The 72,089-nt window shown below is 36.9% G+C and overlaps 2 protein-coding genes and 3 pseudogenes across 3 annotated transcripts in view; all 5 read left to right on the plus strand.

Moving 5' to 3' along the window:
• The first annotated feature begins 2,221 nt into the window (after positions 1 to 2,221).
• Positions 2,222 to 3,387, plus strand: LOC106835994 (olfactory receptor 8B3-like; annotated as a pseudogene).
• An 8,322-nt stretch (positions 3,388 to 11,709) lies between these two features.
• Positions 11,710 to 15,126, plus strand: LOC106836026 (olfactory receptor 8B3). Of its 2 annotated transcripts, XM_014848636.2 has the most exons (2): positions 11,710 to 12,623; positions 15,108 to 15,126. In XM_014848636.2, the coding sequence occupies exons 1-2, from the start codon at positions 11,710 to 11,712 to the stop codon at positions 15,124 to 15,126; spliced, it is 933 nt and encodes a 310-aa protein (XP_014704122.2). The 2 variants fall into 2 exon arrangements, with proteins under 2 accessions (XP_014704122.2, XP_014704120.2); XM_014848634.2 differs by lacking the exon at positions 15,108 to 15,126 and having other exon boundaries at positions 11,710 to 12,654.
• A 6,413-nt stretch (positions 15,127 to 21,539) lies between these two features.
• On the plus strand, positions 21,540 to 22,493 carry LOC139041233 (olfactory receptor 8C8-like; annotated as a pseudogene).
• A 42,367-nt stretch (positions 22,494 to 64,860) lies between these two features.
• Positions 64,861 to 65,794, plus strand: LOC106835992 (olfactory receptor 8C8-like; annotated as a pseudogene).
• Positions 65,795 to 71,598: 5,804 nt separating this feature from the next.
• LOC106836025 (olfactory receptor 8B3-like) overlaps positions 71,599 to 72,089 on the plus strand; it is a 5,751-nt gene continuing 5,260 nt past the window's right edge. Inside the window, exon 1 of the mRNA XM_014848633.3 lies at positions 71,599 to 71,610. Coding sequence (XP_014704119.3) covers positions 71,599 to 71,610 — 12 coding nt within the window. The remainder of the gene's footprint in view (positions 71,611 to 72,089) is intronic.

Genomic DNA, 72,089 nt, shown 5'->3' on the forward strand with positions numbered 1-72,089 from the left:
TGACTGAATAGTTTTCGATAACCTTTTTTCAAATTCAATGATCCTGTCTGTGCCAGATCTAGTTTGATTTTGAACCCATCTAGTAAAGCTTTTAGTTCAGTTATTGAATTCTTCAGCGCCATGATCTCTGTTTAGTATTTTTAAGGTTTCTGTCTCTTTGTGGACATTTTCACCTAGTTCTTGTACTGTTCTCTGACTACAGTGAAGGTCAATATGATAGTCATTTTGAATTCCCTGTCAGGTAAATCACTTATTTCTATTGTATTAGGATCACTTTGTGGAGATTTATCTTGTTCCCTTTGGGAAAATATTTTGCCGTGTCTTCATTATCATGGACTCTGCATCGATGTCTGTACATTAGACAAAACAGCCACCTGTCCCAGTTTTCATAGACTGACCTTGTACTGCATCAGACCCACACCAATAATCTTGTCTAGAGACTCTGGAGACCTCTCAAACTTTGTATCAGTCCAACCCACTTTCTTTGTTTTTAGTGGCCTCCCAGCCATCCTGAGTGTACCGGGTTCCATCAGTATTCTCCACCAAGCAAGACTGAAGCCAATTCCCCAGGTGACCCCCATATAAACTGGGTGATTCATGCATGCAGCACATTTCTCCTTCACTACTGAGAAGCTGGAAGAAAGGGATTTTCAAGTGCTAGCTCTGTGCTAAGCCAAGGGGAGGGGCTATGACTACTTCCAGGCCAAACCACCAACTTGATTCTCTTTACCCCTGGGCAGCCAAAGTATGCTGTGTCCTGTGTCCCTCAGCTTTCTGAGACAGGCTATCCATAAGCCAGTGTTTGGTACAGCCCCCCAAAATTTTGGGGCATTGGATGCATGGTACACCTCTTTCCCTCCCCAGGGAGAATCTAGGAAACGGGGGATTTTGTCCTAATCACAAGGTACTGTGCAAGGATAGGTATTAAGACAAGAGGATATCTTGAATTTCACTAACAGTTTCAATATGACTGGTTCATACTTGAACTGGGTGCAAGACCCTCTTAACTAGTATCCGGAATTCTTACAAAGGGAATCTGTACATGAATTACTTTTGAATAAGTGTGTTCACGAGAATAGGGGAGTCCAGTGCTTCCTTTTGTGCCATCTTGCTGACTGGGAAATGGGAGTTTAGATTTGGCTCTTCCTTGGGGAATGTACAATTCCTACAGTGAAGGGCAAACTTGTATAAACTTTTGGGTCCCTAAGGAACTAAAGACAGATTATGGTCCTGGGTGTAATCACACTACCCTAGTATCCTATTACACCTAGAAACTGTTCCCTGGGGAAGAGCCTGAGGAAGACTTTGCCCCGTTTATAACTGAGTGTATTACATCATTACACTCACACTAAATCTTCTGTGTCCTTACAAGTAGTAAATAATATTGTTTATATTTGTCTGCTGCTTGAGAGGACTGAACGTGATAATCAGAAATTATGATCTGTAGTTCTGAAGGATTTCAAGGAAAAATTGGAAATTAAGTGTGCCGCATCATTTTAGAATCAAAGGGATCAAACCTCAGAGCCCGAAGCTGCCCTCCCAGGACCACAGGGGTAATAACAATGATAAAGAAGCACGAAGTTTTTCTGGCCTAAGGACAGTGAAAATTTGATTTCCATTTATACTCATGTTCTTTTTTTTGAGATGGAAGTCCAGGGATCTAGGATATGCTACTTTCTTTTCTGTTTTTGCAGTCCTGAGACTCACGTGAAATTGGTAAAAATATCTCTTGAGCTGGGTACAGGAATGATCAGAGACCATAGGGTTTTCAAAGGACATCTTATATCCGTCAGTAAGTTCCCCCTCTGTGGATGGAACTCTCAGTGTTCTAGATTTGTGGTTTTTACTCTGTGGCACAGGGCGGTAAGGTAACTACTCCTAGACTCTGATCCCTTATTTTTGGATTAGAAACATTGTTTCCATTTCCAACCCAACAAGTCTAATCTGCATTGGTGGCCAGCACCAGGAAGCTAGCATCTCTGCCTCAAGTTTCACTGATGAGTGGAAGGTTCAAGTGAATGAAGAAATGTTGAGACGAGAGAAGGATGATTCTGTCCAAGTCCAAACATCTTTTGGTTTTCCTAGCTATCATTATTGTGTGGAACCAATAACCTTCACATTCTAGGTGAAGTTTGTGCTCTTTGCTTTATTTAGCTTATAAAGACTCTAATAAGGGAAAGTCCTTGTCACTCGGTTTCATGAAAATAGCCAAGCAGATCCTATGAGTCAAAGCAGATCTAGTCTCAGATCTTCCCAGCACATACTCCACTCCTGTGATAGGAGATAATATGGAAAACGTTGATTTGTTCTCTGTGTGACTTTTTCCTCCCATCTCTACAGATTCCTTTTGAGATGAATGGCTCCTGGAAATGGTTCTTGGGACAGAATTCATTTTTGTGGGATTAACAGACCATTCAGTGCTTCAACTGCCCCTGTTCTTCCTATTTCTAATAATGTGTATGGTCACTGTGTTAGGAAACTTGGGCTTGATAATTTTAATTGGGCTGAATTCACACCTGCACACTCCCATGTACTTTTTCCTCTTTAATTTATCCTTCATAGATTTATTTTATTCTTCTGTTTTAACACTCAAATGCTGATTAACTTCGTATCCAAGAAAAACACAATTCCCTACATGGGGTGCATGGCCCAGTTTTACTTCTTGAGTTTTTTTGCTATTTCTGAGTGTCTTGTGCTGACACCAATGGCCTATGATCACTATGTGACCACCTGTATCCCATTTTTGTATAATGTTACCATGTCCCCTAAAATGTGCTCCAGCCTTATTCTTGGTTCATACTTGATGGCATTTTTTAGTGCAATGGCTCACACTAGGTGCATACTGAAACTGACCTTCTATGATGCAAACACCAGCAACCATTATTTGTGCGACATTCTCCCTGTGCTCCAGCTCTCCTTCACTAGTACTTACATCAAAGAGCTGGAAGTTTTCATTGTGGTGCTCATCAACATCATTGTGCCCAGTGTCACCATCTTTGTCTCTTATGGTTTCATCCTCTCCAGCATCCTCTATATCTGCTCCACAGAGAGAAGGTCCGAAGCCTTCAGCAACTGCAGTTCCCACATAATTGCTGTTTCTCTCTTCTTTGGATCAAGTGTATTTACATCTCAAACCATCTTCTGCCATTTGTATGGATTAGGGAAAGGTCTCTTCTGTCTTTTATTCCCTTGATGTACCTTTTAATTTGTACCTTGAGAAGTAAAGATGTTAAACTTGCTCTGAGTAAACGCTGTGTAGTAGAAAGTTTTGATCAGAGACAGTATCTGTCTGTGCATGTAGTTACAGATCAGACCATTCCTGTAGGTTTAATTATAAAATTTTTGGTAGTAGCTATTTTTACCTTATCTTTTTCCTTAATATGGTAAAGCAAATTTGAATTTTCTTTCATAATTTAGTTTCAGCCTTTATGGAATTGTTCTTATTTTTTTCCTCACCATTTCCACAATATCCTCTCCAGTTTTTTTTTTTCTCTAAAGATTGGTACCTGAGCTAACATCTGTTGCCAATCTTCCTTTTCTTTCTTTTTCTCTTCTTCTCCCCATAGGCCCCCAGTACATAGTTGTATATTCTGGTTATAGGTCCTTCTGGTTCTGCTATGTGGGATGTGGCCTCAGCATAGACTGATGAGTGGTGCCAGGTCCATGATCTGGATATCAACTGGCAAAACCCTGGGACACTGAAGCAGAGCATGTGAAATTAACCACTCAGCCATGGGGCCGGCTCCTCCTCTCCAAGTTTTTTTCTGTTTAGTAACACCATAAAATAAGAAATACATTATCTCTGTTTCTTTTTTCATTGTGTTTTTGAACTTCATTTTTCCTTTAGAGAAATGTGAGTGGTCATCAAATAATTGAATTAGAGAACGCTAGAGTGATGTATCACTTGGGATGTGCTTATTGGCTACTTGCTATTAGAAGCAAAAACTATAGCGCTCAAGATCTGTACATTAGTAGAATATCACTCAGTGTAGGAAGATTTAAATTCTGAGATAGAGACTCCTGTCTTCTTCTCAGTGAGTAGGAGTACTGGTGAAATCACCTGGGGTGTTTAAAGTCTCTCTTTAACATCAAGTTGAAAAGACTCACTTAAAAAATAGAGATATGCAGGATCTGGCCCAATGACACAGCGGTTAAGTTCATGCACTCCCCTTTGGCAGCCCAGGATCACTGGTTTCCATCCAGGTGCTGACTTACACACTACTTATCAAGCCATGCTGTGGCAAGCCTCCCACACATAAAGTAGAGGAAGGTGGGCAGAGATGTCAGCTCAGGGTCAATCTTCCTCAGCAAAAAGAGGAGGATTGGCAGTGAATGTTAGTTCAGGGCTAAACTTCCTCAAAAAAAAAAAAAAAGAAAAGAAAAAATAGAGATATGCACAGGATTTTTTGACCTACTAAGTCCTGGCAATGTGTGGCAATCTGATGTATATGACAAACAAATATGACAATGTAAGAGACTGACACAAAGGTAGATTTTCAAATGCAATATAATAGAGTTACATCCTACATGTGGATAGATTCTAAAATTGGTCTTAAAAGGTGACATTACTCTTGAAAATAGATTATATCAGCAAATATACATGTTGGCTAAGACATGGTATTTTTCCCTAAGTCTGGCACAATTGGTTTTTCTCTCGGGCATTGGAACATTTCACTGTATATTCATCTGAGCACCAGATGAAGTAGTTGGCCTTGCTGACATGGGTGGGGGAACATGTTTTCTTTTAATTTTTGGCTGTTTTAGGGTGGGTATTATAAAGAAAATGTTTTTGTATTCTGCTAGGCTGCTCTCTTTTACTTCCTTTGGTCAGAGAAAAGCTGTTTTTTGTTTTTGTTTTTGTTTTTGGTTTGTGTCTTTGGCGGTTTGATTTTGTAGGCTTCCCCAGTGTACCATCTGGGATACATAGGAGGTAAAAAGAAAGCCCAGGAAACTTATCACCTGTAGTTCTTAACTCCTGAGATTACTTGACAGGCTACTTTCTTTTACTTTATAGTCTTCCTTATGTTTGTTATGTTATGTCCAGGACATTTTAGTTTCAAGAAGAAAAAGTAGGGAGGAATAGCATACTCCATCTCGGATGGAGCCAGATGTCAGTCCCCTGAGATTGCAAAAAAAAATCTTGTTCATTTCCTTAAGCCTGAAATTTAAGTGATCACTCCTGCATCAGCATATTTAAGTAGTCAGCCAATGATTGGATAGAAGTTGAGCTGAAACTTGTTGAATCAGTAATGCTTCTGACAGCTGCTGAGGTATCTGTAGTAAGTAGGAGAGTGAGTTCAAAGATCAAGCCATGTTCGAATATGGCCCTGGTTTCAACTTAATACTTGTATCCTTTTGAATCTCCTATGTACATGCATGCAGTCTCAGGGTCTGCCAGGAGAGCATGGGTAAATTGGGTTCTCTCCAGTCTCTACTGTGCATTTCTATAGAGTCTGCCTTAACGTACTTGCTCTAAGTATGACCGTGACCTCAGGCTAGTAAAATCATTGACCCTCTCTGCTCTCCTGACACTGGGAGAATAATATATCCACAATTATGCCACATGCTCTGTGTCTTGTCAGGTGCTCAGAATTGATCAAACATCCTTTGTTAGTGGCAGCACAGCTAGCTGTTAGTCCTCATGGCCTGTCCCATCCTTGCAAAACCTCTGCATCTACCAAGCTTCAGAGGGTAGATGTTGATGGAAGAAGCCCTGTGCAAAGATCCCACCGACTCTCACTGTTCTTTTGTAAAGTTCAACAGTTTTTAGAGCATCAGCATTTCTCAGATTGTTGTGCGCCTTTGGTTGATTTCCAGAGTGCTGAAACCACTGTTCTTGCCAATTTTGTTCAAGTTTATACTTTCTTTGGAGGAGAAATTTTGCTGACTTTATCTAGCCAAATACGGAAGTTCCACTGAACGTTTTTATCAGGTTTACCATGTTTGTCAAGAAATATAACTGTTTGCAACTTATATCTAATAATTTTCAGTGGCAAAAATCCAAAGTTGTAGCAAATGAGTTGATGTCACATGAAATAAGACATATTAATAGGAAAAACAAATAATTGCTTGCCAAAACGGAAAGTAGATTCTTCTTTTTTGGGAAGTGAGGTGCAAAGAAGATTATAACAAATTTCAATGATTAATTGATTTTTCTTAAACTGTTTATTGAGGTCACATTCATTTATAACATTGTGTAAATTTCAGGTGTAAATGATCATATTTTGGATTCTGTAGAGACTGCATTGTGATTATCACCGAAAGTCTAGTTTCCTTCCATCACCATACATATGTTCCCCTTTACTCCTTTTGCCCTCCCCCCACCCCTCCCCCTCTGGTTCTTAGGGTATTATGCCAAGCAAAATAAGTCAGAGAAAGACAAATACTATATGATTTTACTGATATGAGGAAGACTAACAAACAAACCCATAGATAAGGAGAATAGATTAATGATTAATTGAATTAAAGCCATCTAAAATCCATTTTTATTCATATTTCTAACCTAGAATTTAACCCATTTTACCCATGTGTGTTATCAGTTAGTCAATGCTTTGGTTTACACATATGGGGGAAAACACTGTATGAGGGTTTTATGTTGAAAGCAATAGAAAGCCACTGTAGATCTGTTAAACAGAAAAGGAGTCAATAGAAAGACTATTAGGGGCTCAGAGACTTGGTACGAAGATGTAAAATCAGAGTTGGGGACTAGGCAGAGCAAAGGCAACTCCAAGGGCCCAGAACAGAATGTATTTGAGAGGAATAACCTGACCACAATGCTGCAGGGGCTCCACCCTATTCTTACTCCTGAAACAGCCCTTTGACACAACTGCACCTCCATAAACAGTTCCCAACTCTTCCATTATGTTTGCATCCTTTGCTCCATATTTAAATCTCAGATAGGAGTATGAGATTGGCTGAGTCAGGTCAATGTGCCTGTCTTCTGTTTGCCAAGGAGTGTAGGGACAGATCTGCTCTCCTTGTGGCTTCTGTAGTGGGAGGTTGGGTACTGCATCTCCCTAACTTAACACAATGAGGATCCTCCTAAGTATGAAGTGGACTTTTGTCCATCTCCCCAGAAGACAAATGTGTGTGCAAATGTGCTTTCACATTCATAGAAAGGAAGAGCGTATGTTTCCAAGTCTATAGAGAGGTTATCTACATAAATTCAAATATGACATATTTTTCTGGAATGAGGGATTTGCGTTTTTTTAAAATAATCTTTTAATTTAAAAATAATTTCAGATTTATAGAAAAGTTGCAAAGAGTGCAGAGGATTCCTGTATATAGCCTTCACCCAAATTCCCCCAGTTTAAACATCTTACATATCCATGGTAGATTTCTCAAGACTAAGAAATTAATATTATTAACAACACTGTTAGGAAAAATATTGACTTTATTTGGATTTCACCAGTTTTTCCACTAATGCCATTTTTCTGTTCCTGGATCCGTTTTAGGAAGCCACAGTGCATTTCATTGATATGTCTCCTTAGTCTCCTCTGATCTATGACAATTTTGCAGTCTTTGCCTTTTTTTAATGACTATAACAATTTTGAAGAGTATTGGTGAGACATGTTATAGAATACCCTTATTTGGGTTTCTATGATATTTTCTCATTATTAGATTGGATTCTAGGTTTTGGGAAGAATAATGTATAGTGAAGTACATATCATATCAAGGTTTACATGATATCAACGTGACTTATCACTGGTGATGTTAACTCTGATCACTTGGTTAAGGTGGTGTCTGTTTCTCCGTTATAAATTTACCTTTTTTCCTTTTCCATACTGAATTCTTTGGAATCAAGTCACTAAATGCACGGGAAAGGAATTAAGCTCTACCTCCTTGAGAGGAGTTATATAGATATGTATTTTTGAAATTCTTCTCAAGGAATACTTGTCCTGTCTTTTCCCTATACTTTTGACAATATAGACTCATGAATATTTTCTTATTCTTTGGGTTATAATCCAATCATATCATTATTTATTTTATCCCTCAAATAGAGCTAGCTTTGGCCCTTAAGAACTCTCAGGTTGGATCCTGGCATCTTTTGATCATGAATCCATCTTCTTTTTTAATAATAAACTTTTACTTTCTGATTCTACAAGATGCTTCAGGATCATTTTGTGATTAGCCCTAGGATTAATCACTCTTTTGGAGCCCCAGATCCTATTACTGGAGAATGTTATTCAGAAACCAAAATCTGGGCTCTGGATGTGTTCACTGCTACTAGGGTATCACTGTTTCTAGGCCTTCTCAGTGGAAAGAGGTGGGAAATGTGTATATATTCAAACTCTTGTGTATATCTCTATCTATATATTTATCTATATATCTATTTATAATTATTTCTGTATCTAGGTATCTTAATGTATGTTTAATATAGACCTGTTATCTCCAACTCTAACGTAACACCACAGGGTTCATTCTAGACTTCCTCTTTTTTATATTTGTAACTTCTTTCTATGACAGTAACATTTACCTATTTGACTACATGTTGTTAGTCTTAAGACAAAAAAAACCTATATATAAATGATGTATTCTAGTTGGTAAATTTATTTCCCACTGAGATACGAGTTTGCAACTCTGAAACTATATCATATGTATATTGTGATTGAATGACAAATAATGGACTGTAGAAAACAAAAATTTATTATATTTAAATGCATTTTCCTGAATAATTTGCTAATGACTAATAGTGATAATGTTGTGTACTTTCACAAAGAGTAGTGGTGAGATACACCTTGTGTTCCCATTGTTTTTGACTGACTTTAAAATCTGCTCAAAATAAAAGTATCCCAATCATCATTCTTGGAGAAGGAAGAATGAGAACTTTGACTCAGGTTGGCTTAAAGAGAATTCCAAGAAGAACCAGTCTCAACTGTGATCTTCCAATCCCCACCCCTTAAACATTTTCCATAAATAAAACAGATTTACTTTTATATCAGTACAAGAACCTAGTAAAATTACATTTCTACAGTAGGTTGAATAAACTTGAATTGTAAAAAATGGAATATTACTCAGCAATAAAAGAAATGTACCATTGATGTATGCAACAAATGGGATGGAACTTAAGGGCATCATGCTTAGTGGAAAAAAAAAAAAACAATTGGAGATTATATATTGTATGATATCATTTATTGTCCTCCAAATGACTCAACTCTGATAGATGAAGAACAGGTTAGTGGTTCCAGAAGACAAAGATGAAGATGGAAGTGGGTGGGTGTGACCATAAAGGGGTAGCATAAAGGAGGTCCTAAAAGGTGGTAGAATAGTTTTTTATCTTAATTGTGGTGGTCATTACATGAATCTATATAAGTGATCAAATTTCATAGACTTACACACACATACACACACACACAACTCAAACACTCAGTGCATATAAAACTGCTATAAGCTGAATAATATCTGTAGTCCTGAAGTCTAGTTAACATTATTCTGGGATGTCAATTTCCTGGTGTTGCTATTATACTACAGTTTTTGAGGATGTCATTATGGTGGGATGCTGGGTAGAGTTCAAGGGACTCTATGCATTTTTTGCAACTCTCTGTGAATCTATATTCATTTCAAAATAAAATTTAGATGGCTTATCACAAGCACAAGTAAAAATTGATATATATCAAGGAATTCTAAACTCATATTTTCTTGACATGGAAGCTGATTAGCAGTGATTCTTCTTACAGACTTGACTTTAGTCCGTTAAAAACAAAGAAATACTGAGTCAGAACAACTCAAAGTAAATTTTCATGGAATAATGTATTGTTATTATGTCAAAAAACTTTGTATTAAAACAGTGATCTCTAAAGCCAATTAAAAAGTATCCTTATGTTATGTCTATAAAGTATGTACAAATAATGATTATTTAAAGTTACTCAAAATATTTAAAAAGAACATAATAAATAAAATTTACTATAATGTTCATAAATCCTTACTAAAACCAATATGTTACCTAGAATGATAATTAGTGGTATTTTCAATGACAATTATTTACAACTCCATAATAGACAGCAGAAGATCCTTTCTCCTATGCTCTGGGGAATGTATAATCCCTGATGAGAAATTAATATTTACTGCCAAAATTAGGATGCAAATACAGATAACACTTCCTTCCCTGCAGAGCTTATCATGATGGGAAAGTCCTAAGGAAGACCTACACTTGGATTTCTAATAATGGCCAAAAGAATTAAAAACCTTAAGAAATGCCATGTGCCTATGACGTGGTGACTCAGATGTCAAGTCTGTGGTTTCCCTTCACACTATCTTGGTAAATTTATAACTGCAAGTTTTATCAACATTTCAGAATGACTTGAACGTTCAGACTATGAGATCAATACTATGACTCTTTTGCCAATAAAAGGAGAAGTTTATGGGACGACATCTGCTCAGCTATGATATCTCCAAAGTCAGTTCTTTTTCTGGGACGCTGGAGGTGAAACACAAAAAGTGTCAGCACTGTGTTCTCTCAATGGAAGGAGAGTGAGTTAATCAAGTTTTTATTTCTCTCTCTGTTGCTGAAAAATATTTATATTGAATAACAAGAAACCTCAAATATATGGAGCTCTGACTGTGTTGTCTGTGTTGTTCTCAACATAACTCTTTGTGTTGGCTTCATCCTCAGTCCAGTTGCAGGAGAACTTTAGCAGTTCCAAATGACACATCGAGAACATAGCAACATCAGAGGAGGAAGAAATCTGTTATTTTCCTTAAAAAATTTTATTGAAATATACAATACATATAGAAAAGTTTACGTGTCATAATAAGTATACAACTTGAAACATTTTCACAACTTAACAACTAATCAGCACTCAACTATGTTTCTCTTTTATGCCATCCTACAAAACCAGGGAAATAACTTTCACCTTCCTTTATTCATTCTCTGTCTACTTAGAATGGAACGGAGGAGGGGAATGTGTAGAAACACAAGAGTGTATGATTAATTATAAAACGTAGGCTACCAAGGCTTTCCTCAATACCTGTTATCAATTACTGACTTCATGAATTCTTGTAGTAAAGTATTTGGAAAACCTGTAAACTGTGAAAGACTTCTTTTTAGGAAGCAGAATGTCTGTGTGGTCTCTGTCCTAGAGGAATCCTCTCTCTCGATGGTCATCACAGTGGAACTGAGTTATCTAGTTGGGTACTGGAAACAAGAGAAGGAACTAGGAAGTGAAGGATCAGATAAATGATAAGGAGTGATTTGGGATACATTCCCACTTCTGAAGCTCATCAACAGTTAGGTTTGTTCCTCAGCTACTCCATCTCTCTATCTTCTAGTAAAGATAAGAGCAGTTGTTTGACACATGCAGTTCATGCAACAAAAGAAAGAGTGACTTGAGGTCATGCACTGCATAACAACATTTCGGTCAATGACAGACTGTATATATGATGGTGGTCCCATAGTATTAGCACCATAAAGTCCAGGTACGTGGTCGGCTATACCATCTAGGTTTGTGTAAATTCACACAATAGCGTTCACACAAGGATGAACTCACCTAATAACGCATTTCTCAAAACATATCCGTGTTGTTAAGCAACGCATGACTGTAAATGTTGAAGGATGTGCAGGAGTACATTCAGACCCTATGAAGCAGAGAAGGACTTATTTAATTTCTGCCAGTCTGAGTCCCCTTCTCATAAATGAGAGATTGTATGAACAGAGCTGGGTTCTCTATTAATGGGATTTTGTTCTGTTCTCACAGATTTCCAAAGTTGAGAATGCTGACTGGAAATGACTCCATAGTGACTGAATTTATTCTTGCCGGATTAACAGACAATCCAGAGCTCCAGAAACCCCTCTTTTACCTGTTTCTAATGATATACATTGTCACCATGGTGGGCAACCTTGGCTTGATCACTCTTATTGGTTTAAATTCTCACCTCCACACCCCCATGTACTATTTCCTCTTCAACCTATCCTTCATTGATCTCTGTTACTCTTCTGTTTTCACCCCCAAAATGCTGATGAACTTTGTATCAAAAAAGAATATCATCTCCTATGTCGGGTGCATGACTCAGCTCTTCTTCTTTCTCTTTTTTGTCATCTCTGAATGCTATATGTTGACCTCAATGGCTTATGATCGCTATGTGGCCATCTGTAATCCATTGCTGTATAAGGTCACCATGTCCCATCAGGTCTGTTTCGTGCTAACTTTGGCTGCATATGTGATGGGATTTGCTGGAGCCACTGCCCACACAGGGTGCATGCTTAGACTAACCTTCTGTAATGCTAATATCATCAACCATTACTTGTGTGATATCCTTCCCCTCCTCCAACTCTCTTGCACCAGCACCTATGTCAATGAGGTAGTAGTTCTCATTGTAGTGGGAATTAATATCACAGTACCAAGTATTACCATTTTAATTTCTTATGTCTTTATCATTACTAGCATTTTTCATATCAAATCCTCTCAAGGAAGATCAAAAGCTTTCAGCACCTGTAGCTCCCATATCATCGCTCTGTCTCTTTTTTTTGGATCAGCAGCTTTCATGTATCTTAAATATTCTTCTCCTGGATCCATGGACCTGGGAAAAATGTCTTCTGTATTTTATACTAATGTAGTGCCTATGGTCAATCCTTTGATCTACAGTTTGAGGAACAAGGATATCAAAGTTTCACTGAGGAAGGTCCTGTTCAAAATCCAGAGGAGGAAAATATTCTAATTCAAAGTTGCAATAATGTAAAGAAATTCAATTTTTCATTTAATTTTTATTGGTGTTTTTATTGGACTTTTTCAAGAGCATGTGGGTATAACCATGTTGCTCCTGCAGATTGTGTGATATGTGGTGTAATGAATGTCTAATTATTTTCCTTATAGCTGATCTTGCCTTATTTTTCTGAGTATCTATTGCACCTCATACTAATTTACTAAGTAACTAAGAACATGTTTATAAAATGAACAATTGTACTGATCTTTTTTTCTCCATATTTTCTCTTGGGTTATTCCTAATATGGACAAATAAGGTTTCGTAAGTCACGGAATGTTAAAATTACAGCTTGCTGACCAAAACACAGAAATGCTAAATACTATAGAAGCATTCCCATTCTTATGAATATTACTGCTAGACTAGGCAACAGGATTCAATGAAATGTCTTCATTATAAACTCTGTATTTAGCTTAAAGTATAATCAGATCCTTCTGATCTTTTCTTTTTGTTCTATTTTTATCACCAACTTTCTTTTTATATTCTGTCCTTTCTTGTTCCCTTTGAGAATGGCAAAATCTGTACTTCACGTCATCTGCTTTTGAGAGTCTTTATCAGCACAGTTCACTTAATATTGAAGAGAGTACATATTACTCCACCTTTTATTGCAAAAGATAGTATTAATGGAGTATGATTAAAGGCGTACTTTATATATGTATCTTAGGATCTCATTAAGGTGGGGAAATTGATTTATTATAAATTTCACATTCATTATATCTAAAATGACATCAAATATTTGAAAAGGAGCATGTAGTTCTAACTGTAGAACTTTGTTATTTATCTCTTGTAAAAATATACTTCATATTAAGTTAGGAGAAACATGTTCCACATTGTTTTACTTATCTAATGAGATTTACCATTAAAAAAGGTGTATATTGGGCCTGGCCCTGTGGCCTAGTGGCTAAGTTCCCCGAGCTCCATTTCAGCAGTTTACAGGTTTGGATCCCAGCTGCGGACCTACTCCACTCGCCAACCACGCTGTGGAAGTGTCCCAAATACAAAAAAAAAAAAAAAAAAAAAATAGGGGAGGATTGGCACAGATGTTAGCTCAGTGCTAGTCTTCCTACAGCAAAAAGAGGAGGATTGGCAGTGGATATTAACTCAGGGTGAATCTTCCTCAGAAAAAAGATAAAAGGTATATATTAATGATAATAAACTATATTCCTAGCAACATTTTGTGAACTTATTTAAACCTGTATTTGGTCCATTTGGGTTGCTATAACAAAATACCACAGACTCCGTAGCTTATAAACAATAGAAATTTATTTCTCACACTTCTGGAGACTGGAACTCCAAGATCAGAATGCCAACATAAATGAGTGAGGACTCTCACCTGTATCATGCATTTCTTATTACAGCCTCACATGGAGGAATGGGTCAGTGATCTCTTTGGAGTCTCTTTTATATGGCAGTAATCCCATTCATGAGGGTTCCGTCCTTTATGACTTCAATATCTCTTAAATGGCCCATCTCCCAATATCATCACCTTTCGTGGTTAAGATTTCATAGCACCTTGTCTTACAAATAAGATAATAAACATATTTAAAGTAGATGCTATTTCTTTTAATTTCTCTGTTTCTCCAATGCTTTTCCCATTTTTATATTTAGGATGTCAGATATACTTCAAAGGCAAGAGATACTTATTGAATTGTGTTATCTTGTTTAAATAACCACAATAATTATATCATTATAAATAATAATTGATCAAATATAATAATAGATAACAATAATAGATAAATAAATAAAAAATAACTTTTGGGTACAATTTATTTTGGGGGGGCATACTGTGGCAGCCATGGACGGACTGTTCAGCTCTCTTTATGAGGAGCATCATTGATGAAAGTCTACAGCTGATACTCCTTTGGATCCACCATAGTGTTCAGGTAGAGCCTATACTTACTCTGAGATTTCCCTAACCATGGCTTACCGTGGTGGGTAATACAGGAACTGCCTAGTTTCTGTATAACGTGCGTCTCCTCTGAGAGGCAATCTTTGCTTAAGCACTCCTTATCATACTTACTGACACTTCTTAGAACTGCACTGTGTTCTGAGATTTTCCTACTCAATCCTCCCTTCTCTCTCTCCTTTCTTGGGTGTCAGCCTTTCATCCTGGTCTGAAGGCCTTTATCACAGACTCCCACTCTCTCCTATTTTATGGTTCACAGACATGTACCACAATAAGTGACTTACAAGTCTAATCATTTCTTGGCATCTGTTTCTTGGCAAACTCTAAATTACACAGAGGACTTACATAACTGATTTTAAAACTTAATGTAAGACTCTGATAATCAAGACAGATTAGTTTTTTTTATAAAATTAGACAAATCAAGGGATAGAATGGAAGATTGAAAAATATATCCTCACTTATACAGTCAATCACTTTTTAACCAATCAACAAAGCAATTCCATAGGGAAAGAAAAATCTTTTAAGCAATTGATTCTGGAAATACTAACTAGTCATGAGAAAAATAAACTTGATCTCTATGTCAAACCATACACAAAAATTAATTTTAAGTGTATCAAAACCATACACACAAAGCTTAAGCATGTCTTATAAAAGAAAACATGGGAAAGTATGTCAGTGTAGGCATAGCTTTCTTAGAATTATTCTAGAAAGCTCTAAACTGTAAAGATGGAAAAGGACAAAATAAGTGTCATTAAAGTTAGAACGTCTACTTATTGAAAAAAAATTCATAGACAAACCACAGACTGAAAGAATATTTGCAATGCACATATCTGATAAAGGTTGAATAATATATAATAACTTGAAAATTAAAATGTAGCCGCCCCTGATGCAGGAAGGGTTAATAATCACTGGAAAAGGCTTGCCAACAAACTGTGACCCAGAAGTGAGAAGGCCGATTAGCCAATTACAGGTAAGACTTCCACGGGGAGGCAACCTAAGACAGGCATCGGTCGCCCAGGGGCACAGATGGAGACGTGATATTGGGAGCAGGAGGGGCCATTGACTAGGAGGCCTTGCATGCTCTGAGATAAAATATACGAGCACAGCAATAACATGATAATATCAAAACAGAGGCCAAGGGAGGGCTCCTTGAGAAATCACTAAGAATTCTTGGCATTTGTTAATTATATTGTCCAGAACACCTGTGTATGTTTAACAGATGTAAGCTATGTATATATTGAAACGCTGGTTATAATAAACTCAGAGTGGCCATCAGCCCTCTCCGCATCTATCCTGATGTGTACATTGGATTGCGACACCGACATAAAAGATATCTCAATAATAAAAAGACCATTTCTTAAACAGACAAATGATTTGAAAGACACATTCTAAAGGAAAGTGTGCAAATGGCCAATAAGTGCATGGAAATGTGCCTAACTTGCTGCATCTCGTAGATGTATAGTCAATAGGTAGACAACACTCTCTTAGTAGCTGTACCATCCTCTCTCATTTCATTACTTGATCTGGGCCCTTTGAGTGGCTCAAGCACTTGTCAGGCCTTCTTCTTAGTCTCCTTCTATGTTGGACCCTGCACCTTCTGGGTGGGACCTCTAGTTCAGAGGCCCAAGTACTGGCTGTAGGACACCTCCAAGTCCTCCATTAATCCAAGCACCAATTCTAGAGAGCTTCTCCTCTGAGATTCTAGAATCTAAGTCTGAATCTTCTTTTTTCTATTTGTTTCACCAGTCCTAGGAATAGTAGCCATATTCTGCAACTTATTAGTCTTTGTAATTTTAAGTGATAAAATTTTGCCTTTTCCTTCTTACAATATCTATAGAAACATTTCTATTCTGATTAGACCTTGTTTGATACAGAAAACACATTTTAAGTGATTTTGATGGGCTAACCTGCCCAACTCACAAGACACAATCTTCTTAGCACATGCCAAATACTGATGACAGTTATTAGTCAGAAATAGTCATTTGACTATAACACTTTTTACCAAAATTATTTTTAACAACTTGTTTTTTCTTCTTGAAGTTACTGAACTGGTACAATTAAATTTAGAGATTCTGGTAGACCTATTTTCACCGCAAGGGAGGAAGCCATCTGAGATTAACGCTGAGTAGAACCAAGCAGTCCAAAAAGTGGGAAGGGAGACACACTTTCACGAGTGATTGGCCCTGTTCAGCCAAATAAGAAGCTGTGTACATCCTCAACTTACCAGTTTCACACACTTTTTTTTGTGAAGCTGATTTACCTAGGTGAGTTAAATTTAGATTCCTATCACTTAAACTGAAAGAGTCAATTAAATTGAAAGAATCCTGAATGTACCCTGTACAAAACTGTGTGATATAACATCCTACACAATTTTGCATACTGTAGTGACTAAATAAATCAGTTTTGTATTCATAGATACCTAAGTATGAATCTTGCCCTGGTAGTAGCTGTTTCGACCTTCTGACAAACAGTTAATATCTCTTAGCTTTCGAGATTTTTATGTATGAGAAAAGATCTCTGATTTAGGGAGGGGTTGTAAGGGAAACCTGAGGGAAGGTATATAAAGAATTTGGCATTATTATTGGTTAACAATAACTAATAATGGTACAAATCTAAGTTTCTTTGGTTCTCTAATTATACAGAGAAATCATAGGGGCACTGCCTGTACCTCATTCTGTTTGTATTCACTGTGTTTTCCAGTCTCAATCCTCAGCAAATATTTATTAGATAAAATGAATCAGTAAAAGCTCTAAAATAAAGAGAGAGTCTATTGATGGACCATGCACTATCTACTCTGAGCAGAATAGGACTACTGAAGACCTGGAGCTTTTACTGCCAGGCTCAGCTTCCTGCTGACCTAGGGTGCTCCTTGATGACATCTTAGAAATAAACCAGAGGACTTTTAAGAATGGCAGACTTAACGTAGGCAAATTATCTCTATTTTTACTGAAACTCACTAACATGACAGAAATTAAAAAATAGCATTAACTCACCAGGACAAAATAACAAAAAATGATCAAAAAACAGAGTCACAAGTAGCCACAAAATTTTGGAAGCTGCAAAATCAATAAATGAGTAGTATTTGATTTGGCATACTCATAATATCTGACATTAACATAGAACTGTGGAAGATAAGAAACTGATTTGCACCATATTGTCTCTCATATACGCAGAATTTTGTGGCAGCAGGTATCCTTGAAAGAAGCCATGAAGGTGAAGACAGAACAAATGGAATGCTTAAAAGTCTATTTCAGAAGTAATTAGATCTTCAGACCTTCTCTACATCTCCATGCTGCCAGATGACTGCCTCCAGTATCACTCCATAGAAGATTTGAGATTTATTCATTAAGGAAAGTAAAACAAAGTCTCTAAATTAGGAGACTACATGCACATTTGAGGGAGCGTTTAACATGAAAACTCTCATGTTTTCTTCAGAGTTTAACTAAAAACAGGGCAAGAAAGTCAAAATTTCACCCAATGAATGTTGACGTCATTAGCCTTCTTCCTCCTCTCAGCTCAGAGAATATTAAATGCCAAGATGATATCTTTCAGGAATATTGAAAGACTGTTTTCAGGATAATCAAGTCAGCACATGACAAAAGACCTATTGGTATTACCACTAAGAGTTGTCCCACGGAAATGAGATGTTATACCATGAAGCCCACCGTTGGCAAGCACTAACCCCTCACATGGAGATGCTAGTCAGCTTTTTAGACTCTCACTCCTAAGTGTTAAAACATGAGCAAGTATGCTGAGACATTCAAAGTGAACCTCTAAGACAAAACATAGAACATAAACAAAAAGGAAAGGGACAATTCTAGGGAATGCAACTTCAGAAAACATTATAAGGGAACAAAATATACCCTTGAACACTAGAAATTAAAGCAAAAATAAATAAATAAAATTCCTGGAAGAAAAAGTTGAAATTATCCCCCAAAAGTAGAGTAAAAGAATGGAAAATAGACAATAAAATAAAGCACAAAAATAAGGAATTCAGGATTTCAGTCTCTGAATGACAAATGTTACAGAAAGAGAACAAAAACTGCAGTGAGGATGAAATGATAATTTATATAAATAATATTTTTTCTAGAGCTGAAGTACTTGGGTTTCCTGAGTGGACTGAATTAATGCTCTCCTTGTTGCATAATAAGACATATCAAGATACAATATTGTTAATGTACAAGACAATGAAAACAGATATAAGATCTTAAAGGCTTCCAAAATGAAGAGAAATTAACCAATTTTAATAAAAATATATAAAGAATCAGAGAGGTATTGAGTTTCTTAAGATTGGATCAATGCCATTAAAATTTGAGGCAAAGCCACTTCTAAGTTAGCTGTTTATTTCCAAGCAAATGGCCAATAAATAAAGAGGTACAATAAACGCCATTTCAGACATGCAAGGTGAGTAAAATTTGCGTTCCATGCATCACTTTTGGGAAACAAGGTAGCATGTCTTGTGCTAAAATTAATAAGAAAACCAAAAAGTAAGGAGGCACATGATCAAGGAAAGAAGAGGACCCAGCACATGATAGAGATGAGAATCCACGCCACAGCAATAAAGGAAGATCTCAAGATTTCAGATTTGCATCACAGCCAGAAGACAATCAGTCAAGATAGAAGCAGTTCAAAAAATCCTGGAAAGACTTCTTTAAGAAGATTAAATTAAATATCAGTGACTGAGTATACTGAGAAGAGGTTTACAAGAACCAGAGAAGAAGTTGGGGAGGAATCAGGACAAATCTATGAAATAGTAAGAAAAACAAACAAATAAAAACAATTACAGAGAGAAAAAAATAGTCGTAATATATGATGGATTCGTTGTGAACAGTGCTTAAGATTGTGTTAATAATGTAACACAGGAATATAGATCTAACCTAATTTATGATTATAACCATATTGTTAGGAATTAGGAATGGGGAGTAGGAGGAGAAAGGGGTGTGTGTGTGTGTGTGCGCGCACTGATGGTGGGGGGTGTGAAAAAGATTCAAACTCTCATCTTACGTAGGAGTTCAAGTTAAAAACCTGTTAGAGTAATCCAAATTTGAAATGAAGAGAGACTCCAGATGCTGTATAAATGAGAGGAAAGGCCAAATCTTTCAAGGAGATGGTTTCTCTGGGTCTTGGAGAGTGGATGAAGATGGTGAGTGGAAGAAGGTGCTTAAGTTTACTTTATGGATTAGTGCGCTGGAGAGTGGGGAAAATAACTGAAAATGATGACTTGGAGGAGCAGCACTGGGAATCATAAGAAAATGCTGAATTCAGTTTGGAGCACTTTGAGCTTGAGGCACATAACTAGACAGAAAATACAATTATCTGCGAGGAAGTTATGGCAGAAACCCAGGCTATACATAAATATCAGTAATTCTCAAACATGGGTGATTTGCCATTCAAAGGACATATGACAATGTCTGGAGAACAGTTTGATTGTCACAACTAGTGAGTGGGATCAACTACTGGCATCTAACGAGTAAAGGCCAGGGATGCTCTGCATCCTATAATGCACAGGACTGCCCCACAACAAAGAATTATCTAGTCCAATCTGTCAATAGTGCCAAGGTTGGGAAAACCTGATATAATGAATATGGATTATGAGCAGGAGGAGGTGTGCCAATCCTTCTCAGGTTCTTTTTATGTGTCAGGCATGTTTCTAATACTTTGTGCCTTAACTCATTTAATCCAAGCAACAACCCTATGAGATAGCTCTTTTACTAGATCATCTGATAGATATACATCGGTATAACTAGATAAAAACATACATATACAAAGGTCAGAGAAGTTATATCATTGTCTACAGCCTCGCAGTTAAGGAGTATAAGATCAGATTTAAACTCAGTCTGAAGTGAGGGGCCCACCCCTAGTCTCTTAACCACTTTGCTACATCTCTTTATGGATGTGATATCACATCCATAAAGCTATGACTTAGTATTTTATTAGTGCAACCTCAGAGACTCTAGGAAAATAGACATGGCAAGTGACCATGCCCCAGACCTTCCTTTTTTAAACCATGTAGAGAGTCCAAGACATAGTGAATAAAGTGACAAAAAGGAACACTAAATCTTCTCTATTGGAGATTAGGAATTCCTGCTGTGAGATTATAAACTAAGTAGAACAACGTGTCTCAAAGGATCCAATGTTAGGTCTATGACACAGGATGTAAACACAGGCTCAGTAATTGCTACCCTCAGTGGGCTCATTTAACTTGTAAAGAAATCATGAGGGAGAGAAAATTTTTCTGGGCTTCTAATCGATTTTCCCAGAACTGCATGGCATAGAATAGATTCTCACTGGAGTCAACTGATTGTTTTGGAGCTCATTTACGATTATTTTCCTCCTTGCAAGTGAAGAGGGCTTTCTGGGCAAATTCTCAAATAGATATCATGGCATCCTCCTCAGAATATCTCTGTTAGCACATCAAAAACTGAGGACACTGCCAATGTATATTGCCTCCTACCTTGTCTTTGACCCCCTCAGGACCACAGGGTTGAAGCGGCTTTAGGTCCAGCAGTAGTGAGGCCTCCAGGAAAAGGAAGGTGAGGGTTGAATCACCTTTTTTTTTGTCTTGATAATTTCCTTTCATACCCCAACTGCATAAATCCAGGTCTCTGGGCAACATCATCTATTTATTGCTCTTTTCAGCCTTGATCCTTAATGGAGACTGGGGAGAAGGGAGGAAGTGATGTGCAAAGACGTTGCGGGTCTGCCAGCATTCTTTCTAGACAGAGACAAACAACATGAGTGGGAGTAAAGGAAGAAATGAGGAATCATTAGGAAAATCACAGGAAATCTTACACTTTAGATGCTTTACTGTGTGTGTTCAGACAACTTTGGTCTTGTAAATCAGAAGATCGGACTCTCCCTCTGGAGACAAAGAGAGTGGGTCCATCGCTAATGTCACCTTATACCCCACTTCCTGCAGAACACACCTGGAAAGTGAATGGCTGTTGAAAATGACTCCTCTGTGACAGAGTTTGTCCTTATGGGATTAAAAGACCTGCTGAACTCTAACTGCCCCTGTTTTTTCTGGTTTTGGTGAACTACATGGTCATTGTGGTGGACAATTTGACCTTAATTAATCTAATTGATCTGAATTCTCACCTTCACTTCACTGTGTACATTTTCATTTTCAATCAGTCCTTTATTGATTTCTGTTATTCAGTTTTTTTACCCACAAAATGCTAACAAGTTTTCTTCCAGAGAGGAACATCACCTCCTTTACAGGATGAGTGACTCAGCTATTTTTCTTCTGCTTTTTTGTCAACTCTGAGTGCTATGTGTCGACAGCCATCGCCTATGATTGCTCTGTGGCCATCTGTAAATCCCTGCTATATATGGTCACCATGTCCCCTCAGATCCATTCTTTGATGAAGCCTGTTTAATATGTAACAGGGTTTACTGGTACCATGGTCTACACAGGATGTATGAACAGGCTGATCTTTTGTGATTCCAACATCATCAACCATTACATGTGTGACACCTTCCACCCCCTCCAGTTCTCCTGCAGCAGCACCTCTGCCAATGAGTTTGTGGTTTGTGTTATTTTGGGCACAGTTGCCATAGTATCTGGCCTCATTATCTTTATTTCTTATGCTTTTATTCTTTTCAATATTCTTCACATCTCATGACCTAAAGGTTCATCCATTAGATGGTCATCAGCTCCTCTGGTGATGTTGGTTGGCTCTTTCAGCACCCGTGGCTCCCACGTAATAATTGTTCATCTATTCTATGGATTTGGGCTGTTCACTCATGTCAAGCTATCATCTGCTAGATCTGTGGGCCAGGGGAAATTTTTTCTGTGTTTTGCACCAGTGTGGTACCCGTGCTGAACCCTCTCATTTATAGCCTCAGGAACACAGATGTCAAACTTACTCTGAATAAAACCCTAAATTGAATTACAAACTGAGCAGAACCATCTGTGCATCCTTTTCTTTGTTTTTTTCTTGTTTTTGCTCTGCCTCAACCTCTTGCTCCTGTTCTTTTTTTATTGTCTTCATTTGTCTTTCTAGAGTCTTTTGGGCAGGATTCCCACTCTAATATCTTTTCTTCTCTTTACACTTAGTGTAACCCTTTAGGCCTATTCTTGGGATTGAGGGTCATCTTCAGTCATAAGATGACCCATCCTAGTCGGAGAAAATGGTCTGATAACACTTTCTATTTAAGAATAATAGTACCTACTATTTTTTCTTGTATGTCTTTTCCATCCAAGGTAGACTACGGAGTAGTAAGTTGTCTGACAAGTTTGTTTCTTTCTTGCTTTACCTGAAATGCTTACATAGAGCCCTTGACTGTTTCAAAGGTTTTATTATTTATTATTGCATTAAAACAGAGAAAGAATGATAAAAATTGTGCACATGTTAAATCTCTATGAATTTCCGGAATTTTTCAGTTTTTTTAGTAATGGTTCTTGTTTTTGTATTTCAGTCTCATAACAGCTTATTGAACCAATGTTTTTTCTTTTCTTTTTGAGCATGCTTGAGAGTGAATGAGTCACAATAATCTGCCCACCTTTCTCAATCCCCACCAATAATGAATGCCTCCATTTAATGCATTGGTCAACTGATATTTTGTCATAAATAGAATTGAAGTTGTCACCAATTTGTCTATGTTTCTGTGGATTACGATTGTGATTAAAAATTACACAATGATATTCTTGTTTACGGAAAAGAGTGCCACATGTAATGTCAAGATTCTTTGTTTTCCTAATTGTGTAACAGGGGTTCCCCTTTGCAAAGGAAGATCTGATTCCTGGTTTCAAAAAACAAAAAAAATAGGGGCTGGCCCCATGGCTGAGTGGTTAAAGTTCATGCCCTCTGCTTGGGCAGCCCAGGGTTTCACCAGTTCAGATCATGGACACGGAAATAATACTGCTCATCAGGCTATGCTGAGGTGGTGTGCACGTAGCAGAACTAGAGTGACCTAAAACTAGAATATACAACTATGTACCAGGGGACTTTGGGGAGAATAAGGAAAAAAGAAAAAAGAAGATTGGCAACAGATTTTGGCTCAGGTGCCAATCTTTACAAAAATACAAACCTACCCCCCCCCAACCATTGAAAGCCACTGATTTACTTTCTGTGGATATAGTTTTACCTTTTCTAGAATGTCATATAAATGGTATCATACTGTATGTGGTATTTGTAGTTTGGCTTCTTTCTCTCAACATAGTGAATTTGAGATTAATCCATATTGTTACATGTATCAGTAATTTGCTCCTCTTTATTGTTGAGAAGGATGACTGTGTGGATGTACAGTCATGCGCCACATAATGATATTTTGGTCAATTATGGACTGCATATATGATGGTGGTCCCATAAGATTAATACCATATAGCCTAGGTGTGTAGTAAGCTACATCATCTAGGTTTGTGTAAGCACATTTTATGATCTTTTCATAATGACAAAATCACCTAAGGGCGCATTTCTTAGAAAGCAGCCTTGTCATTATGTGAGGCATGACTGTACTATAGTTTATTTATTCATTCAGTAGTTGAAGGATAATCAAACCACTATAAATATAGACATACAATTTTTGTGTGAACATATGTTTTCATTTATGTAGGTAAATGTTTGGAGGGGACAACTTTAAAGGAAACTGTCAAACTATTTTCCAAAGAGGCCATGCCATTTTGCATTCTCACTAGTAATGTTTGAGAAGGCCAGCTGCTCCACATCCTCACCAGCACCAAATATTGTCAGTTATTATTATTTATTTAATTTTGGCATATCTAATAGTTTTGTAGTGGTATCTCATTGTGCTTTTAATTTGAATTTCTGTAATGAATAATGATGTTCAGTGCCTTTTCATGTGTTTATTTTCTATCCATATATCTTCTTTGATGAAGTGTCTGTTCACATCACTTACTCAATTCTCTATTTGTTTACTCATTTAGTGTTGAGTGTTCTTTATATTTTTGAATAAAAGTTTCTTATTAAGTATGTATGAAAATATATTCCTCCAGTGTTTGGCTTGTCAGTTAATTTTTTAATACTGTCTTATTTAGGGGAAAATGTTTTAATTTTGATAATGTCCAAATTAACTATTTTTTTCTTTTATGGGCTGTTTGTTTTGGTACACTATTTTAGGAATTTTTGTCTGACTCCAGATCACAAATCTTTATCCTTTTTTTCTTTCCTAAAAATCTTAAAGTTTTATGTTTTACATCATATCTATTATTCATCTTGCCATAACTTCTCTAATGATCTGAGGCAGGGATTGAGTTTGTTTGTTATTTGTTTATTTGTTCAATTTTGGTGTGGATATCTAATTATTCCTGCCTCACTGTTTCAAAAGACTGTAATTTCTTCAATATATTGCCTTTGCACATTTGTCGAAATTAATTGACCTGATATACAGGCATACCTCAGAGATAGTGTGGGTTCAGTACCAGGCTACTGCAATAAAATGCACATGCTAATAAAGAGAGTCACATAAACATTTTGGTTTCCTAGTGCATATAAAAGTTATGTTTACATTATACTGTAGTCTATTAAGTGTGCAACAGCATTATGTCTAAAAGAATGCACATATCTTAATTTAAAAATGCTTTATTGCTCAAAATTGATAACCATCATCTGAAGCTTTAGCAAATTGTAAAGTTTTTGCTGGTGGAAGGTCTTACCTTAATGTTGATGGCTTCAGGCTGATCAGGGTGATGGCTGTTGAAAATTGAGGTAGTTGTGAAAATTTCTTAAAATAAGACAATCATGACATTTGCCACTTGAATTATCTCTTTCTTTCATGAATGATTTCTCTGTAGCATGCAGTGCTGTTTGATAGCATTTTACCCATGGCAGAACTTCTTTCAAAATTGGAGTCAATCCTCTCAACCCTGCCACTGCTTTACCAACTAAGTTTGTGTAATATTCTAAATCTTTTGTTGTCATTTCAACAATATTCATGGCATCTTCACCAGGAGTAGTTTCCGTCTCAAGAAACCACTTTATTTGCTCATCCATAAGAAGAGATTTCTCATCCATTAAAGTTGTATCTTGAGATTGCAGGAATTCAATCACAGCTTCAGGATCCACCTCTAATTCTAGTTCTTCTGCTATTTCTACCACATCTGTGGTTACTTCTTCCACTGAAGTCTTGAACCCCTCAAAGTCATTCTTGAGGGTTGGAATCAAATTATTCCAAGCTCATGTTAATGTTGATATTTTTACCTCTTACCATTAATTATGAATGTTCTGAATGTCATGTAGAATGGTGAGTTCTTTCCAGAAGATTTCCAGTTTACTTTCCCCAGATTCATCAGAGGAATCACTCTCTATGGTATCTATAGACTTATGAAATGTATTTCTTAAGTAACAAAACTTGAAAGTCAAAATTATTCCTTGATCCATGACCTGCAGAATTGATGTTGTGTTAGCAGGCATGAAAACAACATTAATCTCATTGTATGTCTTCATCAGAGTTCTTGGGTGACCAGGTGCATTGTCATTGAGCAACAATATTTTGAAAGGAATCTTTTTTTCTGAGCAGTAGCTCTCAACAGTGGGTTTAATATATTCAGTAAACCATGTTGTAAACAGATATGCTGTCATGCAGACTTTGTTGTTCCATTTATAGAGCATAGGCAGAGTAAATTCAGCATAATTATTAAGAGCTCTAGGATTTTTGGATTTAATGTGAGAAATGTGTAATTCTTCCTTTTACTTGAACACTTAGAGGCCATTGTAGAGATATTAATTGGGTTATTGATGACCTGATTTCAATAAATTTTAATATTGTTGTGTCTTGGGGAGTAGAGAGGCCAAGGAGAGGGAGAGAGACAAGGAAACAGTCAATCGGTAGAATAATTAGAGCACACACATTTATTAAGTTTGCCGTGTTATATGGACATGGCTCATTGAGCCACCAAACAATTATAATAGTAACTTGAAAGATCACTTGTCACAGATTACCATAACAAATATAATAATAACAAAAAAGTTTGAAATATTTGAGGAATTACCAAAATGTGTGATAAAGACACAAAGTGAGCAAATATTTTTCTCAGTGGTTTGATGATGTTCTTTGGAGGCACTCCCTATTTCAAGAAGTCTGAACATTTGGAGAATCTGATACTTTTTGACTAAGGAAGGAACCCTCTCTATTAAGGGTAACATGTTTCCCTTTTTCATCCACTTCATATAAGCAGTCTGTGTGTAAATATTTTTATATATATATAATTACACATATATAAAATATATATATATTTTTCATATGAATATATTTACATATGGTTGACTGTACTAAGGCATTTGAGTTGATTTAAAGCTTAAAAGAGTAAATTCGCTTTCAAATAGCAAATATATTCTATAGCTAAATTGAACAAGCAAAATTTCCTGTTACAAACATCTTTCATGAGTTGCTGATTTTGGCAGACAGCATTAATGTCCTACTCGATAGGTGTTCCTTTCCTTCTTTCTAATGCTAAAAACTTCTTTTCACAATAGTCGCCAATAATGGAAGATCATCATTTTGTCAATATTCCTTGCAACTAGACTGGGCATATGGCATAGTCTTAACTAAAGGAAAGTTATCTGTTGGCTTCTGGGGAAGATTTGCTTCATGATTTAAAGAGAGATATATGAGAGGACTTCTTTTGATTTGTTCACTTGCTGTCTTCTTTGGATATAGTTGTCTTAGATGTAATTCTTAGAGCTATGACAGTCATTTTGTGACCATGTGGTGAACAGCTTGAGGACTCAGGCCAACAATCTGAGGACAGTGAAATGAAAAAGTCTGGGTCCTTGAGAATGTTTACTTGCTGGCCCAACCACAGGACACTGTGCCTCCAGAGTTATTACTATGTGAGAAAAATAAGAGCCAATTTCATATGAACTTTTAACTAAGAATTCTGTAGATGAGAGCAAGAAACTTTCTATTTAATAACATTGATTAAAAGTTACATTCCCAAAATATTAAATAGATAGTATACTATTTTAACAGATGAACACTTTGAGAGATTGTCTTGTAACTTTTCAGTAAATGTTGAAGAGGGAAACTAATTTATTGTGATGGAACAGAGAATATGTGCAGATTTAAACTTGAATTTTAAACATATTCTTTGGTTCACTTGGCTAGTGCCTTCTGTTCATTGTACTCTTGTGGTCTCTGAAATATAAACATTCTCCAATATTCTACTTTTTATAGTTGTTCAAAAGGGTAAGAGTTTGTGCAATGCTTAATGTGTTCAAAACACCTAAATCAATCAGAATAGTACTTTCACATTTTTATAGATTTAACTCTCACTTGATTTTTTTCTTTAATTTTATCCAAACAATCATAATTTTGATACTTACACTTTTATTACAATGTTTCAAATATCCCATGGGTAATTGAGAACCACTGAAAGTTCATTAACTAGGAAGGGACAGATATGTTCTTTCAGAACTTATTCTAGCAAGCAGTGTCTATGGCCAATAAGAGAGAGTATCTGGGAAAAAGCTAGATAATTTTTTGATCCCCTACAATTCAGCAGTTCAGTTCAATTAAAATCTAAAGGTTACTGAACTTGTGTGGTGGCTGAGGGAAATGGATGGAAATCATTGTGGTGGTAAACTCTATTGCTTAGCATGTGAGAAATGTCGAAAACATTCTAAAGGTTTTCACCAGAGAGCAACTTAATTTACAGAAATATTTATGGAGTTCCTAATATGTACTCTGCCCTATACATGGCACCATGTGAAAAGTAGTAAACAAAACAGAAGAGATATTTGTCCTTATAGAACTTATAGTCTATAGGAGAATATAGGATTTAAAGAGAAAAATGTCTGATAGGTGTTATGAAGGAGGATCTACTGGAAGTTTTGAGGGCATAAATAATGACAGCTGACATTGATTGACTATATACTAAACGTCAGCTTCTGTGCTAACCATTTTACATAAATTTTTTGGTTTAATCTTCAAAATAAGTCAATGAAACAGATGCTATTATTATCATCACTATTTCAGAAATTATGAACCTGAGGTATAGAGAGTTTAAGTAATGTGTCCAAGTTAGTAATCATGGGAGTAGAATTCCACACATGTCCTCTAATTCCATATCACATACTTTTTTCTAGGATGAGAAGGAATTGATGACCTCAGTTAATGAAATATTACATTTAAGGACCCAGCAAGATTCTTAGGTAGAAATTTCCACTAGATGTTTAGAAGTAAAAATTTAGAAAGGAAAAAGCTATTAAAATCTTATTTGGACATAACTCCGGGGAGACAACACAATTGGGTTACTGTAATTTTTGAAAAATTTCAGGTAAAGAAATGAATAAGCCTATAGGCAGACTCTAGTATGTTTCCATTTACTTTATGAAAAGAAGCACAAAAATAACCTATATAATAGATCTTCCTTAAGAGATGAAAACGATAGGAATATGGGAGTTTACTTTTGCCACTGCCGTAGGGGATGTAAATCCATAGAGTGAAGCTTAAATTAAATTAAAATATTGAGTCCCTAAGGAATTGAAGAGAGATCATGATCCAGAGTGAAAATATAATTCCATTATTTCTCTTTTACACATAAAATCTATTCCCTGGGGAAGAGAATAAGCAAGCTTCTACCTTTATTGCCAAGTGCACTATAAACTTGCACTTGTTCAATCTTCTGTGTCTTATCAAGTAGCAAATGCAACGATAATAAAGACTGTTTATTTTTATCTGCTTCTTGAGAGGGCTCGGAATCATAATTAGAAATTATAGTCTGTAGTTCAGGAAGGTTTCCAGGGCATATATGAAGTTATGTCTGGTCTGCATCCTTTATTTATTTATTTATTTATTTATTTATTTATTTATTTTATTAATGTTATGATAGATTACAACCTTGTGAGATTTCAGTTGTACATTTTTGTTAGTCATGTTGTGGGTACACCACCTCCCCCTCTGTGCCCTCCCCCCACCCCCGCTTTTCCCTGGTAACCACCGATCAGATCTCCTTATCAATATACTAACTTCCACCTATGAGTGGAGTCATATAGAGTTCATCTTTCTCTGGCTTATTTCGCTTAACATAATACCCTCGAGGTCCATCCACGTTGTTGTGAATGGGCCAATTTTGTCTTTTTTTATGGCTGAGTAGTATTCCATTGTGTATATATACCACATCTTCTTTATCCAATCATCAGTTTCTGGGCATGTAGGCTGGTTCCATATCTTGGCTATTGTAAATAATGCTGCGATGAACATAGGGGTGCAATGGACTCTTGAGATTTCTGATATCAGGTTCTTAGGATAGATACCCAGTAATGGGATGGCTGGGTCATAGGGTATTTCTATTTTTAACTTTTTGAGAAATCTCCATACTGTTTTCCATAGTGGCTGTACCAGTTTGCATTCCCACCAACAGTGTATGAGGGTTCCTTTTTCTCCACATCCTCTCCAACATTTGTCACTCTTGGTTTTGGATGTTTTTACCAATCTAATGGGTGTAAGGTGATATCTTAGTGTAGTTTTGATTTGCATTTCCCTGATGATTGGCGATGATGAACATTTTTTCATGTGTCTATTGGCCATATTCATATCTTCTTTTGAGAAATGTCTGTTCATGTACTCTGCCCATTTTTTGATCGGGTTGTTTGTTTTTTTGTTGCTAAGCAGTGTGAGTTCTTTGTATATTATGGAGATTAACCCTTTGTCAGATAAGTGGCTTGTAAATATTTTTTCACAATTAGTGAGCTGTTTTTTTGTTTCAATCCTGTTTTCCCTTGCCTTGAAGAAGCTCTTTAGTCTGATGAAGTCCCATTTGTTTATTCTTTCTATTGTTTCCCTCAACTGAGGAGTTACAGTGTCCGAAAAGATTCTTTTGAAACTGATGTCAAAGAGTGTACTGCCTATATTCTCTTCCAAAAGACTTATTGTCTCAGGCCTAATCTTTAGGTCTTTGATCCATTTTGAGTTTATTTTGGTGTGTGGTGAAAAAGAATGGTCAATTTTCAATCTTTTGCATGTGGCTGTCCAGTTTTCCCAGCACCATTTGTTGAAGAGACTTTCTTTTCTCCATTGTAGGCCCTCTGCTCCTTTGTCGAAGATTAGCTGTCCATAGATGTGTAGTTTTATTTCTGGGCTTTCAATTCTGTTCCATTGATCTGTGGACCTGTTTTTGTACCAGTACCATGCTGTTTTGATCACTGTAGCTTTGTAGTATGTTTTGAAATCGGGGATTGTGATTCCGCCGGCTTTGTTTTTGCTCAGGATTGCTTTAGCAATTCGCGGTCTTTTGTTGCCCCATATGAATTTTAGGATTGTTTGTTCAATTTCTGTGAAGAATGTTCTTGGGATTCTGATTGGGATAGCATTGAATCTGTATATTGCTTTAGGTAGTATGGACATTTTAACTATGTTTATTCTTCCAATCCAGGTGCAAGGAATGTCTTTCCATCTCTTTATGTCATCATCAATTTCTTTCAAGAAAGTCTTGTAGTTTTCATTGTATAGATCCTTCACTTCCTTGGTTAAGTTTATCCCAAGGTATTTTATTCTTTTCATTGTGATTGTGAATGGGATTGAGTTCTTGAGTTCTTTTTCTGTTAGTTCATTGTTAGTGTATAGAAATGCTACTGATTTATGCACGTTAATTTTATACCCTGCTACTTTGCTGTAGTTGTTGATTATTTCTAATAGTTTTTCTATGGATTCTTTGGGGTTTTCTATATATAAGATCATGTCGTCTGCAAACAGCGAGAGTTTTACTTCTTTGTTACCTATTTGGATTCCTTTAATTTCTTTTTCCTGCCGAATTGCTCTGGCCAGCACCTCCAGTACTATGTTGAATAGGAGTGGTGAAAGTGGGCACCCTTGTCTTGTTCCTGTCCTCAGAGGGATGGCTTTCCGTTTTTGTCCATTGAGTATGATGTTGGCTGTGGGTCTATCATATATGGCCTTTATTATGTTGAGGTACTTTCCTTCTATACCCATTTTACTGAGGGTTTTTATCATAAATGGGTGTTGGATCTTGTCGAATGCTTTCTCTGCATCTATTGAGATGATCGTGTGGTTTTTGTTTTTCATTTTGTTGATGTAGTGTATCACGTTGATTGACTTGTGGATGTTGAACCATCCCTGTGTCCCTGGTATAAATCCCACTTGATCATGGTGTATAATCTTTTTGATGTATTGCTGTATTCGGTTTGCCAAAATTTTGTTGAGGATTTTTGCATCTATGTTCATCAGTGATATTGGCCTGTAGTTCTCCTTCTTTGTGTTGTCTTTGTCAGGTTTGGGGATCAGAGTGATGTTGGCTTCATAGAATGTGTTAGGGAGTTCTCCATCTTTCTCAATTTTCTGGAACAGTTTGAGGAGAATAGGTATTAAGTCTTCTTTGAATGTTTGGTAGAATTCTCCAGAGAAGCCGTCTGGTCCTGGACTCTTATTTTTGGGGAGGTTTTTGATTACCATTTCTATTTCCTTACTTGTGATTGGCCTATTCAGATTCTCTGTTTCTTCCTGATTCAGTTTGGGGAGATTGTAGGAGTCTAGGAATTTGTCCATTTCTTCCAGGTTGTTCAATTTGTTGGCATATACTTTTCATAGTATTCTCTTATGATCTCTTGTATTTCATTGGTATCTGTTGTGATTTCTCCTCTGTCATTCCTAATTTTATTAATTTGCGATTTCTCTCTTCTTTTCTTGGTGAGTCTGGCTAGGGGTTTGTCAATTTTGTTAATTCTTTCGAAGAACCAACTCTTTGTTTCATTGATCCTTTCTATTGTCTTTTTTGTTTCAATACCGTTTATTTCTGCTCTTATTTTTATTATTTCCCTCCTTCTACTGACTCTGGGCTTTGTTTGTTCTTCTTTTTCTAGTTCTGTTAGGTGTCGTTTGAGGTTGCTTATGTGAGCTTTTTCTTGTTTAGTGAGGTGAGCCTGTATTGCGATGAATTTCCCTCTTAGGACTGCTTTTGCTGCATCCCAAATGTTTTGGTATGTCGTGTTCTCATTTTCATTAGTCTCCAGATAAAATTTGATTTCTTCTTTAATTTCTTCAATGATCCATTGTTTGTTGAGAAGCGTGTTGTTTAGTCTCCACATTTTTGCACCTTTCTCTGCTTTGTTCTTGTAGTTGATTTCTAGTTTAATAGCATTATGATCAGAAAAGATGCTTGCTATTATTTCAACTCTTTTGTATTTATTGATGTTTTCTTTGGTTCCCAAAATATGGTCAATCCTTGAGAATGTTCCATGTGCACTTGAGAAGAATGTGTAACCTGCTGTTTTTGGATGAAGTGTTCTATATATATCTATTAAGTCCATCTGGTCTAATTTTTCATTTAATTCTATTATTTCCTTGTTGATTTTCTGTCTGGATGTTCTGTCCATTGGTGTTAATGGTGTGTTGAGGTCCCCTGCTATTATTGTATTGTTGTTGATGTCTTCTTTTAGTTCTCTTAAGAGTTGCTTTACAAATTTTGGTGCTCCTGTGTTGGGTGCGTATATATTTATAAGTGTTATGTCTTCTTGGTGGAGAGTCCCTTTTATCATTATATACTGTCCCTCTTAATCTTTCTTTATCTGTTTTGCTTTGAAATCTACCTTGTCTGATATTAGTATAGCGACACCTGCTTTCTTTTGTTCATTGTTAGCTTGGAGTATTGTTCTCCATCCCTTCACTCTGAGTCTGTGTTTGTCTTTGGGGCTGAGGTGTGTTTCCTGGAGGCAGCATATTGTTGGATCTTGTTCTTTGATCCATCCTGCCACTCTGTGTCTTTTGATTGGGGAGTTCAATCCATTTACATTTAGAGTGATTATTGAGATGTGGGGGCCTACCACTACCATTTTGTGTCTTGTTTTCCGGTTTTCTTCAGTTTCCTTTGTTTCTCGTCCCATGGTTTAATCTGTTCTGATGTAGAGCTGCTACTCTCTGTTGTTGTCCTTCTACTTATCTCCTCTGCTCTTGGTTTTGTAGCCCCTTTCCTTTTTTGGATTTTTCAGGAATGAGGGTTTTCTTGAGGATTTCCTGTAGAGGAGGTTTTGTGGCAATGAACTCCCTTAATTTTTGTCTATCTGGGAAAGTTTTTATTTCTCCATTGTATTTGAAGGATATTTTCGTTGGGTAGAGAATTCTCGGCTGTAGATTTTTGTCCTTCAGATTTTTGAATATATCATTCCACTCTCTTCTAGCCTGTAAAGTTTCTGCTGAGAAATCTGCTGATAGCCTGATGGGGGTTCCTTTGTAGGTTAGTTTCTTTTGCCTGGCTGTCGTTAGTATTTTCTCCTTGTCGTTGACTTTTGCTAGCTTCACTACTATATGGCGTGGAGTTGGTCTTCTTGCATTGATAAAGTTTGGAGATCTATTGGCTTCTGTCACCTGAAGATCCATCTCTCTCACCAGATTTGGGAAGTTCTCAGCCATTATTTCTTTGAATAGGCTTTCTGCCCCTTTCTCCTTCTCTTCTCCCTCTGGAATACCTATAAACCTTACGTTGCATCTCCTAATTGTGTCTGATAATTCTCAGAGAGTTTCTTCATTTCTTTTTAGTCTTGCTTCTCTCTCCTCCTCTGCCTGCAGCAATTCTATATTGCCATCTTCCAAATTGCTAATTCTTTCCTGCCCTACTGTTCAGAGCATCTAGATTTTTTCTTAATCTCCTCTATTGTGTTCTTCATTTCCAATATTTCTGTTTGGTTCTTCTTTATCGTATCACACTCTTTTGTGACATAGCTCCTGAACTCGTTGAGTTGTCGGCCAGAACTCTCTCTTAACTCATTGAGAATTTTAATGATGGCTGTTTTGAAGTCATCATCATTTAGGTTATATATCTCATTTTCTTTGGGATTGTTTTCTGTGTATTTGTTACTTTCTTTCTGTTCTGGAGATTTAATGTATTTTTTCATATTGCTTGATGTTGTTGATTTGTGCCTCCGCATGGAGATAGAGTTTAGTTGCTCCTTTCACTTGTTTCAGCTGCTGTGGTGGGGGAGCAGCTGTTTATACTGCACCAACCAGGAACCCTGTCCGCAGTTGCTAACTGGGCCTGGGCCCCTCCTCGTAGCCACAGTGGCCCTTTGGATTCCCTCCTCTGCCGTGGGGGCCGTCACAGGGGGGCTTCAGGCTGCTGGTGCCTACTGTTGCAGCTCACCTAGATGTGCTCTCTCCTTGGGGTCTGCAACGGTGTTATGGGCTTTTCCAGCGGCCAGGGGTGGGATCACTTATATTTGTCGCTCCATTGCTGTCGGTACCCACAAAATCTCACTTGTCCTCTATGGGTCGCAGGAGAGCTATTGGCATCTTCCACAGTCTGTGGTTAGTTCACCTAGCTATGCTGCTTTTGCCCTGGGGTCTTCCAGCCTTGTGGCTGGCGGCTGGGTGCCTTCTACTGGTGTTGTGCAGAGGCTTTCCCTAAGGCTGCTGTGAGCCTGTAGGGTTTCCCCCTAGGCTACGAAGCTGGGTCTCTGGAACTCCCCCCAGCCCCAGTCCTCTCCGAGATCTCTGGCTATCCCTAGTCCCACAGGGCGGGCAACGGCAGCTGGGGTCGCCCTGCCCTCTGGGATTCTCTCCGGGACTCTCCCAGAGCCGTGAATGCTGGGCGTTACCCCTCTGCTAATGGCAGACAGAGAGCTTTGTCTGCTGCCCGGGCGGAACTCTGGAGCTTCCCCTCCAGGTCGCAGAGCCGGCCTTTGAAACTTCCCCCAGCCCCGGTCCTCTCCGAGATCTCTGGCAATCCCTACGTCCACAGGGCAGGCAACGGCAGCTGGGAGACCTCCGTACCCTCAGCGACTCTCTCTGGGACCCTCCGGGCGCCGCGAACACCAGGCGGAGTCTCCCCGCCAATGGCGGGGAGAGACTCTCCCCGCGGGCTCAGGTGTGCAACTCCAAAGTTTCCCTCTGCGTATAGGAGTAATTGCGGGGGGTTTAGGTAGGGTTCTGGTCACCTGTTTCCACCATCGCTCCTCTGTTGTGTGCTCGCTCCTGCCCTAGATGTGTGAAGATCCTCTGGGGGTGTCCGTTGGAAGAAAGCCGCTTGCGGGTACTAGGCTGCTCAGTCGGGGTTGGAGAGTTTTCACCTATTTCCACATCCTCCCGGAGGAAAGTCTGTCCGCCTTCCGATGTATAGTCGCATGGGTATCTCAGACATCCTGAGATGCTGTCTGGATATCCTTTGTCAAGCGATAAGTGTCCAAATAATTGTAGACTCGAAGGGGGAGAAACAAAGAGGACTACTCACGGCGCCATCTTGGATCTTCCTGGTCTGCATCCTTTTAGAGTCAAAGGAACCAAAGCCTAAGAACCTGAATTTGCCATTCCAGGACCATTGGGTAAATATCAATGAAAAGAGAGAACAGAGGTTTTCTGGCTTAAAGAGGGTACGTTTTAGAATTTTATTTATATTAATGCCTTTCTTGTTTTGAGATGGAAGTCAAGGGATTTAAGATCTGCCACTTTCTTTCCCATTTTGTGCAGACTTGAGGCTCAAAACAAATTGCTGGGAGAATGTGTTCAATGAAGATCAGACAATGTTCAGAGATTAGGAGGCTCAGAAAGTTCAGTATGTTAGTCAGTAAGTTCCCTCTCCATGGATGGGACTCTCAGTCTTCTAGATTTAAGGCTTTTACTCTGTGATTTGGGCAGTCACTTAGCGTCTCCTAGACTTTGGTCCCTTAGTTTTTGATTAGAAACAATCTTCTTGGTTCCAAACCCACCGAGTTGAATCTGCCATAGAGGCCAGCACCAGGTTGCTCCAATTTTACTGGTGAGGGGAGGGCTTTGGTGAGTAAAGAAATGGTGAGATGTAAGAAAGATGATTCTGTCCTGGTCCATCCTTCTTCTCCCTTGGTTTTCCTAGCTTTCATGATTGCATATGGCAGCACTGGCCTTCTCTCTGTAGGCTGTTTGTGATGCCCTTTGCTATATTTAGTTTATTAAAATTCTAGTAAGGAAAAGCTCATGTCTATTAGTGTCACAACAATGGTAAAGGCAGATTCTTTTCATTCAGCTTGGGCTAGTCTCAGACAGTCCCAGTGTATACACTTTTTTATAGGATGAGATATTGCCCAAAGAACTGAATTATTCTCTAATGTAGCTCTTTTATCCTGTGTTCACAGCTTCTTTTAGAGAAGAATGTCTCCTGGAAATGGTTCTTTTGTGACTGAATTCATTCTGGTGGGGTTAATAGACCAATCAGATCTCCAACTCCCCCTATTCTTCCTGTTTCTAGTAATGCATATGGTCACTGTATTGAGAAATTTGGGCTTGGTATCTCTAATTGGGCCCATTTCACACCTATACACCACCATGTACTTTTTCCTCTTTAACTAGTCCTTTGTAGCCCTCCATTATTCTTCAGTATTTACACCTAAAGTGCTGACAAATTTCTTATCAAAGAAGAATATTCTCTTACATGGGCAGCATGATTCAGCTGTACTTTTTCTGTTTTTTGTTGTTGTTGTTGTTTCTGAATGCTGTGTACCTATATCACATTTACTGTGTGCCAATGATTTGCTTAGTCACAGAACTTCTTTATGAAAAAGTCTAAAATAGACTATTAGCCTCCTGATTTTAAGCCTACATTTTTTACTTTTTGTCTGCTTAATTCCATTTTTCTTTCCGGTAACATGAAACATGAGAAAATTTTTCAGTATTGAAAGCTGACTTTTTCTGTCAAAAAAAGTATGAAATGTTTTCAGGTTGTTGTAATTTCAAAGAACAGGACATGGAAGAAAAAATTTCCAGGAACATGTTGTTAGTCCATGACCAAAAGAGACATATGGCCAATAAATAAGAGGTCCTCCATTAGGGAATGGACAATGAAATTTAAAAACCGCATTTCATTCTGAATTTGTACCCTGTTCTATAGAGCACTGTAACTACCCTCCACTGTCTGTAAAGCTTTGATTAAAACTTATAATACATAATGAGCACACATTAGTAGTGGTTTTGGGAATGAAAACCAATGGCTATGGCCACATTTGTGGGGAAACAGATAGAGAGGGGACAACATTTTAAGGAGACTAAATAGTGAGTGGCAATCAAAGCTCAAGTTAGGGAAAAAGAATGGGAGTAAAACAATGAGAAAAGAATGCCATTTCTATGGCTCTCTTCTTTTTCTGAAAAGGCTCTAGAAATATTATAGGCATCACAGGATCTCTGGATATGATAAATCTAAAGTTACTTGATATTAAACAAGTTAAACCTACAGGGCTGGTGGTCCTTAGAACAACTAAATCACTCCTGTTTTACCACAACTAAATAATCTCACGTGGATTTTAAACTACAAAAATCTCAAATTGCAGCTGGGAGAGTGATGACAATTTGAAAGAAATATTGGTGAATAAATTGAATTTTGGCAATGTCTTTTCTAGAAACAGATGTTGTATTGCTTTCTTTTGAGAAAAAACACACAAGACCACTCAAAGATCCTTAATATGTCAAGTGACAATTAAAATATATTGTAAGATAACTATAATAACATTTATTACTTTACAGTTTTTCTAATCTCCACCTAATATTAAGGTAGTTTGAATTTAGCATAGCTTGATTGTTGGCTTCCTTTTTTTTAAAATGTTCAGCTTGTTAAATCCTTGACTTATGGTTTTAAATGGCAATTCGTATCTCATCCTATGACTTCAATATTAATATGCCTGATTTTTCACTTTATTAGTTCTTTTTATATGAAATATTTAATCTTGGTTGGATTTTTCATTTTGATTTTCTTTTAGTAACTATTTTGATAAAATTTTTTCCATATTGAAAAAAAATTTATGTCAATAATTAAACAATATCTGTACTATTCGGTATCTTTGTAGACAATGCAGAGGTGTGTTCACTCTGTTATGTATTTTATTACTATTTGAGGTGGCCCAAAGAGTGGGTTAAAACTGCTCATTAATCTTTCACTTGATGAGACTCAAAATACAAAGAAATGTTTCAATTTCAGAAACAAAAATTCCTTCTTTAGAACTGGGTTCCATTCTTTCAGATTATTTTGGAAAAGATTCATCAGAAAAACATATATAAAGAGAGGCTCTAAAAGTCAAGGGTGGCAATGTTTAAGTACTTGAACTTCTATATCCTTTTAATTCCTAAACCCCTCAACTTTATTGAACCCCATGTTCCACTCCTCTTTGCATCGCCTCCCTACATGTATGCGTGCACACACACACACACACACACGCACACGCACATATACACACAGGCACAGTGTCTTCAAGTCTCTTATTTTATGAGATCGCTGCTTAACATCGGCTGCATGGTGTGTGACCCACCTTTAATCTTTGCAAGCACATTCAAACACCTGTTTCCAAGTTCCAGCTCCAGAGAGGCATGGCTGAGCAGGAAGTAATTCTTGAATTTAGCAAGAGGAAATGGTTATCGGTTCAATTATCCGTTTAATTATGTAAAAACAACAATGAACAAAACACATGTTTTATACCTGCTAAGTGTCTGGCAATGTGTACAATGTGCTGTATGTCAGAAATGTAAATAGGGCACAGTAAGAGAAAGATATAAAGGCAGGTTTTCTTAGTACAACATAGTAGACTTACATGCTACATGTAGATAGAATCTAAAGTCAGTTTTATACACTCAAAACTATTACTGAAAGTTGATTATGGTGAGTTGATGTCCATGTTGGGGATAGACGTGGTATTTTTTCATGACTCTAGCACAGTTGGTTTTTCTTTTCAGCACTGGGACCTTTCACTATGTAATCAGCTGAACACCAGATGAAGTAGTTGGTTTATAAGCAGAGATTTGTTGTAAAAACTATGCACCTTTAAACACTAAAATCTCACTCAGTGTTGGGAAGTTTTCTTCCTCAGTGACTCGGAGGGCTTCTGGAATCACCTGGGCTGTTTAAAGTCTCTCTCGTGGGGCTGGCCCTGTGGCCGAGTGGTTAAGTTCGAGTGCTCTGCTGCAGGTGGCCCAGTGTTTCATTGGTTCGAATCCTGGGCATGGACATGGCACTGCTTATCAAACCACGCTGAGGCAGCGTCCCACATGCCACAACTAGAAGGACCCACAACGAAGAATATACAACTATGTACCGGGGGGGCTTTGTGGAGAAAAAGGAAAAAAAAAATAAAATCTTTAAAGTCTCTCTCTCATAAAGTTGAATAGACCCACTTCAAATGTTAATACAGAGAATGTACAGGGTGTTACAAAGCTCTTCAAAATAGTGTTTCAGTTTTCTCTGCGCTGTCACATCTGTTCTGCTATGTGCTCCTTAGGGAAAAACTGTGAGGTTCATAGGGGAGGTGATCCTAGTTCCCATTTCATAGATGATGAAACTAATGCACAAAGATGTTCGTGGCTTGTTCCAATTCACAATTTATAAGTTGTAGAGCTGACACTAGGACTTGAGTGTGTTGATTATAAATATATCATGTTTTGAAAAATTTTGTAAAATTTACCATTCTTTTAAAAATCAGTGAAACATCAAAAATGGTTTCAGTGAATAAAAATGCCTCTGAACACAAATAAAAGAAAATATTCAAATAAGAAAAATATCTTTAAAAATATGTTTCATATTTTATTGAAAGCCATTGCCTAATTTGGAATATATGGACGTATCAGTGGATATATTCTTATCTCATACTGCCCTATACAATGAGTAGAAACATGTAAGTATAGTCTATAGAAGCATTATAGTTAATAGGTGCATGCTAAGTGCCAGAGTCAGCAGCAAGTTCTTACATTCAAGATCCTATTGAATCTTTACATCAATGATTTTGGTAGGCATCAATATGATTAGGTCATTCTGTCAGAGACTGCTAGCTATTCACCTCTTTTTCCAGAACACACATTTTCCTGTCATTCTTGCAAGAAGATGTAGCATGTGACTGAGATCTATATCTTGTGGTCACCATTCTAGGACCATGGTGTGCCCTTTCCACATTCTCTTTGTGTTGGATGCAGATGACCATGAGGTTCTTCTTAAAGAAAAACCAGAGAGGGAATGCCACCATGTCAGGATGGAGAATGGAAGAATGGATGGAGCTACCATCAAGTAGGGGCACATAGAGGGCTCTGGAGTCCTGGAAGTAGTTTATTTATATATCTGCATGGTGATTATAAGCAGTTCACTTTATAATAGATATTTGAAGTGTATTTTTATACACCTTGATATATGTATTTGCTAAATTTTACAATAAATTAAGGTCACAAAACTTTTATTATACTTCTTCTTCAACTGAACATTAAAGTAATCCATAGGCAAAGATTGAGATTAACAATCCAGGGGCCATCCCTGTCGCTGAGTGGTTAAGTTCATGCACTCTGCTTTGGCAGCCCAGGATTCACTGATTTGGATCCTGGGCATGGACCTACACACTGCTCATCAAGCCATGCTGTGGCAGCATCCCACATAGAAGAACTAGAATGACCTACAACAAGGATATACAACTATGTACTGAGGCCTTGGGAAGAGAAAAAAATAAGAGGAAGATTGGCAACAGATGTTAGCTCAGAGTCAATCTTCTTCGATAAAAAAGACTAAATCCTTCACTCAAGTATTCAATTAAAAAAGAGAGAGAGAGACTAACAATCCAAGTATATGGGAACAACCTTCCTAGTACACATTGGCTCATGTAGAAGAAGCCAGGTCCAGTAACACATACAAAGTAATCCAGATCTTTCCAAGGCAGAGATAATCCCTTTACCACACTCAATGAAGAATTCCCTCCAGAGTCTGTGGGAGGAGGAAAGTCAATGTACAATCTTATTTTATACATTTGTAGGAGGTATATAAAATTAGAGTTAGTTTAACTGTATAGTAGAGAGGATATAGTTCTCTTCCATATTACATAATTTAATTTTCTCAACCCTTTCTACTTTCTTCATAGAGTGTTTCCTTAAAAACACTTCTTCAGTGTTATTTTGAGTAGCTCTGTTATGAAAAGAATTTGAGGAGGTAGAAATATAGAAATATTTAGGCATAGATAAAAGACTGTGCTTGAGTTGCCAGAGTTATAAAATATAATGATTGAATCAGAATGGGGTATCACGATTATCACTCAAGTTTTGGTCAAATCCTAGAACATTGGGTTAGAACACCATATTTCTCTGACTTGAATCTTAGAATTGGAGTTCTCAAACTAGTATACTATGCTGAGGTAGAGATTCAATGGCATTTTTAATGTGGACTTGCATTCCACAGGCTAGAATCTTCTGATAGTCTTTCACTGAAAAAAATTTTAAAAATAATTTTTATTATTTCCTAGGTTTCTTTTTATGCTTTAACCACTTTATTGAGGTTTGAGTGATATGTGGAAAGCTGTACATATTTAATGTTATTAACATGATAAGTTTGGGAATAAGTATTTACCTGTGAAACTATCATCACTATCAAGGACATAGACATATTCATCACCTCCAAAAATTTCCTCCCACCCCTTAACTAGTCTTTTATTTTTTTTCCTGAGAAAGATTCACCCTGAGGTACACCTGTGCCAATCTTCCTCTATTTATTATGTGGGTCACTTCCGCAGCATGGCTGTGAATGAATGGTGTAGGTCTCTGCCCAGGAACTAAACCCGGGCCTCCAAAGTGGAATGTGCCAAACTTAGCCACTAGGCCAGAGGGCTAGCCCACAATTAGGATATTTTTGTGATAAGAATACTGAAGTTCTACTCTGTTAGCAAATTTTAGCCATGCAATACTGTTAGCTGTAGGTATTATGTTGTATTGTAGATTGCCAGGACTTATTTTTGCATAACTGAAATATTTCACCCTTTTACCATCAGCTCTTTGCTTTCCTCTCCTCATAGCCCCTGGTAACCACCATTCTACTCTCTCAAAGAATTTGACTATTTTACGTTCTTTATATAACTGAGATTATACAGTATTCGTCTTTCTGCGTGTGGCTTATTTCACTCAGCATAATGTCCTCCAGTTCCAACCATGTTGTCACAAATCACAGAATTATTTCTTGTCTAAGGCTGAAAAATATTCCACTGAATGTATATACCACATTTTCTTTATCTATTTATCTGTCAGCACACCTTTGGGTTGTTTCCATATCTTGGCTATTGTGAATAATGCTTCACTGTACATAGGAATGCAGATATCTCTTTGAGGTACAGTTTTCATTTTCTTTGAATATATACCCAGAAGTGCAATTGCTTTTTAATTTTAATTTTTTGAGGACTCTCAGTATTATCTTCTATAATGGCTATATCAATTTTATATTCCCACCAACTCTGCACAAGTGTTTCTTTTTCACCATATCCTCACCAATAGCTATTATCTCTTGTCATTTTGGTGAGAATCGTTCTAACAGTCATGAGGTGATATCCCTTTGTGGTTTTGATTTGCATTTCCCTGATGTCTACTGATGCTGAGCATTTTTTTCATGTACCTGTTGGCCATTTGTATGTCTTTTTGGAAAAATGTCTATTCAGTTCCTCTATTTTCTAACTGAGTTGTTTGTTTTTTGTTACTGAGTTGCATGTGTTCTTTATATCTTTTGGATATTAAACCACTATCAGATACATTGTTTGCAGATATATTTTCCAATTTCCTGAGTTAACTTTTCATTTTGTTGATTTTTTATTTTTGCTGTGCTAAAAGTGTTTAAGTTTGATGTAGTCTCACATGTTGAGTTTTGCTTTTGTTGCTTGTCCTTTTGGTGTCATTTCCAAAAAGTCATTGCCAAGACCAATGTCAAGGAGCTTTTCTTCTAGGAGTTTTCCAGTTTCAGATTTTATGTTTAAATCTTTAATTCATTTTGAGTTGATTTTTGTGTGTGGTGCAATATATGGGTCCAATTTCATTCTTTTATAGGTCAATATCCAGTTTTCCCAACACCATTCATTGAAGAATCTATTCTTTCCTCATGTTGTATTCTTGGTGAAATTGTTGATTAGTTTACCATATGTGCTTGGGCTTATTTTTAGACTCTTTATCCTGTTCCATTGCTCTATGTGTCTGTTGTTAAGTATAATAGTGTTTTGATTAATCTACCTTTGTAATATAGTTTGAAATCTGGAAGTGTGGTACCTCCAGCTTGGTTCTTCTTTCTCAAATTGCTTTGTCTGTTTTAGGTCTTTCATCACACAACATGAATTACAGGATTTTATTTTCTGTCTCTATGAAATGCCATTGGAATTTTGATAGTGATTGCAAAGGATCTGTGAATTGCTTTGGGTAGTTTGGAGATTTTAACAATTTAATTCTTCCTATCCATTAATTTGTGTCTTCTTCCAATTCTTTCATCATTGTTTTATAGTTTTCAGTGTACAAATCTTTCACTGCCTTGGTTGAAATTATTCCTAAGTATTTGATTTTTTGATGCTATTTCAAGTAGAATACTATTATAAAAGTTTTGTTAATTTTTTAAGATAATTTATTGTTAGTGCAGAGACAGCTAACTAATTTTTGTTTATTGATTTTGTATCTTTCTACTTTACCAAATTCCTTTATTAGTTCTAGCATTTTGGTGGCATTTGGGGATTTTTTAATATATATTATCATGTCATCTATAAACAGAGACAATTTTATTTCTTCCCTTCTCTTTTGGATGCCATTTATATGTTTATCTTTCCTAATTGCTCTGGCTAGGACTTCCAGTGTTATGTTGAATAGAAGTGGCTAGAGTAGTTTGTACCAGCTCTTAGAGAAAAAGCTTTTAATTTTTCATCACAGAGCATGATGATAGCTTTGTATTTCTCATATATGGCCTTTATTATGTTGAGGTACATTCCTTCTATACATAATTTTTTGAGAGTTTTTATCATAAATGGATGTTGAATTTTGTCAAATGCTTTTTCTGCACCTGTTGAGATGCTCCTGTGATTTTTTTGCACTTTTCAGCTCCAGAATTTGTTTTGGTTTCTTATAAGGTTTTCCATCTCTGTATTGATATTTCCATTTTGTTCAAATATTGTTTTCTAGATTTTTTTCCCTTTCTTCCTTGAGTTCATTTAGCCTCTTTAAGACAGATGTTTTAAACTCTTTTTCTAGTAGATTTGCCACCATGTCTTTTCCTGGGACAATTTCTGTTTATTTACTTTTTTTCCTTTGAATGGGCCATATTTTCTCATTTCTTTGTATACTTTATGATTTTTTGTAGAAAACTGGATATTTGACTCTAATAATGTGTTAACTCTGGAAATCAAATTCTCCTGTTTCACCAAGGTTTGCTGGCATGGTGCAGCCATGTGCTCATAGTGAATCACAAGAATTTGGTATGTGATGTGAGTTCACAAGAGTTTAAATATAGAGACTTCATGATTTAATCTTTTCAGATTATATTTTCTTTGCACACTACCATGCTTTGGAAGCATTAATTGTGGATATTCATCAGTTTTAAAACAGTTTTTGTCCCCTAAAAATGAGAATATATTAATTGTTCAAAGATAAGCATTAGTAAAATCTTTAGAAACTATGAAATGAAAAGATAAAAAAATTAGGCTTTTGAATTTATTTTTACTTAGACACGACTAAATTTAGTCATATCCACTTTTACCAATTACCTGAGTTTCTACATCTAAGTCATTTCATAATTTTACCCTTTAACCTTCCAATCAAATTTGACTTTTTCCTCTTAGTAATAATTTAATAGATAACGGTAAGTCTAGATATGTATCCACATTTAAAACATTTATTTTTTAAAATTACCTTCCCGAGTTACACAAGGTTATAAGCAATTTTATCAAAATGAAGAAGAAATTGCACAGGAAATTTAAAGAAAATCAACAATATTTGTCTTCTTTCTTACGCTCTTTCTGCATTAGAGCTTCATGAAAGAAAATATTGAAGCATCAAATAATAGGAAATGTGTTTTGTTCCTCCACGAAGCTAATCAACTTTATGGCAAATACGTTTTCTATCATTTTAAAATAAAAAATACATTGTTTATTTAAATAGTAGCTCTTAAGCAAACTGTTCAAATAGGACATTTTAGAGTTAGCCAAGTTAAACTTGTATTTTAAGAGACAGCCTCATAGAGCCCCACCTCAGTTTCACAGCAACTAAGAAGAAGAAACTATGCAAAGTTAGGACAAGCCCTGTGTTAAGAAATATGTTACATATTGGCAATGCAAAGATAAATTGGGTTTGGATCCTAATTCACTGAAACACTGACATTTTAAGTAGATATCTGGGAAAATAAGATTTTAAGGAAGAGTAATGATCACTGCAGAACCCTTAAAGTAATATTTTTGTCATATTTGAAAAACAGTAAGGTCTATTATACTGAATGAAAGTGAGAGAGAGAGTTGAAGGAGATGAGGCTAGAGATGTAACAAGGGTCAAGATCATGTTGGATACTGTAGACTATTGAGAAACTTGGCTTTTTCTCTGATGAAATGGAGTACGGAAAATTAAAATATAATGACTCACATTTTAAAAATAGGATCTTGGCTGCTGTGTTGGGAAAAGACACTATAAGGCAATGGATGAAGAAGGAAATCTAGTTAAGGAGGCTTTTAGTAATGCTAGTATGACATAATTTTTTTTCAAATCAAGGTGGTAGTATCATAGGTATGATACATAGGGTAACTGTGTGTATTTTATATATGCAAATGTAGAAGTAGTGACTATATAAAAATTTTAAACTTTTCTTTTGGAGTAGATACTTAAGCAAATCAGAGAACTGATAGAGGACTAGGAAAAATATGGTTTAAATGCAGATGATAGATACAAGATTGATATGCATTATGTTTATACAATTGGACAATAAAGGAGATATAACCCTGCAGAAAATGGGAGAAAGATATAAATTTGCAAGTCACAGAAAAGCAAATTGCAAATTTACATATTTATAAAGAGTTGTCAAGCTGATTAATCTTTACAGGAATGTAATTTAGAAATGCTGAGAGAAGGAAAGATTGTTTTATAAACAAAATATGGGGATATGAATTATAATAGCCTTTGAGAAATACATCTGAACATTTATATTAAACTGAAAGACAACATTCTGTAAACTTATTTCATTGAAATAAAATAAAAGTCATATAAAGGTGTATGCATAATGATTACTATGTTAGCAATGCTAAAATTGCTATTGCTTTTCTTGGTAAAAAAAACTGGTAAAACAGTGAATTTCTGTCAATATGGAGTGGATGGATAAATTTTGACATATCTACTACATAGAACATTGAGAGACTTGAGTGCAGTGTTTTTAAATGATAAAAGTAAGAGGCCAAAAATGTTTCTTTGTAAATAACAGACATAACCCCAATAAATGTATTTGAGTGTATAAGCAAATGGGAAAATATGGGAGTATGTAAACATGAATAACTGGTAGTGATGAGTGGGAGGAGAGCTGTAAAGGGAAAGTGAATGCTGAGAAAAAGAAAAAGAGGAGGAATCTGGAAAAATGGCACTGTATAAAGTCTTAGGAATCTATCTCCTCACCTGCACGACAATTGCATTTGCAGAATCTGTCTGATGTCACTGCAACAATTTTGGAACTCTGGAGTCTATTGAAGGCTTGCAATTTCCAGGGAAGGCTTGGACAGTAAATTCTAGTTAATTTGGATCCATTTTAGCTCTTAGTGCAGTAGCAGCTACCCATTTCCCATCCTCTGGCCCTGTGGTGGGCAACCATTTTTGTGTCCCAGGAGAAGGTTGAACTCAGCTTGTGGGAGCCAGAGCAGGCAAATATGACCCTGTCTTCCAAATATCCATGGTTTGTGCTCTGGTTTATTGTTGCTGCTTTTGATCTCTGAGGCACAGTTATAGAGGTGGGAGGCATTTATTTTTGTAATTCTCCTCATTCTTGCAAACCCTTCTTCAATTTTTCTGATTTTACTTCCAGTTGATTTAAAGGCCAGTGCCTCTGTTTTCCCTCCTTATTTTTTCTTCCACTTTTGGAAGCAAGACATTAAAAATTAAGACTTTCAAAAGCAATTGTATACACAGGTGAAATCAGAAAGTCACTGTACATGTACAGGAAAGGGTGCAGATTCAGAAAAACCTGAGATGATTGTAAGTTAACACCTCGAGATGATCCTTGGTACAGATAAAACCTACAACAACAAAATAAAACAAACAACAGCAATAAAAAGACAAGAGTAAACCCTGCTGAAGGAAGATAACCTGATTTCCAGAGTTACAACATTATTAGGCCCATATGTTTGGTTTTCAACAAGAAATCATGAGCTATGAATGAAACAGGACAATATGAACCGTTCAAAGGAAAAAAAAGCAAGAGAAACGATCCCTAAAGAAGACATGATGGTAGATTGTTGAAGCCTTTAAAACAACTGTTTAAAAAGACAGAAAAAACTAAAGGAAGATTTGGATAAAGTTAAAAATGAAGCAATTTATTAACAAAATGGAAATATCAATAAAGAAATAGACAACCTAAAAAGAATCCAAAAGGAAATTGTGGAGCTGAAGTGCTGAGCTGAAATGAGAAATTTGCTAGAGGGATGAAAAGCAGATTTTAGAAGGAAAAAGAAACATCAGTGAACCTGAAAGCAAGATAATGGAAATTATTGAGTCTGAGGAACAGAAAGAAAAAAAGATTGAAGTAGAATGAACAGAAACCAAGAGGTCTGTGGGATACCACCAAGCTGACCGACACATACATTGTGAGAGTCCTAGGAGAAGAGAGAAATGGTCAGAGAGGATAGCGAAAGAAATAATCTAGGCTGAGATAATTTGGGCTGAAAACCTTCCAAATTTAATAAAAGTCACAAATATAAAAGTCTAAGAAGGCTGATTAGGGCCAGCCCTGGTGGCCTAGTGGTTAAAGTTCAGCACACTCTGCTTCAGCTGCCTGGGCTTTGTTCCTGGGCACAGAACCACATCATTCATCTGTCAGTAGCCATGCTATGGCAGCAGCTCACACACACAAACACAAAAAAGAGGAAGATTGGCAACAGATGTTAGTTCAGGGAGAATCTTCCCCAGCAAAAAAAAAGCCCAATGATTTCCAAGATGAACTCAAAGGAACTCACACCTAGACATATAATTAAACTTTCAAAAGACACAGAGAGACTTTAGAAATTATCAAGAGAGAATAACACACCACATACAAGGAATCATCAATAAAATTACCATCTGAATTTTATCAAAAACTTTGGAGACCAGGAAGAAGTGGACTGATATATTCAAGGTGCTAAATAAAATCTTAAAAAACTGTCAACCAAGAATCCTATGTTCAGTAAAATTATCCATCAAAGTGAGGGAGAAATTAAGACATTCTCAGATTAACAAAAGTTAAAGGTGTTTGTTACTGTTAGACATGATCTGCAAGAAATGCTAAAGGAATCTTACAATGTCAAGTGGACACTAGACAGTCACTCTAAGCCATATAAAGAAATAAAGTTCTCCATAAATGTAAATACATGGGCAAATTAAAAAGCCAGTGTCATTGTAGCAATGGTTTTTAAGTACAATTTTTGATTTCCACAAGATTTAAGAAACTGATACATTAAAAAATAATTATGTCTAAAAGCTAGTATTATTTGAACTTTGGTTTGTAACTCTACATTTTATGTTCTACATAATTTAAGATAGTAATGTATATAAATGAATTGTTAGTTTATGTTTTGGGGTGCATAATATATAAAGATGTAATTTTGTGACATCAACCACTGAAAAGGGTGGAGATGGAGCTGTAAAAGAGTACATGTTTTGTATGTTATTGAAGTTGAGCTGTTATAAATTCAAATTAGAGTGTTACAATGTTAGGATACTAAATATAATCCCAGTGGCAATCACAAAGAGAATATCTATAGAGTATATTCACAAGGAAATGAAAAAAATAAAATTTTCACTACAAAAATTCAAGTAAACACAAAAGAAGACAGTAATGCAGGAAACAACAAAAAAAGCTGTAAGAGTATGGAAAACAAATATGAAAATGACAGAGGTAAATTTCTCCTTATCAGTAATTTAATTGTAAATGGATTAAGCTCCATTTGCATAAGTAAGAGAATCCAACTATATGTTGGATACAAATTGGTTGAAATTGGTTGAAAGTGAAAGGATGAAAAAAGATATTCCATGCAAATAACAAAAATAGAGCAAGGGTAGCTATAGTAACATAAGACAAAGTAGACCTTTAAATAAAAAAGTTCACCAAAGACAAATAAGGGCACTTTACATTTATGAAATATTCAATAGAGCAAGAAGGTATAACAATTTTAAACATTTATGCACATAATAACAAGCTGTGAAAATAAATGAAGAAAAACTGAGAGACTGGAGGAGAAAAATAGTTATAATAGTTAGAGACTTCAAAATCCCATTCTCAATAAAGGATAGAACAGCCAAATGTAAGATAAGAGAGTTATAGAGGACTCAAATACCATAAAGCAAGTAGGTTTATGAGACGTATACGCCCAACAGCAGCAGAGAGCACATTTTCTCAAGTGCACGTGGCGTATTTTCCAGGATAGAGCATGTGTTAGACCACAAACTAATCTCAGTAGATTAAAAAAGAGAAACATCATAGAAATTATCTCCTTTGACCACAAGATCAAGTTAGAAATCAACAACAGAAGGAAAACTGGAAAATGCACAAACTTGTGAAAATTAAACAACATTCTTAAAGAAATCAATGGATCAAGTAAGAAATCACAAGAGGATTTAGAAAATGCTTAAAGACAAAAATAAAACCATCACAACTGCTGAAATTTATGCTATGGAGGAAAAGAAGTGGTAAAGTGGAAATTTATAAATGTTTACATTAAAAAACAAGAAAGATTGGGGCCTGCCTGGTGCATAGTGGTTAAGTTCACATGCTCCACTTTGGTGGCTGGGGTTCTCCAGTTCAGATTCCGACATGGACCGATGCACCGCTTATGAAGCCACGTTGTGGCAGGCATCCTACATATAAAATAGAGGAAGATGGGAACAGATGTTAGCTCAGGGCCAATCTTCCTCAGTATAAATAGGAGGATTGGTGGCAGATGTTAGTTCACAGCTAATCTTCCTCAAAGGAAAAAAAACAAGAAGGATCTCACATCGACAATCTAACATTACAACTTAAGGAACTAGAAAAAGGACAAACTTAACTCATTTGGAAGACAGTAGGAAATAAATATTTAAACAAGAATAAATAAAATAAAGAATAAAAAAACAGAGGAAGTTAAGGCAAAACTTGATTCTCTGGAAAAATCAGTAATGTTGAAAAACTTTACTTAAATGGATTAAGAGAAAAAGATAGACTCAAATTAATAAAATCAGAAATGAAAGTTGGAACATTACTACTGAAACTACAGAAATAAAAACAGTTATAAGAGAGTACTATGAACAATTATAAGCCAACAAATTGAATAACTTAGACGAAATGGATGCATTCTTGAAAATGCAAAGTCTACCATGGCAAAATCGTGAAGAAATAGATATTCTGAAAAGATGTGCAACTAATAAGGATACTGAATCAGTAATCAAAAAATCTCTGAACAAAGAAAATGAAACCACAAAAGATAATGACTAGCCAAAGTAATCTTGAGAAAGAACAAGGCTGGAGGCAACACTCCCCCTGGCTATTACAAAGCTATAATAATCAAAACACTAATGGAATCACTGGTGAATTCCATCATTTAAAGAAGACCTAACACTGATCCTTCTCCAATTCTTCCAAACTATTGAAGGGGATAGAACACTTCTTGACTCATTGTTTGAGGTCACCATTACCCTGATACCAAAGCCAGATGGAGACAATACAAAAAAGAAATCTATAGACCAATACATTTAATGAACATTGATGTAAACATCCTTGACAAAAGACTAGCTAATCAAAATCAGCAGCATAGTTAAAAGACTGCACCATCACAAAGTAGGGTTCATTCCTGAAATGCAACGTTGAATCAACATATGAAAATCAATGAATGAAGCATAACACATTAATATAATTAATAAAAATTTTAAAACACACAATCTCGTCAGTTGATTCAGAAAAAGGATTGGACAAAATTCAAACCTTTCATAATAAAAATTCTCAACAAACTAAGAGTAGAAGGAAACTATTTTGACAGAATAAAAGCCATGTTTGAAAACACCACAAAAACTTTATACTCAATGGTGAAAGACTGAAAGTTTTTGGTGTCAAATCCAAAAAGTCATTGCCAAGACTGATGTTAACAGCTTACCACCTACGTTTTCTTGAGGGAGTTTTATGGTTTCGGTTCTTACTTTCAAGTCTAATTTGTTTTGAGTTAACTTTTATGTATGTGATCCAGTTTCATTCTTTGCATGTGGCTGTCCAGTTTTCCAAACACCATTTACTGAGGAAGTTATTATTTCCCCATTGAATATTCCTGGCTCCTTTTTAATAAATTAATTGACCATAAATGTGTGGATTTATTCTGGGTTCTCTTTTCTGTTCCGTTGATTTCTGTGTCTGTTCTCATGCCAATATCTTACTGTGTTGACTACTAGAGCTTTGTAATATTGTTTGAAATCTGCGAGTATGATGCCTCCAGGCTTGTTCTGCTTTCTCGAGATTGCTTTGGATTTTTGGTATATTTTGTGGTTGCATACAAATTTTGGGATTGTTTTTCTATTTCTGTAAAAAATTTCATTGGAATTTTGATAGGGATTGCATTGTATCTGTAGAGTTTTAGGTAGTATAGACATTTTAACAATATTAATTTTTCTAATCCATGAGTATGAAGTATCTTTTCATTTATTTGTATCTTCAATTTATTTCATCAATTTCTTATAGTTTTCACTCTATAGATCTTTAAGCTCCTTGGTTAATTCTTTTCTTAGATATTTTATACTTGATGGAATTGTTTTCTTAGTCTCTCTTTCTGATAGTTCATTATTAGTGTGTAGAAATGCAACATATATCTGTTTGTTGATTTTGTATCCTGCAACTTTACTGAATTCATTTATTAGTTCTAACAGTTTTTTGGTGGAGTTTTAGTGTTTTCTATATATAATATCATGTCACCTGCAAATAGTGACAGTTTAAAGTTTTCCTTTCCAATTTGGATGTCTTTTATTTCTTTGTTCTTGCTGAATTGCTGTGGTTAGGATTTCCAACACTAAGTTGAAAAAAGTGGCAAGAGTGGACATCCTTGTCTTATTTCTAAGATTAGAGGGAAAACTTTCATATTTTCATTGTTGATTATGATGTTATTTGCTGGCTTGTCATATATGGCATTTAGTGTGTTGAGATATACATCCCCTCTAAGCCCATTATGTTCAGACTTTTTATCATAAATGGACGTTGAATTTTGTTAAATGTTTCTTCTGCATTTATTGAGATAATCATATGCTTTTCATACTTCGTTTTGTTAATGTGATGTATCACATTGATTTACTTGCATATGTTCAACCATCCTTGGTTGGTTAAATCCCATAAATCCCACTTGATCATGGCATATGATCTCCTTAATATATTGTTGAATTTTGTTTTCTAATATTTTGTTAAGGATTTTTGTATCTACATTCATTAATAATATTGCCCTGTAATTTTCTTTTCTTGTGACATCCTTGTCTGGTTTTAGTATCAAAGTAATGCCAGCTTCGAAAATATCTTTGGAAGTGTTCACTCTTTCACTATTTTCAGAAGAATTTGAGGAGGTTAAGTATTAAATCTTCTTTGAATGTTTGATAGAATTCACCAGTGAATCCATCTGATCTTGGACTTTTGATAATTGGTAGGTTTTTTTTCTTACTGATTTGATCTTCCTACTAGTAGTCAGTCTGTTCAGCTTTTCCATTTCTTCATGATTCAGTCTTGGGAGGTTGCATGTTTGAAGGAATTTATTCATTTCTTCTAGATTGTTCAATTTGTTGGGCATATAATTGTTTGGAGTAGTCTCTTATGATCCTTTATTTCTGTGGTATCAGTTGTAATGATACCTCTTTCATTGAGTCCTCTTTCTTTTTTTCTTGGTGAGTTTACCTAAACGTTTGTCAATTTGTTTATCTTTTCAAAGAACCAGCTCTTGGTTTCACTGAGCTTTTGTATTATCTTTTTAGTCTCTATTTCATTTATTTATGCTTTGATCTTTGTTAATTCCTTCCTTCCACTAAATTTGGGCTCATTTGTTCTTCTTTTTCTGGTTTCTTAAGGTATAAAGTTATGTTGTTTATTTGGGATTTTTCTTGGTTCTTGAGGTATGTATTCATTACTATGAACATACCTCTTAGACCTGCTTTAGCTGCCTCCCGTAAGTTTTGGCATGTTGTTTTTCCATTTTCATTTTTCTCCAAGTATTTTTAATTTCTGTTTTGACTTCATTGTCTCAATGTTCTTCAGTAGCATGTTGTTAATTCTCCACATATGTCTAAATTTTTCACCTTTTATCTTGTAATTGGTTTCTAGTTTCATACAATTGTGGTCAGGAGAGATGCTTGATATACCTTATTGTTAAACTCTGCTCTAACTCTATGTAGTCTCTCATGTCTTTCTGATTGGGTAAGCAGTGTAATATATTTTTAATCATCCCCAGTAATTGAGGGTGTCCCAAGACCAGTCAGTAACCCTAAGAGGAGCATCTCAGTCAGCACCAAGATCCATGATGATTGGAAGCCAGACCCTCAGGCAGCAGCTTTTTTTTTTTTTTTTTATTAATGTTATGATAGATTACAACCTTGTGAGATTTCAGTTGTACATTTTTGTTAGTCATGTTGTGGGTACACCACCTCCCCCTCTGAGCCCTCCCCCCATCCCCCCTTTTCCCTGGTAACCACCGATCAGATCTCCTTATCAATATACTAACTTCCACCTATGAGTGGAGTCATATAGAGTTCGTCTTTCTCTGACTGGCTTATTTCGCTTAACATAATACCCTCCAGGTCCATCCACGTTGTTGTGAATGGGCCAATTTTGTCTTTTTTTATGACTGAGTAGTATTCCATTGTGTATATATACCACATCTTCTTTATCCAAACATCAGTTTCTGGGCATGTAGGCTGGTTCCACGTCTTGGCTATTGTAAATAATGCTGCGATGAACATAGGGGTGCAACGGACTCTTGAGATTTCTGATATCAGGTTCTTAGGATAGATACCCAGTAATGGGATGGCTGGGTCATAGGGTATTTCTATTTTTAACTTTTTGAGAAATCTCCATACTGTTTTCCATAGTGGCTGTACCAGTTTGCATTCCCACCAACAGTGTATGAGGGTTCCTTTTTTTCCACAACCTCTCCAACATTTGTCACTCTTGGTTTTGGATGTTTTTGCCAATCTAACGGGTGTAAGGTGATATCTTAGTGTAGTTTTGATTTGCATTTCCCTGATGATTAGCGATGATGAACATCTTCTCATGTGTCCATTGGCCATATTCATATCTTCTTTTGAGAAGTGTCTGTTCATGTCCTCTGCCCATTTTTTGATCGGGTTGTTTGTTTTTTTTGTTGTTAAGCCGTGTGAGTTCTTTGTATATTATGGAGATTAACCCTTTGTCGGATAAGTGGCTTGTGAATATTTTTTCACAATTAGTGAGCTGTTTTTTTGTTTCAATCCTGTTTTCCCTTGCCTTGAAGAAGCTCTTTAGTCTGATGAAGTCCCATTTGTTTATTCTTTCTATTGTTTCCCTCAACTGAGGAGTTATAGTGTCCGAAAAGATTCTTTTGAAACTGATGTCAAAGAGTGTACTGCCTATATTCTCTTCCAAAAGACTTATTGTCTCAGGCCTAATCTTTAGGTCTTTGATCCATTTTGAGTTTATTTTGGTGTGTGGTGAAAAAGAATGGTCAATTTTCAATCTTTTGCATGTGGCTGTCCAGTTTTCCCAGCACCATTTGTTGAAGAGACTTTCTTTTCTCCATTGTAGGCCCTCTGCTCCTTTGTCGAAGATTAGCTGTCCATAGATGTGTGGTTTTATCTCTGGGCTTTCAATTCTGTTCCATTGATATGTGGACCTGTTTTTGTACCAGTACCATGCTGTTTTGATCACTGTAGCTTTGTAGTATGTTTTGAAATCGGGGATTGTGGTTCCGCCGGCTTTGTTTTTCTTGCTCAGGATTGCTTTAGCAATTCGCGGCCTTTTGTTGCCCCATATGAATTTTAGGATTGTTTGTTCAATATCTGTGAAGAATGTTCTTGGGATTCTGATTGGGATAGCATTGAATCTGTATATTGCTTTAGGTAGTATGGACATTTTAACTATGTTTATTCTTCCAATCCAGGTGCAAGGAATGTCTTTCCATCTCTTTATGTCATCATCAATTTCTTTCAAGAAAGTCTTGTAGTTTTCATTGTATAGATCCTTCACTTCCTTGGTTAAGTTTATCCCAAGGTATTTTATTCTTTTCATTGTGATTGTGAATGGGATTGAGTTCTTGAGTTCTTTTTCTGTTAGTTCATTGTTAGTGTATAGAAATGCTACTGATTTATGCACGTTAATTTTATACCCTGCTACTTTGCTGTAGTTGTTGATTATTTCTAATAGTTTTTCTGTGGATTCTTTGGGGTTTTCTATATATAAGATCATGTCGTCTGCAAACAACGAGAGTTTTACTTCTTCATTACCTATTTGGATTCCTTTAATTTCTTTTTCCTGCCGAATTGCTCTGGCCAGCACCTCCAGTACTATGTTGAATAGGAGTGGTGAAAGTGGGCACCCTTGTCTTGTTCCTGTCCTCAGAGGGATGGCTTTCAGTTTTTGTCCATTGAGTATGATGTTGGCTGTGGGTCTATCATATATGGCCTTTATTATGTTGAGGTACTTTCCTTCTATACCCATTTTACTGAGGGTTTTTATCATAAATGGGTGTTGGATCTTGTTGAATGCTTTCTCTGCATCTATTGAGATGATCGTGTGGTTTTTGTTTTTCATTTTGTTGATGTAGTGTATCACGTTGATTGACTTGTGGATGTTGAACCATCCCTGTGTCCCTGGTATAAATCCCACTTGATCATGGTGTATAATCTTTTTGATGTATTGCTGTATTCGGTTTGCCAAAATTTTGTTGAGGATTTTTGCATCTATGTTCATCAGTGATATTGGCCTGTAGTTCTCCTTCTTTGTGTTGTCCTTGCCAGGTTTGGGGATCAGAGTGATGTTGGCTTCATAGAATGTGTTAGGGAGTTCTCCATCTTTCTCAATTTTCTGGAACAGTTTGAGGAGGATAGCTATTAAGTCTTCTTTGAATGTTTGGTAGAATTCTCCAGAGAAGCCATCTGGTCCTGGACTCTTATTTTTGGGGAGGTTTTTGATTACCATTTCTATTTCCTTACTTGTGATTGGCCTATTCAGATTCTCCATTTCTTCCTGATTCAGTTTGGGGAGATTGTAGGAGTCTAGGAATTTGTCCATTTCTTCCAGGTTGTTCAATTTGTTGGCATATAGTTTTCGTAGTATTCTCTTATGATCTCTTGTATTTCATTGGTATCTGTTGTGATTTCTCCTCTGTCATTCCTAATTTTATTAATTTGCGATTTCTCTCTTCTTTTCTTGGTGAGTCTGGCTAGGGGTTTGTCAATTTTGTTAATTCTTTCGAAGAACCAACTCTTTGTTTCATTGATCCTTTCTATTGTCTTTTTTGTTTCAATATCGTTTATTTCTGCTCTTATTTTTATTATTTCCCTCCTTCTACTGACTCTGGGCTTTGTTTGTTCTTCTTTTTCTAGTTCTGTTAGGTGTCGTTTGAGGTTGCTTATGTGAGCTTTTTCTTGTTTAGTGAGGTGGGCCTGTATTGCGATGAATTTCCCTCTTAGGACTGCTTTTGCTGCATCCCAAATGTTTTGGTATGTCGTGTTCTCATTTTCATTAGTCTCCAGATAAAATTTGATTTCTTCTTTAATTTCTTCAATGATCCATTGTTTGTTGAGAAGCGTGTTGTTTAGTCTCCACATTTTTGCACCTTTCTCTGCTTTTTTCTTGTAGTTGATTTCTAGTTTAATAGCATTATGATCAGAAAAGATGCTTGCTATTATTTCAACTCTTTTGTATTTATTGATGTTTGCTTTGGTTCCCAAAATATGGTCAATCCTTGAGAATGTTCCATGTGCACTTGAGAAGAATGTGTAACCTGCTGTTTTTGGATGAAGTGTTCTATATATATCTATTAAGTCCATCTGGTCTAATTTTTCATTTAATTCTATTATTTCCTTGAGGATTTTCTGTCTGGATGTTCTGTCCATTGGTGTTAATGGTGTGTTGAGGTCCCCTGCTATTATTGTATTGTTGTTGGTGTCTTCTTTTAGTTCTATTAAGAGTTGCTTTACAAATTTTGGTGCTCCTGTGTTGGGTGCGTATATATTTATAAGTGTTATGTCTTCTTGGTGGAGAGTCCCTTTTATCATTATATACTGTCCCTCTTAATCTTTCTTTATCTGTTTTGCTTTGAAATCTACCTTGTCTCATATTAGTATAGTGGCACCTGCTTTCTTTTGTTCATTATTAGCTTGGAGTATTGTTCTCCATCCCTTCACTCTGAGTCTGTGTTTGTCTTTGGGGCTGAGGTGTGTTTCCTGGAGGCAGCATATTGTTGGATCTTGTTCTTTGATCCATCCTGCCACTCTGTGTCTTTTGATTGGGGAGTTCAATCCATTTACATTTAGAGTGATTATTGAGATGTGGGGGCCTACCACTACCATTTTGTGTCTTGTTTTCCGGTTTTCTTCAGTTTCCTTTGTTTCTCGTCCCATGGTTTAATCTGTTCTGATGTAGAGCTGCTACTCTCTGTTGTTGTCCTTCTACTTATCTCCTCTGCTCTTGGTTTTGTAGCCCCTTTCCTTTTTTGGATTTTTCAGGAATGAAGTTTTTCCTGAGGATTTCCTGTAGAGGAGGTTTTGTGGCAATGAACTCCCTTAATTTTTGTCTATCTGTGAAAGTTTTTATTTCTCCATCGTATTTGAAGGATATTTTCGCTGGGTAGAGAATTCTCGGCTGTAGATTTTTGTCCTTCAGATTTTTGAATATATCATTCCACTCTCTTCTAGCCTGTAAAGTTTCTGCTGAGAAATCTGCTGATAGCCTGATGGGGGTTCCTTTGTAGGTTAGTTTCTTTTGCCTGGCTGTCCTTAGTATTTTCTCCTTGTCGTTGACTTTTGCTAGCTTCACTACTATATGGCGTGGAGTTGGTCTTCTTGCATTGATAAAGTTTGGAGATCTATTGGCTTCTGTCACCTGAAGATCCATCTCCCTCACCAGATTTGGGAAGTTCTCAGCCATTATTTCTTTGAATAGGCTTTCTGCCCCTTTCTCCTTCTCTTCTCCCTCTGGTATACCTATAATCCTTACGTTGCATCTCCTAATTGTGTCTGATAATTCTCGGAGAGTTTCTTCATTTCTTTTTAGTCTTGCTTCTCTCTCCTCCTCTGCCTGCAGCAATTCTATATTGCCATCTTCCAAATTGCTAATTCTTTCCTCCATATTATCGGCCCTACTGTTCAGAGCATCTAGATTTTTCTTAATCTCCTCTATTGTGTTCTTCATTTCCAATATTTCTGTTTGGTTCTTCTTTATCGTATCAAACTCTTTTGTGACATAGCTCCTGAACTCGTTGAGTTGTCGGCCAGAACTCTCTCTTAACTCATTGAGAATTTTAATGATGGCTGTTTTGAAGTCATCATCATTTAGGTTATATATCTCATTTTCTTTGGGATTGTTTTCTGTGTATTTGTTACTTTCTTTCTGTTCTGGAGATTTAATGTATTTTTTCATATTGCTTGATGTTGTTGATTTGTGCCTCCGCATGGAGATAGAGTTTAGTTGCTCCTTTCACTTGTTTCAGCTGCTGCGGTGGGGGAGCAGCTGTTTATACTGCACCAACCAGGAACCCTGTCCGCAGTTGCTAACTGGGCCTGGGCCCCTCCTCGTAGCCACAGTGGCCCTTTGGATTCTGTCCTCTGCCGTGGGGGCCATCACAGGGGGGCTTCAGGCTGCTGGTGCCTACTGTTGCAGCCCACCTAGATGTGCTCTCTCCTTGGGGTCTGCAATGGTGTTATGGGCTTTTCCAGCGGCCAGGGGTGGGATCACTTATATTTGTCGCTCCGTTGCTGTCGGCACCCACAAAATCTTACTTGTCCTCTATGGGTCGCAGGAGAGCTATTGGCATCTTCTACAGTCTGTGGTTAGTTCACCTAGCTATGCTGCTTTTGCCCTGGGGTCTTCCAGCCTTGTGGCTGGCGGCTGGGTGCCTTCTACTGGTGCTGTGCAGAGGCTTTCCCTAAGGCTGCTGTGAGCCTGTAGGGTTTCCCCCTAGGCTACGAAGCTGGGTCTCTGGAACTCCCCCCAGCCCCAGTCCTCTCCGAGATCTCCGGTTATCCCTAGTCCCACGGGACGGGCAACGGCAGCTAGTGGTCGCCCCGCCCTCTGGGATTCTCTCCGGGCCTCTCCCGGAGCCATGAATGCTCAGTGTGGCCCCTCTGCTAATGGCAGACAGAGAGTTTTGTCTGCTGCCCGGGCGGAACTCTGGAGCTTCCCCTCCGGGTCGCAGAGCCGGCCTTTGAAAGTTCCCCCAGCCCCGGTCCTCTCCGAGATCTCCGGCAATCCCTAGCCCCACGGGGCGGGCAACAGCAGCTGGGGGTCGCCCAACCCTCTGGGATTCTCTCCGGGCCTCTCCTTGAGCCGTGAATGCTCGGCGTGGCCCCTCTGCTAATGGCAGACAGAGAGTTTTGTCTGCTGCCTGGGCGGAACTCCGGCGCTTCCCGCCCGGGTCGCCGAGCCGGCCTTTGAAAGTTCCCCCAGCCCTGGTCCTCTCCGAGATCTCCAGCAATCCCTACTCCCACAGGGTGGGCAACGGCAGCTGGGAGACCTCCGTACCCTCAGCAACTCTCTCTGGGACCCTCCGGGCGCTGCGAACACCAGGCGGGGTCTCTCCTCCAATGGCGGGGAGAGACTCTCCCTGCGGGCTCAGGTGTGCAACTCCAAAGTTTCCCTCTGCGTATAGGAGTAATTGCGGGGGGTTTAGGTAGGGTTCTGGTCACCTGTTTCCACCATCGCTCCTCTGTTGTGTGCTCGCTCCTGCCCTGGATGTGTGTAGATCCTCTGGGGGCGTCCGTTGGAAGAAAGCCGCTTGTGGGTACTAGGCTGCTCGTCGGGGTCGGAGAGTTTTCACCTATTTCCACATCCTCCTGGAGGAAAGTCCGTCCACCTTCCGATGTATAGTCGCGTGGGTATCTCAGACGTCCTGAGATGCTGTCTGGATATCCTTTGTCAAGCAATAAGTGTCCAAATAATTGTAGACTCGAAGGGGGAGAGACAAAGAGGACTACTCACGGCGCCATCTTGGATCTTCCTCCTGTCTCTATTTCTTTTTGAAACTCACTAACATTACAGAAAAGAAATTTAAAAATGACATTAACTCACAAAGATAAAAAATAAAATAAAAAAATACAGAGGAACAACCACAAAATTATAGAAGCTAGAAAGTAGATAAATGAGTAGTATTTGATTTGATGTTTTCATAATATCTGCCATTAAAATAGAACTGTGGAAACCAAGAAAACAAGTGGTTTATACCATGTTATCTCTCATATACTCGGAATTTTGTAGTACCAAGTATCTTCGAAGAAGTCAAGAAGATGAGAACAGAACAAATAGAATGCTTAAAAGTCTGCTTAAGAAGTAATTGGACCTTTAGTTCTTCTCTACATTTCCATGTATCCAGATGACTACTTCCATTATCACCCAGTAAAAGACTAGAGATTTATTCATTAAAGAAAGTAAAACAGAGCTCCTTAATTAGAAAGTAAAACAGAGCTTCTCAATTAGGAGACTATCTGCACATTTGAGGGAAAGTTTACTATACTGAAAACAGGGAAAGTAAGTAGAAATTTCACTAATGAACATCGACATCATTGTTCTACTTTCTCATCTTAGTTCAGAGTATGTTGAAAGCTAGAATTATATCCTTCAGGAACATTGGAAGACTCTTTTCTGGGTGATCAAATCAGTACATGATACAAGATCTGTTAGTATTGCCACTAAGAGTTTCCTCATTGAAATGAGACGTTATACAATGAAGCCCATGGCTGGTAAGCACTAAGCCCTCACATGGGTATTCTAATTAGCTGTTTAGATCACATTCCTAAATGTCAATACTTAGGCAAGTATTCTGAGACATTCAAAGATAACCTCTAATATAAAATCTACACCTTGAAAAAGCAGAAATAATTTGGAGGTAAGAGAGCATTCAAGAGGAAGAAACTTCAGAAAAGGGAACAAAATATACCCTTGAACATTAGAAATGATAGCTAAAAGAAAAAATATGTAAAAACCCTGGAAGAAAATGTTGAAGTTATCTACCAGAGAGTACAGTAAAAGGATGGTGAATAGAAGAGAAAATGCAGCACAAAAAGAGGAAATTCAGGATTGAAGATCTGAATAACAAAAGTTCCAGAAAGAGCATAAAGTGCAGTGAAGATAAAGTAATAATTTTTATAAACAAAAGATATGTTCCAGAACTGAAGGATTTGAGTTTCCCAAATGGAATGAATTAATGCTCCTTTTTTTCTTTTTTACTGAGGAATATTTGCCCTGAGCTAACATCTCTTGCCAATTTTCTTCTATTTTGTATGTGAGTTGCCATCACAGCATGGTTGATAATTGATGAGTGGTTTACCTCCACATCCGGGAATCAAACTCTGGCTGCCGAAGTGGGCACACAAACCTTAACCACTAGACCACTGAGACTGGCTCAACTAATGCTCCTTTTGATGTATAATGAGATACACAACAAGACACAATATTGTGGGTGTTCAAAACAATGGAAATATATGACCTTAAAAACTTCCAAAATGGAGGGAAAGTAACCAATTTTCATAAATATATCAAGATTCAGGGAGGTATTGAACTTCTAAAGATTTGATGATTGCTATCAAAATTTTGAAGTAAAGCAACTTCCAGATTAGCTTTTTATTTCCATGCAAATAGCCAATATATAGGAAGATACAATAAATATATTTTGAGACATGCTAGGTCATTAAAATTTCATTCCATACATCTTTTCCAAGAAACCACGGTAATATGTCTTGTACTAAAAAGAATAAGAAAACCAAGAAATAGTGAGATATGAAATAGGGAGATCAGGGAATAAGAGGACCCAGCGAATGATAGAGGTAAAAGGAATCACTACTACAGGAATAAAGGAAGATCTCAAGATTTCAGATTTGTATCACAGCCAGAAGACAATCTGTCAGACAGAAGTGGCTCAAGAAATCCTGGAAAGACTTCTTTAAGAAGATGAAATTAAATATCAGGGAATGAATGTACTGAGAAGTGGTTTACAAGTTTACAAGAGCTGGAGAAGAAGTTGAGGAGGAATCAGGAAAAATCTATGGAACAAAAAGAAAAACAAACAAATGAAAGCAAGTATAGAAAGAAAAAACAGTCATAATATATGATGGATTAGCTGTGAATAGTGCTTAAAATAGTATTAATAATGTAACACAGGAATATTGATCTAAACTAATTTATGATTATTACCATATTGTTAGAAATTAGGACTGGAGAACAGGAAAATAAACAGGTGTGTATGTGTGTGTGTGTGTGCAGTGATGGTGGGGGGCATAATAAAAGTCCAAATTCTCATCTCCCATAGGAGTCCAAGTTAGAAAACTGTTAGAGTAATCCAAATTTGGAGTGAAAAGAGACACCAGAAGCTGTATAAGTAAGAGGAAAGGCTTAGTCTTCCAAGGAGATGGATTCTCTAGGATTTGGAGACTGGATGAAGAAAGTGAGTGAGAAGTTACTTAAGTTTAGTTTATGGAGTACTTCCCTGGACGGTAGTGAAAATAACTTTGAAAATGATGAAATGGAGGAGCAGCACTGGGAATCATAAGAAAATGCTGAATTCAGTTTGGAGCACTTTGAGCTTGAGCACATTAATAGGCATAACATAGAACTGTTTGTGAAGCAGTTATGGCAGAATTTCAGACTATATACAAAGATCAAGAATTCTCAAACATGAGTGTTTTTGCCACCCAGGGGGCATATGACAACATCTGGAGAGCATTTCAATTGTCACAACTGGTGATGGGAGGCAACTACTGGCATCTAATGGGTAGAGGCCAGGAATGCTCTGCATCCTATAATACTTGGGACAGCCACACAACAAAGAATTCTCTAGTCCAATCTGTCAATAGTTCCAAGGTTGAGAGACCTGATATAATAAATATGGATTAGGAACAGGGAGCGAGGGTACCAACACTACTTGGGTTCTTTTTATCTGTCAGGCATGTTTCAAATACTTTATGTGACATATTTAATCCAAACAACAACCCTATGAGATAGCTCTTTTACTAGTTTCATTTTCTAGATATGCATAGGTATAAGTAGATAAAAACATATATATACAAGTTTCAGAAATGTTATATCATTGTCTACAGTCTCACAGTTAAGGAGTTTAATGTCCAAATTTCAACTCAGTTTATTATGAGGGGCCCATCTTGTCTCTTAACCACTTTCTACATCTCTTTACAGAGATGAAATTCACCTGTATAGACAGTGCTAAAATTATGATGTAATACTCACCAATGCAATTTCAGAGGCTCTAGGAAAGTGCTAGAAATGGCAAGTGACCATGCCCCAAAACTTCCTCTTTTAGAACTGTGCATAGACTCAAGGGGATGATGAAGAAAATGACAAGGGGTTGAGGGGGCACCTGTTCCTCTTCAGTGAGAATTAGGAATTCCTGTCATGAAATTATAAACTGAGTAGGACATTGTGTCTCAAAAGATCCAGTGTTAGGTCTATGACACAGGATGTAAACACAGGCTCAGTAATTTTGACCCTCAGTAGGCTCATTTAACTTGAAAGGAAATCACGACAGAGAGAAGAATCTGGGGGCTTCTCATCAATTTTCCCACAAGTACAGAACATGGAATAGTTTCTCATTGAGTTAACTGATTGTTTTGGAGCTCATATAGGGTTGTTTTCCTCCTTGCAAGTGAAGAGAACTTTCTGGGTGAATTCCCAAATAGAATCACGTCCTTCTCCCCAGATTACCTCTTTTAGCATGTCATAGACTAAGGATTCTCTGCACATATATTGCCTCCTCCATTGTCTTTGACCTCAGAACTGTAGGGTAAAAAAGCCCTTAAGGGCCAGCAGCAGTGAGGACTCCAGAAAAAGGAAGGTGAGGGTTGAATCACCTTTGTCTGCATAATTGTCTTTCAAACTCCAAACTGCACAAATCAAGGGTTCTGGGGAACACCATCTATTTACTGCTCTTTTCAGCCTGGATCCTTAATGGAGACTGGGGAGAAGGGAGGATGTGATGTGTAAAAACATTAGCAGTCTACTAGCATTATTTCTAGACACAGACAAACAACATGAGTAGGGGTAAAGGGGAAAATGAGGAATCAGTAGGAAAATCATAGGAAATCTTGCTGTTTAGGTGCTATGCTGTGTATCTTCAGGCAACTTTGATCTTGTAAATCAGCAGATCCAACTCTCCCTCTGGAGACAAAGAGTGAGGGTCCATTGTTAATGTCATCTTCTACTCCAGTTCCTGCAGACCAAACCTGGGAAGTGAATGGCTGTGGAAAATGACTCCTCAGTGACTGAGTTTATCCTTATGGGTTGAACAGACCAACCTGATCTCCAGCTGCCCCTGTTTTTTCTGTTTCTGGTGAACTACATGATCACTGTGGTGGGCAATTTGAGCTTAATTAATTTAATTTCCCTGAATTTGCACCTTAACATCCCCATGTATTTTTTCCTGTTCAATCTGTCCTTTGTTGATGTCTGTTATTCCTTTGTCTTTACCCCCAAAATGCTGATAATCTTTCTTTCAGAGAGGAACATCATCTCCTTTACAGGATGCGTGACACAGCTATTTTTCTCCTGCTTTTTCATTAGTTCTGAGTGCTGTGTATTGACAGCCATGGCCTTATGATCGCTATGTGGCCATCTGTAAACCCCTGCTGTACACAATCACCACGTCCCCTCAGATCTGTTCTCTGCAGATGTCTGTTTCACACATTTGGGGGTTTGCTGGTGCCATGGTCCACACAGGGTATGTGATCAGGCTGAACTTTTGTGATTCCAACATTATCAACAGTTACATGTGTGACATCATCCCCCTCCTACAGCTTTCCTGCAGCAACACCTATGCCAATGAGCTTGTGATTTCTCTTATTGCTGGTGCAGTTATCATAATATCCAGCCTCATTATTTTTATTACTTATGCTTTGATTCTTTTCAGCATCCTTCACATCGTATCAGCTAAAGTTTGGTTCAAAGCCTTCAGCACCTGTGGCCCCCACATAACACGAGTTGGTCTCTTCTATGGATTTGTGCTGCTCGTTGATGTCAAGCCATCCTCTGCTGGGTCTCTGTTCCAGGAGAAACTTTTCTCAGTGTTTTACAGCAATGTGTTGCCCATGCTGAATCCTCTTATTTATAGCCTCAGGAACAAGGATATCAAACTTGCTCTGAAGAAAACAATGAAGAGAATTATAAACTGAGCAGAACCATCTATGCCTCCTTTGCAGCGTCTTTTTTCCTTCTTCCTGCTCCTTTGCAACCTCTTCCTCCTGTTCTTTTTTTCATTTTCCTCATTTATCTTTCTAAGTTTTCCTTGGCAGGGTTTCTGCTCCAATATCTTTTTTTCTCTTAAGACATAGCGTAACTTTATGGGCCTATTCTTGGACTGGAGTGTTATCCTCAGTGCTACAGTGACCCACACAATTTGGAGACAATGGGCTGATGACCTGTGCTACCTAAGGATAATACTACCTACTATTTTTATTGTGTGTCTTTCTCATTTAAGGTAAACCATGAGTGGTGTGCTGTCTGACCCATTCATTTCTTTCCTATTTTCTCTGAAATCAAGGGTTTTATTACTTATAATTGCTGTAAAATGGAAAAGGAATGACAAAAATTGTGGACATCTTAAAGCTATAAAAATTTCCAGAATTTTTCAGAGTTTCTTAGTAATGGTTGTTGTTTTGGAATTTCAGTCTCACATATGTTAAAGAATGGAGGACCTTGTTGGACCATGCTATTTATTCTATAAGATGCTTGAGAACAAATGAGCAACACTGTTCTGCCCACCTTTCTCAATCCCTACAGATAATGAACGCCTCTATTTATTGCATTGGTCAAGTGACATTGTGTCGTAAATAGAGTTGAAATTGTAACTACCTTGTCTATGCATCTCTGGGTTATGATTGTGATTAAAAATTACAGTGATGGGGCTGCCCAGTGGTGCAGCTGTTAAGTTCGCACATTCCGGTTCGGTGGCCCAGGGTTCACTGGTTCAGATTCCGGGTGTGGACATGGCACAGTTTGTCAGGCCATGCTATGGCAGGCATCCCACATATAAAGTAGAGGAAGATGGGCACAGATGTTAGCTCAGGACTAGTCTTCCTCAGCAAAAAGAGAGGATTGGCAGCAGATGTTAGCTCAGGGCTAATCTTCCTCAAAAAAAATAAGGTAAGGTGATATTCTTGGCTACGGAATACAGTGCCACGGATAATATCAAAAGGATTTGTTTTCCGTACTTTGTAACAATGGTTCCCCTTGTTACGTGTTTCCTGCTTTCAAAAATAAGCAAAAATATATGACAGAAATCTTGTCATATTGAGATTTATTCTTTCAATATGTACATTGGACTCCCCTTTTGTCTCTAAAAGAAAAATTAAATCTGTGGTGCATACTGTGGTGCCACATTTTTACAAATCCTGTTCAAAGATAAGTCTCATTATCCTGTTGTTTAGGTGAGGAAATAGCTATGTGATTTTCTCAAGACCACACAGCTAATAATACAGAGCCCAGATTGTGAACCCACTGTCCATCTCACAAAGAAATGGAGGGAAAGAAATAATTTTGAAGCAACAGAGAAAAATTCTGAAGATTTGTTTCAGAATGAGCTTGGAAGTGGGAGTTTTCATGGGAATAATGTCCTCAGCCAAGATACCTATTGCGGAGAGATGGTCTGCAAGGTTTGATGCCCAACTAGAAAAATGCACCTGACCTTGGAGAAGTTTGATTTTAAAGTGGGGTAAAGAGGGGAGTTACAAAGAACTGTTTTATCACAATCTTTTTATAATAGTGATCATTTCCTGGGGTAGTAAGGTTGAAGAGTTCGGGGATGAGCCTCCCTGGTGAGGCATGTCACAATTTTCATAGTAGTATGTGGACTTTAACAGGCTTATAAGATATTATGCCATCAGCTGGAAACAAACAGAATTATTTATTTACAAATAGAAAATGGGGCTCTACAAAATTATTTTGTGTTGTGTGTTACACAGAAGATAAACTGTCTGCTGTCCATTGCCACTTCCAATGACTTTAGTGTCAAGGTGTCCCTGAGAGTATATGTCCTAGTCAGAGGTTGTACTTAACTATTTCTGTAGTTTTTATGCTTATACAAAGATATCATGACTCAAAAAGTTCTACAACATCAGTTATAAGAATATCCTTATGGGATAACTATTCCAATTAAGAACTTCACTTAAATCTGATTAAAATTACTGCTATGAGAGCAGAAAATAAGGTAATTATATTTATTGTAATACTTATCTCACTGTCATAATTTTGTTTAAAACTTTTATTCCTCAAGTAGAATCTGCATGCCTACTATCTGCTTCTTTCCTTGTTTTGTCTAGAACCACTAAGGGTCCTGGTTAATCAAATAACTTAAAACCCTTTAGTTTGAATTTTACTCTAAAGGACATGTTTTTAGAAGTTAGCATGCTTTAACAAAGACATAGAATAAGATGTATAACATCCCTGTCTATAAATCCTTGGTACTTAACAAAAAAGTAAAATGTGAGTCACAGTCACAGCACATAACTTGCCGTCTGAGTACTATATGCTGGCACCAGCACCCCCTGGTGGAGTATGAATCAGCAAACAGCCTGGCTAAATTCTGTGAAGTCAAGCGTCTCTTTTTACAGGTCGAATTTCTTGTGTTGACTTGGCAAATCTAATTGACTTAACTTTTTAATTAAAAGAAACTTTATTTATAAATAAAATTGTTTAAATTCAAGCCTTGTGTTTTCTTATTATAATTTAATTAATATAATAAAAAACTCAATGCAAAATAAATTCAGAATAGCCATAGTTATTTTGTGAACAATTTAAACTGGAAAAATTTTGTTTCACTTACATTCAACCCAAATTAATATATGTTAAAGGTATATCTTTTATGTATAAAAATTTAATTACATTAATTATAATTTTTCTTTTAAGTAGGTTAAATAACATTAACTTCAAAGGGTAACATCCAACCATTTAAGTTTAAGGGAAAGCATGATGCTAGAAATCTTAAAAACATGTTATTTTGGTGCTCATAGAATGGGGTCCATTTATGAACCAATTTCATTCCATCATGTAAAGGAATTGAAATGATATTAGGTTCTTGATTTTCCTTAGCACCGAGGCTGACTTTTAAATGGAAAACTTTTTAGATTCTTCTATCCAAAGTTCTTACCCATGGATAAAAATTGGGACAGAGTTTTCTAAACATTGCATGGCAGACAGTACAGCAAATGGGTCACAGGTTAAGGAATTGAACCCAGCCCAGTGAAATTTTGCCTTGTCCAGTTGGGGTTTCAGTCTGATTGTAGCTAGAAAGTGGCTCCTGGGAGGTCAAGAGTAAAGGAAGTTTGATGTGATCCACTCCCGTGTCTTTGGCAAGCCGCAAGAACAATGAGACAAAATGGCACTCACTGATCCATTTAAAAAGCCCAACTGAAGAGGTGCACCACCACCTGGTCACCAGTCACAGCAGCCATGTGCAGAGGGGAGAGTGCCCATCGTGGACAAGAAACCCATGGGGATGCTGGAGGAGTTTATGTTTCGGGTACCCAAGGAGCACAACAGTCACCCATTGGTCTGCAGTCTGTGGTGATGTGATGCCAGGGATTGAATCCTGAATCTGTTCACCGCAGAAGCCCCAGTCTCTGTCTCCTCATTTCCTATACTTTGTCCATTTCCAGTTATGTATCCTCTTAGTATCATCTAAGCTAAGAATGCATAAGCTTCTGCAAATCATGGCTTCTTGTTATTCTGAAGTATTTGAAATGAAAAAAGTGCAATTGGTTCTAAATTTGTTTAACATTAAATTTGTCAATGAAAGAAAAAAGCTCTTACAGTATTTGAATGATTTCAGTTGTAAATTTTGGGGTAGTTTTAAAAATAATTTAAATTTCTATGTTACCTTCTTTACACTCAATATTTTTTGTTGGGATTGTAAAAAAATTTACGGTTATAATTTGTAAGAATTCTCGGTAGGTAATTGTTGGTAAATTCAGAAAACCTGATAGAAAAAAAAATATGTTCTAAAAACAAGTATACATTTTCATTAAAGATTATGAAAATATTTTATTTGGAAATATGTGATAAAATAATTATAATTCTATTTTAATTATAAGTGTATTTTGAGGCTTTTTTTTTTTTTAAGGAAAATTAGCCCTGAGCTCTGCCTCCAATCCTCCTCTTTTTACTGAGGAACACTGGCCCTGAGCTAACATCCATGCCCGTCCTCCTCTACTTTACATGTGTGATGCCTACCAGAGCATGGCTTGCCAAGCGGTGCCAAGACTGCACCCGGGATCCAAACTGGCAAACCCCCAGTTGCTGAGTCAGAACGCCTGAACATAACCACTGCGCCACTGGACCAGCCCCTGTATTTTGAGTTTTTAATAATTTACATTAGTATGGTGTGTATTGAAAATACCAATTTTTCTTATTTTTCCATCAAACATAACACACATATTGAAAAGTTCACAGAACATTCAATTAATGTTCACAGATTTGTAGATTAATAAATAATTTAAAAAATCAATGTAATCCCTATCCAAGTTGTAAAATACAGATGTATTTTTCCCAAAGTGAGCGTTTAGGTCCCGAAAACTTAACCCATCTCTAAAATATAGGTAAGTTCTGGGGCTGGCCTGGTGGCGCAGTGGTTAAGTGCGCACATTCCGTTTCAGTGGCCTGGGGCTCGCAGGTTCTGGTTCTGGGTGCGGACATGGAATCGCTTGGCATGCCATGCTGTGGCAGGTGTCCCACATATAAAGTAGAGGAAGATGGGCACAGATGTTAGCTCAGTGGCCCTGGGCCAGTCTTCCTCAGCAAAAAGAGGAGAATTAGCAAGAGTTAGCTCAGGGTTAATCTTCCTCAAAAAAAAAGATAAGTTCTTAAATAGCTTACTTAGTCAAATTAGGATAAATGGAGTTGGCACATTTACTACATAGTTCAATTTTTGGTTAACGTCTTCATAGTTTGAGAAATATTTGTATAAACAGACATATTTAATGTTAAAAAAGTGAAGTGTCTTATATGGGTGTGGTTCATGGGGCCCCAAGACAGTTTCGTTAGTAATATCAAAGATCACTGATTACAGATCACTGCAACAAATAAAAATGAAAGTGTTTGAATTATTGTGAGAATTACCAAAATGTGATACAGAGACACAAAATGAGCAAATGTTGTTGGAAAAATGATGCCTATAGAATTGCTTGATGCAGGGTTGCTGGAAAGCTTTAATTTGTAAAAAACGCAATGTCAAGGAAGCCCAATAAAGTGGAGAACAATAAGGTGAATTATGCCTGCACATGGATTGATTTCTGCACTCTACGTTCTGATCAATTGAACCATGTGCCTCCTTTTGCCAATACCACATTGTCTTGATTATTGTAGCATTATAACAACTGTTGAAATCAGGTAGTGTGAGTCCTCCAACTTTATTCCTTTAAAATATTGTTTAGGCTGTTCTTGCTTCTTTGGTTTACCATATATATTTGAGAATCAGCTTTCTAAAAATCATCCTTCTTCAAATTTAATGTAATTGCGTGCAACATATATATCAGTTTAGACATGATGGACATCTTAACAATAGTGAATTTTCCAATTCATAGACACAGTGTAACTTCCATTTTTATAGGTCTACTTTGATTTTTTTCTTGAGTGTTTTATAGTTCAGTGTAAAGATTTGCATATATTTTATTACATTTATACATGTTTCATTATTTTTGGTGCATTGTAAATGGCCCTGCATTTTAAAATGTCAATTTCCATTTGTTCTTTGCTATTAAATAGAAATAACACTGATCTTATATTCTGTGACTTTGTTAAAATCCTTATGAGTCCTGGCAGGACTATTTTATATTTGTTTGGATTTTTTTTTAGACAATCATGTCCTTTTCTGTTAGGAGTAATCTTACTTTTTCCTTTGCAATGTATCTTCCATTTACTTATTTTTCTTACACTATTGAGCTATCTACAACCTCCAGTACAATGTCAAACAACAGTAGCAAGAATGGAAATTTTTGTGTTGCTTCCACTCTTTGGTGTAAAAGAGTCACTCTTCACCTTTAAGTGTGAAGTTAGCTATAGATGTTTTTTGAAGATTACCATCATTGGGTTGAGAAAATTTCCTTCCCTTTTATTTACAGTTTTTTGCTTTTACTGTGTCTGTTTAGATGATCATTTGGTTTTACTTCTTTAGTCTTTTAATATGGTAAATTACATTGATTCATATTCAGGTATTAAACCAACTTTACAATTCTGAGATTAAACTTTACTTTTCTTGATGCATTTTTGATTTTACATATTGTTTGATTTAATTTGCTAAAACAAAAAAAATTTCCATCTATATTTATGAAGGCTATTTATCTTGAGTTTTCTTTAGGTTATAAATTGCCTATAAATATTTTCTTAAGGTGTTATAAATTGCCTTGTAAGCACTATGTTTATATCACGTGTATTTTGATATGTTGTCTTTATATTTTCATTCACTTCAAAATGTTT

This window comes from Equus asinus, chromosome 20, assembly GCF_041296235.1.
Source record: "Equus asinus isolate D_3611 breed Donkey chromosome 20, EquAss-T2T_v2, whole genome shotgun sequence".
Taxonomy (NCBI): domain Eukaryota; kingdom Metazoa; phylum Chordata; class Mammalia; order Perissodactyla; family Equidae; genus Equus; species Equus asinus.

Coding starts and splice junctions, on each gene's coding strand:
- LOC106836026 (XM_014848634.2), top strand. CDS start 11,710: ATGCTGACTGGAAATGACTCCATAGTGACTGAATTTATTCTTGCCGGA.